The following is a 72,089-nucleotide window of genomic DNA, read 5'->3' as shown; positions in this document are numbered from 1 at the left end:
TATCTTTCGTGCCTTGGTATTCGTTTCATAGAGTTTTACTAAGGTGTCCCATGCCTCTTTGGGGGACTTGGCATCCTTTATGTGCCCAATCATGGTGTCCTGTATACTGATAGAGAGCCAATACATAACTTTTCTGGCTCCTTGGTTCCAATCCTTGAACTCTTTCACATCTGCAGCAGTCGGATTGATCTCTGATATCTCCGGTGCCTCTTCATGCTCACCTTCTGGGTGGTTGCAAGATCAGGGTGCCCAGTTTTGTCCACTCAGGCACCCTGTAAACTGCAAAAAAACAGGCATTTGTTTCCCTTTAGTGGCTAATCTCTCCTAGTAAATGAAGGAATTTTGTTTCAAGTTCTTTTGTTGAAACATCATATTCAAAGTTGGAAATATAGTTGCATAATTTGATTAAGCATTAGATAGTCAAAAGTCCTCATTTTCTTAGGTACAAAGTCAATGTATACACCCTGTCCCAAATTTGAGCTGATTCCATAAAATGCTAATATCTTTTACATATAAACTCATATGAGATTCCCACTTTGTACCTTGGATCTTCACATAATATGGAGCTTAACTTGATTTTTCGAGAAAATTTTAAGATATTTGCCTATTTTCTTTAAATATTTCAAGGTCTTTAAAGTGTTATAATATACGCCACTTTTTGTACCCACAATAGCTACCACTTAAAATCCTCAATCTTGTAGATCAAAAGAGTGGATAGATACTGAGACATTAGTAGAATGTGGCGGTTAGTGAAAATTGCAAATCCAATGGTTGGATTTTTAATAATCTCTTTTTTAAAATTCTTCCAGACTATCAGAAGGCCTGTAAATATAAATAATCTAATTAGTAAAATTACATTTTTGATGTGAATCATCTAAAACCTATAGGGACTAGTGTACTTATAATGGTGCGTCTTCTACGGAAAAATAAATTGGATCACTCTAAGTATGGAAAGATCATTTATTTATCATTTCATCATATTTTTAATTAATTTTGATTAATTCGACTAATTTATATTAATTTAAGTTATATTGAGTTAATTTAAGGTCAAGCATATTTTCTATTATTTGCTTGATCTCATTTTAATTACCTTGCTCCCTAAAATTTGCTCTCCAAGCATTGTCCCAGTCCAGCAGAAACTGGATAAAACTGGACACCCTGATCTTGCAACAACCCTTCTATATAGTCCCAATAACCCTTTCCCATCAGGAAATTTGTCAGCCTGAACCTCCAAGCATGGAAGTTGTTCTTATCAAGCTTCTCAACAACAATCTGGTTTATGCCATCATTTGACATCTTGCCAGACACACAAATTTACGAGAAACAGCACTCAAATGTTACAACCAATGACCTCAATGTGCATACATACACCCAATGGCAACTGTTGACCTCCTTGCAGCACACAAAATGTCTGCACAACCAATGTGTCTTCCTGCAGTTCTTAAAACAGAGTTCTGCAGAGAATCGATGACTTACCCCCGCAGTGCTCGAAAATCGCATGCTTTTCGAAAAACGGAGGTCCTAACATGCCCGAAACGCATTTTCGGCCTGAAAATTTTCGTCCAATAGGACATTATAGTTACCCTATAGCTTTACTCCCGCAAAGAAAGCTCCTCAATCAAAGATCATTTGCCGGTGCCTCCCGTAGAGCTCTCAACAAGGGTGTAGTCCCCAACACAAATAGGAAGAGTAGACGAAGCTCTTACCCTCGTACCACTTCTTGTGCTTCTCTTGCTTGTAGCTCAGCCCTTAGCATGAACCAGGCTCTGATACCATAAAAAGATGCAGGGGAGAAGAGAGCTTGAGATCTTGCAAGCACACACACACTCACAAATCCCTAAAAGAGAATACACAAGGTGAGAGGCTGAAAATCTTCTTCTTCTTCACACAACACTCAACACACCACATATACAAAGATAAGAGTACACAGCAAATGAAAAGGTACTCAACCAAATACATACTAGGGTTCTCTATAGTGTGAACCCAACTAAATGAGCTGGCGCTATAACTATGCCAGTCTCTAGAATGGCTGTCACACAGCCTGTCATCCCACTGGCCGCATATCACCCATGATCTCACCAACCATGCCAGTGGTGTAAGTGTGGGGCCTATCCCCCAGGCGGGTCATCAGTGTCCACCTCACTAGATGAGCTCGATATCTCAACAGACATGGCATGCTACTCATCGCTCAACCGATGGCATCATGAGGATCGTATAGCTGATTCACCGGCATGGCTACATGGGGAGCATCTATGGCCAAAGTTTAAAGATGAGCCCCATCACTTACGTCTTGGCTTGGGCATGGATGTTTTTAACCCATTTTTAATGACCAAATCATTACTCTTTTTTCTCCTTGCAACATATTATTTTATTTTAGGAAAAGGTGTATGGATTTCAGGTTAGGATATCTATTTTCTTTTGTGTATTGAGCTAATTTGATAGGCATTTTTTGTCAAGTGTATTTCTTCGACAAGATGCTATTCCATACAAGATATGAAAATCTAAACATTTTTCCTATTTATTGTTTCAAATTTTAAATACAGGTGAATTTTCACATCCTATTGTTCAAGGCCAACTCGATTCTCTTCGTGCATTCTTGTACATGGGAGGATTTTGAGAAGAAAATATTTCAAGGTTTATATAGGGGAAACAAAAATAGATCAAAGAAGGATAAAAAAGTTAAGAAAATAGACAAGCCAAGTTTGACTAACAACAATGAACCCAAGTAGTGTGTCATCCAATGTTACAAGTGCCGTAAGCATGAACATTTTGCTAGGGATTATCCGATAAAGAAGAACAACATCGAACTACAATTATCTCAAGCAAGAGAGTAACCTTGACAATATACTATATAAAGGAGAAGGTAAGTACAAATTTTTGTTTATAATTCTTGTAATTATTTATTATAAATTAGTATACTTTTATTCTTAAATACTCTTTATAAGATTTTGTTAGTAAACCTAGGTAGACAATAATCATTGGTAGAACCCTAGTCAATTAGGATTCTAGGGAGATTTTAGATATTAGTAGACAAAGACAAAGGCTCAAAGTTGAAGCACACAAGAGAAGTATTTTCATACGTCAAGATTAAGATAAAGACTAAGCAAGTTTATATTCATTGCATCAATATCAAGATTCCAGTGCAAGCTTATTAAGTTAAAAATTACACTATTAAGGGATAAAATAAAATTACTTAAGTGTGTAAGAACTAAAGAATCTTTATGCAAAGTTTAAGTGAAAATCTCTATTTTAACTGAGCACAACACAACAACCTAGCATTATTCGACTTGTTAGTGGCCACGAAAAGAACAAGAAAAGTGAAAATTTATACATTAGTGTGATGATCAAGTGGGACAATTTTGTATGGAAGTTATGTCTCAAGTATAGATTCCAATACAATCTTAGGAACCAGAAATCATCAAGAAAAAGACATCCTCAAGTTCAAGATTCTTTCATTATAAGCTCAATTTCTAAAACCATTTCAAGTCAAGAAGTATATTCAATTTGTGACAAGAATGGTAAAGCAAGATAGTCACTTAAGAATGTTCATGATTTTTAGTACTATTCTAAGATTGGTAATACTTAATTTCTAAGATGATGAAAAGACCTTTCATTTAAGATATTATTATTTTAAGTTAAGACTGGACATTATTAAGTTGACCAAGAACATCGAGGAGTCTTATCAAATCACATATCAGTAAATATGTGCTTAAACTCTTGTAGTTACTTATCTTGTCAATGATTGTAAGTTTTAGTTTTGTCTCAGGTTAAACTACCTTAGATGTCTTGTGTTGAGTATTAGTTTTTGAATTCAAAATTTTTAATTTCTCTTTGAGTAGCATTGCTAATCTTTTGCTATACTTGCATAAATAAAATTCTAGATGCTTTGTTTTTGGATTTGAACTTGAGAAATAATCAACACTTGCCTTCTTGTATATCTTTTTTTCAAAATTTATTAAACTAGTCTTGGCAAATTGTTATTTAGCTCTTGGATCTTCCATGATCTTGACCATACTAAATTGTAGCACTTGAAAAACTGTCAAACTTTATTGTTTATTATACTTGGCAAAAGAATTTGGAAGAGTCTTGGACTTGATAAAATTATTTTGGTTCATCTTGTTAGTAGACTTTGATTATATTCATCTTGTTAGTAGACTTTGATTATATTCATTTCGAGCATGAAGAAATTTTACATAGCAAGTTTAAAATCTATAATTGTCATTAGTTTAAAGGCAAGGAAAATTTGTGTTGGGATGTAAGTTTCAGAGGGAACTGGCCCTTCTGTCTCAAACCTACGTTCTCAATGAGTCTTTTATATAAAGGTGATCCTGTGGTATGGGACACTTACATTGATTTCATGTAGATACACTAAACACATTTATGTCTCTTATCTTGTACCAACAAGTGTTTTTACGTGGAATGTGCCTTCGTGGTATGGGACACTTAGACCTATTTCACATATGATTACTTGATTAGGTTTTGATTAACTGTTTATTGAAATACGAGGTCGTGTCTTCCACATTTATCATGACGTTATCAGCCTCATACAAATATGAAACTGAGGACAGTTGCAACTTAAGCAAGAGGGAATGTTACGAATTATCTATCTATATGGTTCTTGGGCACATTATATTTTTAGTTCTTGATGGCGATGCTTGTGTGGGACAGTTATAACTTAAGCAAGAGGGAATGTTTTGAATTGTCTATTTATGTGTTTATTAGGCACATTATATTTTTAGTTCCCGATGGGGACGCTCATGTGTGAATTATGCCGATGGGGATGCTCATGTGTGAGTTATGCCAATGGGCACATATATTATTTTGATACCGGCTAAATGATTAGCGGTGGATGGATTTTGATGCGTGGGTGGACTCCCATGTGTTTATGCTGACATTTTGGTTGTTTGGTATTGTATTTTTATTACGTTGCGCCTAATAATCTCACTGGGATTAATTGATGCAACTTCAATTAATTGTTTAACTGACATGGATTACATTTGTGAGTTTTAGGTTATGAGTTGTGTGAGGATATCGTTGCAAGGATACCAATTGAGGTGTCACACACACGGATGGTGGATTAAGCAGAGGTGTGAAGGTTGAGATATAAAATATAATATTTTGTGACCATGTGACACATTTAAGTATTTAATTAATATGCTATTTGTATAGCTCGGCATTATTGTAATGTGCATGTTTACACAAGTTGATTTATTATGGCTAGTCCCATGTGTACATAGTTGTTGGGCGAAGGTAAATTGTTTATGTTGATACATTACAACATTAGACAAAGGTTATTTTTATGTTGATACATCATAACATTAGATAAAGGTTATTTTTATTGTAAAGAAAGCCCACACTTGGAAAATATACTATTTATAGTTCCAAGGGATAGTTTTATGAAATATGATTTAAATACCACGTGTGGGGAGTGGAGCCTCACACATTGGGGGAGAGATTATACCCAATGAGTTTGTCTTTGTCTCCTTGGATATTTTTGCCAAAAGCTATGGTTAAGTGAATTATTCCAAATGTTTTGTGAGATTGATGGTTTTACATTATACTTGAAGTAAAGGTCCTATTACAATCCCCCCTGTCCCCCCTCTCACCCACCCTTTTCCTTCTTCAATAGAAAGAAAATCACCATATCTAGTGGGTCCAAGTGTGTAAAGACCTTAATCCATGCAAAGGGTCTAAACTTAAAGGTTTAGCATGTATGTTGGAATTTTAGGGTGTTTACATGTTTGTCACACAAGTTATAAGATAAACTACCAGGTTATTTTACATTTCCTTTATTTTTGATTTCCAAACACTAATGGCGAGATGATAGGTGGTGGAACTCTTAGTTGGGCAATCCAAGTGTGCATAAACATCGTGCAACTGTCAATGATATCTTATTGCAAAACCCCAACATGCATTGCACTCGTGCTCTTTCTCTTTTTTCATATGAAAAATAAGATCATAACATAATCATAAATAATTGTAAAACCCAGTCACTTCAATATTCACTAATAAATATGTTTATTGCACTACAATGAAATATTCATCAAGACACCCTCCACAACATTCTCTTTGGGACCAATACAAATTATTTTCATGCCTAATTTTTGTGCTACCATAGCACAATCTCCACATCCCACATAAAGCTCTACTATCACTTGCCCTTTTTTTACATGACGCTTCAACAGGCTATCCCAAAAGTCATATCCACACTGACATCCACCTGTAAAGAAAACATCTCTCTTAATTCCACAAAAAATGTAACACTCTTATTTTGGAGCACAAAAATGTTTGTTCCATGCCTCACCATGTTGTCCCGTCTGGGCATCTACCCCAGTGCATCACGATGCAAGGATCAGTGATATAATCAGGTGAGAAAGGTTGTGTGTATGGTTTACTCTAACTATGCTCGTGAAGGTAGCAGCGGCGAGGGAGTATGAGATGATTTTTTGTAGCAAAAAGTGATGTTCAATGGTAACCTATATGGTTAGTGTTGCTTAACTCTTGTCCAAACGCCTTTCTAATCTGCGTTGTACACCACACATTCACCAGGGTGTCTAAGGAGAAGCCAGATTGCTCGACATGTGCTATAATGGTTACCACTTGATACATAGTATCAATGACAATAATAGAGCCATTGTCTCTAAGATGGTCTCACAAATCTAAAGCAATAAAGGCTCCTCTCCATCTACATGACACAGACAAAAAATGTAAGAATGACATACACGCAACATATACACAACAACACTTAAGGTCTTAATGAAGGAAAAATCATCTCATCACTCACATGTATAGAGATTCCATGGTGGGACAATATCATCGGGGTTGCCATAAATGGAACCTCCTGTGGGCAACCTCACTTTAATACAATCACACGCTGTGCTTCTATTGACACCTTTAACATTAAAGGTCAAGTCTCTCTCTTTGAACATCTGCAACATATAAAAAAGATGTACTAGCTCATGTGGACACTCCTGGTTCCGAACTGCACGGCCTATCTTTAAAGGATCCCCAACAAATGCCCTCATCTTTGTAGAATCATGTCCTGCTATACCATGTTGAGAAGAGTTACACATTAATTGTCATTATAGGATATAAAAGACACACCTTTACAATCCTTTCACATGTGTTCACAATTGCACAGTGTCGAGGCTTTTATAACCGTAGAGAAACTAGCACTTTGATGTTCACTCAGAATGCTAAGGACTACAAGGATGTACGACGAGACACTCCTACAAAGCGTACATTTTGTAAGTGCATGCACCATACATATGCATTATATTACCAATAAGTAAAATCATGCCTAGAAAATTCATTTGGATTGGGGTCAGAACACCTAGGCTAGGTGGATTATTATGTTGCAATGGTGCATTTGGTGCTTTACCTCTTGCCAAGCTTATCTGGATTCATAACTTATTCATCTACGTTAGTATCCAAACAATGTAACAATAAAACCAATGAACCACAAGTAAAAGATTGCCCTACCTGTGTTGCAACATGACCCACTTCTTCAACTTTTGGGGTTACCTCAATCTTGCACAAGTGCTATCATCAAAATCAATTTTGTCATATTCTGATGCAGAGTCATTTGAGTTGTCCTCTTCCTCTCGTGCCTTTACTTTTTCTTTTCCTTCGTTGCATCCTTCTTTGGCACTTTTGCCCCTTCATCACATCATTCTCCTCTTCATCTTCATCATCCCCTTCATCTTTCATAATACCTTTGCCCTTGTCTTGAACATGTGATTGGTCACGTAGACTTCTAGGCTTCACAATAGAAATCGCGATTCAAAAAGATATAAGAAACAATATTAAAAAAGAACTGAAATATCTAATTGTATAGTTCATACCATGGTTGATTGTTTCCATTTACAGGCTCGAGTATACATCTCCTTCTTGCTCTTGGGAAATTTACCACTTGGAAAGTCAAGGAACAATGGGCATCTCTTGTATATCCCTGCATCCCAAAGGTCTCGAAGTTGTTGCTGTGTATACATAGTGCTTTCATGTTGTGGATTGCACTAATCTTTTAAGATTGCAAGCACATCTACAATATCTCTCCACATGGCACTTACAAACTCATCTACACATTATTGTTTCCGTTCAATTTATGAATATAAGAGCACAATTAAGTAGTAAGCTTTGTAGAATGTTATGCACCTGAACACAACACGCTTGGTAGCCTTGATGGCAACAGGGTTTGAAGCTACCACGCCTTGTTTCTTAAGGGATCCCACCATTTCCTCGAACAACTTCCCAAAATACAGTCTCTTAAGATTAGCGAGGTCCTCTTGAAATGTATTTGGAAAAATTATCTAGTACTTTTTTGATATTTCTACAAAGACGGCCGCACCCTGTGCTCCAATGTCATGCCATATAACTTCTCTTTAAAGCCAATCCCTGAATAAACTTGCATTTGCTACATTGTCATCGAAATTTTTATTCAAACAAAATATATTGCTTTGTATATATCAAGAAGAAAAGGAAAGTAATTATTAGTGGCTTTTAGGGATTTGTGAATCCTTCAGCCTCCTCTGTGAATTGCCATCAATCAAAATATCTAAAATCTGTGCTTTCTCGTCATTTGGCAATGAGCTAGATGCCAAGATGTATAGCCTATCCTTTGTCAAACAATCCGGTTTCTCGTCCCAATTAACTTGCACTAGTCGTCTGCAACACAACACCAAAAATTAAACTACAACATTAAAACCATAAAATGTTAATGCCTAGCAAATAGACGGAGGGAAGAGTGTAGGCTTTCTTACTCCAAAAAACCTTCCCCTTATGCGCAGGGTTTGCAATCACCACCAGCCGCCTTGTAGCATGCCTCCACTTTCTCTCATCTTTATAAAATACAGTTCTCCATTTCTCTTCGAACTCATTTGCAGGCAAGCTATCTACTAGGGGGTCAATATCTCAGGTGGTTGCGAGGTACTCATCCTATTATTCACATGTTACAACATTAGTTGATAATATGTAAATGATAATCATATATTGCAAGTGTTAGAATATTGAAGGTTTACTTGGAATACTATTTGGGAAAGTTTTGAAAACTCGCAGTTGTACCAGTTAGGGTGACCCTTTTTTTCTACATTGAGGCATGCTTCTCCATCCATGCCTTGTTCATCGCTCTAATGTGCCTTATAATTATTTATTTATTTACTAATCCAAGAGACCTAATGAGGCACACTTTATCCACAAGAGACGAAGAAACATAGCTCACTTCATTCATCCTATAACAAAAAAAAGGAGTGATGATGAAAGATAAAACATTCTCCACTTAGACCATCCCATGTCAAAGAGACTTAAGACATATATTCTCGTAATGTGCATGTTCTGTTACCTATTCAAGCAAGCTATGAATGTGAGGACCTCCCCCTTGCTATCCTCATTGAATTCAATAAGGATAGCGTCAACACATGGATGTCTTGATACAACATTCTTGAATGAGACAATCAGTGTGAATCTAATTAGTCTAAAAAAAATTTAAGATGACTCATAGAATTTTAAGATGACTAACATTTACTAATGATTGTTGTCCCACACATAAAACGTATTGTTGCTCATAAATTCCCACTCCATGCCTTTGATCACATTCTCAAACTCCTCATTTCTCATTCATCACCATATGTCATCACATGCACTAACATCATGTTGCGTTACTTCTCACAAGATTATGGGATGAGAAGATATAACAAATGAACCTGCATCGATTGGCAACATAGCCATTTATATAGAATTCCCTTGCTAGCTTCTTGTACCTAAACTGCACTCTTCTTATAGAGGGGTTAGGCACAAGTCTGCACAAGGGAATAGGTAGCAAAGGAGTGGATTTCTACACCTACAATGCACACACACATGTTGTGCTTTGGAGCCATAAAAATACCTTATGCAAGATTTGGTAAAAAATTGGATAACAATTACCTTTACTCTATTTAGGTTTTCCTGTAGGAGTTTTAGTCGCAACAAACGAGTTGCATATGTCACCATGGAGTGGTCTTCATTATTGCCTTCTTTTTTAGTTCCCTCCTCCACCTCTACTACTTCCTTTGTTGCTTTCATGGATTTTGAAGAAGCGCCTTTTTTTGAAGAGCATGGTGGATTTCTTCAAGGAGGAGCATAATCATCATCTTCTTGTATTATTTTCCTCCTCTTCTTGTACTTATCACTTCTTGGCTTGCTTGTCTGGCAGGTGTTCCCTTTAAGCATTGTGCACGCTTTGGATGTAGGGTTTCCTTTTATGTGTTTGGATCAATCTAAACACATCGACATATACAAGACAAATTACTCAATCACTTGTGCTACAAATTACTCTCAACATAACCACCAAAAAAGAGCATAATTGCAAAGGTGTGAGAGATATAAAACCACTAATGCAATCGCTTGCTCTACAAATAGTTTTTAGAATCACCACAAAAATAAGAGCATGATTGCAAAAGCAAGACAGATATAACAACACTTATGCAATTACTTGTTGGCTGGCCATACAATGATGTAGCCTATGGTTTTATTTAACGTGCTGATATCACCATCTTCAAGGGGAAAAGGAAGAGGTGCTTCTCCCACTTTAACATCCTAATCGACACACCAAAATGACTAAGCAGCAAAGGTATTCCATGGACGGTATCCACAGTGGGGTTTATGTGCAAAATGGTCCCAGTAGCTATTTTGGTGCCATTAAACATTCAGAACACTCGTGTCCCTCGTTCAAGTTGGGAAGGCGCCATGTAGAAAAAGAGGAGCTCGGAAGAGGATTGCAAAATAAGACCGCTCAAAAGGAGATTGGAAGAGAAGAGAAAGAGACCAAACAAATGCAGTGAACAAAAAAGAAAGAAACTAAGAAGATATAAACAAAAGAAGAAGAGATATAAATAAAGAGAAAGCTATAAATAGAGAGAAAGCTTAAATAGAGAGAGAGCTATAAATAGAGAGAAATATTTAAAAAAATAAATTTTAGGATTTGGAAAATTTTAGGGTTTAAGAGAAGGAAGGAACAAAAAGAAAGAGAGGTGTTTAAGAGAGAGAGAGAGAGAGAGAGAGAGAGAGAGAGAGAGAGAGAGAGGAGGCGGTCGTGGTCCACACAAAGTGTGTGTGTGTGTGTGTGTGTGTGTGAGAGAGAGAGAGAGAGAGAGAGGCGGTGGCCTTAAGTGAGGGGAGGGTCCCCTCACTAAGGGCGACATCACCGTTAGGGAGGGTAATACCTTCACTTAGGGCAACCACATCTCTCTCTCTCTCTCTCTCTCTCTCTCTCTTTTCTTTCAAAAAAGGAGATGTAATTATTTAAAATTTTATATATTAAATAGAATAGTTATTCAAATTTATGATTTTAATCACAACAATATAAACATTACGTATAAATTACATGTATTCATGAAAATTTAAGGTAGTTAAAAAAGTAATTATTAATGAGAGTTAGTTATGCAAGCATTTATTATTTAATATAATTATTGAAAATGGATTTTGAATTTCATACATTAATGACTTTATAATGATTGAAGAATGTTTTTATGTTCATCAATTTTTTTTAAAAAAAATGAATATATTTTTTTAAAATTTAGTCTAATATGTTTAGATTTAGTGTTTAAAAATCGAATTCATTTTCATTAGTTTATTGTGTGTTTGTGAGTTGATTTTGTGAGACATAGTACTTGGCAAATAAATAACTTTTTCCAATCTTCTTTTGGTCTGTTTTTTTCTTCATTGACATGGAGAACACAACTTTTCACATTTCTGTAGGAGGTTTGGAGAATGATTCTATTATTTAGTTACTTTCTAATTGTTATATAATGGGATGCAGCTTGCAAGAGCTCATGACAATTGCGATTGGCAAAATGAAAGAGGAGGACACAGTAGGCCAACAATTTCTTTTTTGGGAAATGATCAACAATGTTGTGGTGCAAAAAGGCTTTTCCAAACCAGAATTTTTTGGCTTCATGGTGGCCAATAAGGTGGGAGCCAACTAGAGGAGGGCAGTTAGGGCAATCTATAATAATGGACCAGAGAATATAATGGAAGGTCATGATGAGCGTTCCTGTCTTTTTCATTAGGAACAAATCTTGAACATCCATACGGTACAATATGTAGTCCGAAATTTTCAAGAAGAGCACAAGCGACTATGCCGTCAGTGGCATTGTGCATTGAGTGAAGAAGAGGCACTCTTGAAATACAGACACATTAGATCACGGTGGATGAATGGTAAAGTCTCTAATGCAAACTTACCATCCATGGATTGTTGGTTTAGTTAGTGGCATACTAGATATCCCCATTGGGAGAGGAAGCACCTTGTAGGGGTAAGTATAACTTTCTTGGATTTGAAAACCAATAGCTTGCGTTTGGAATTTGAATTGATATTCTAATCTTTTGTTGTGGAATGTGGTTGGAGCTTACAACTTCGATTCTTATCAGTTAATCTTTTATTTTAGGAGATGGACGATGCCAGTTTGTTGCACACGTCGACCACCAATCTAGTAGAAACAAAACATGCAAGTTGGTTAGCAGGAGAAAGTTTCAAGGGAACCATCTCTTTATATGATGCTTATGTTTCAGATCTCACTAATGCCCTCTTGAAATCTACAAAGAAGCATGCATTCATGCAAAGTAAATATCACGAAGTAGGCCCTACAATAACAAAGTTAATGGAGAAGGCTAGAATATCAAAAGCTCCAAGTCCATCAAGCACCAGTAGATTGGTTGGGGAAGCAATGAGTGGCACTCCAATATATGTACAACCAAACTATATTGGTGATAACATTACAGTTAGCCGTCGGCATTGAAAACCCACAGTTATAAATCTTGAGAAAGATAACTCATCAACATTTTCCAAAGTATGTACAAAAAACCAACCATGCAAGAAACAAGGTATGAGATTAAACTTTTCACCCACTATTCCTTCAACTGAAGGTGGCCACAATGTAGAGGGATTAGCAACTATGTATGAAATTTTGGAGAGTGACATACACAACTCAATGTGGGATACACCCTTGAACACCTCTGGACAGCAAGGTCACTTGCCAAGGATGCCTAGGTGGCCAAGATGGCAAGTGTAAGAAGAGCATCAAGAACTGCAAGCAAGGTGTTCCAACTCCATCTCTCTATGGTATGAGAGAGTGGTCAGGGGTTCAGAGGCGTCAGTTCATATGGTTTTGTAACAACAGCATGGATCATACTTGGAGAGTATGTAATACCATCTGCCAAATCAGCTGCTAGACCCCCAATTGTATGGCCAGTTGGACAAGGTACATACCTTAATGTGGATGAGGTTTAAGCATTGGAGCCTGGTGGATTTGTGTTGCAAAAGGGACTATGCCAAGAAGAAAATCATGTAGCCAATCGGTCAACAAAGTACAGAAGCGGCATATCGGATATGGTAGCCAAGAGAATAGATTTGGCAATTTCAAACACAGCTACGGTCTCTCTGAGCATTTCGTCATTATGGCCAGATAGATGGAAGTGTTTGTAATTGAGACCAAGGAATCCCTACTACGCAATGAAAAATATCGGGTGACTATGGGAAAGAATCCATCATGCACATGCCTCGATTTTCAATTAAGGTAGGGGCTGGTAGACCATATTGTGCATGCAAGCATCTTTATTTTGTATATTTACGTATCTTTGGGTTAGATGTGAACCATAATATGTTATACATCAACCCACTCTAAAAAAGGAGGACCTAATGAGAATATTCAGCAGCAATAGGAGAACAATCTGAAAAGGACCTTCTACTGTGATGACATTGTACTTTAGTTTTGAAAAGATCCTTCATTTTGCAATAATAAATTTTCCTTTGTATCATGGTTTGATTGACTCTCTAGCAAGGTCTATTTACTTTTCGTTTTTTAAATGTTTTAGTAGTACATTTGTTATTTCAAGGTCTTCTTAATGTTTATGTCTACGTAGATTTTCTTGATTATATTACTTATTCATGCAATTCCTTTTTTTACACACAACACTTATCCATGCATCTACTTTTCTAAATTTAAGGAATAGCCATGCATCTAATTTCCTAAATTTAGGGAATATCCATGATGCAAAATCCCTTTTTGCTTTTAGCTTTGTGTATCTATACATATGACCCCTAGCTCTTACTCTAATCCTCACTTCCAAATCTTATTGCCTCCCTCTCTCTCTTATTGTTTTTCTCTCCCTCACCATCATTCTCTACCTTAACAACCCTCACCATCGTCCACTAATCTTTGTTGATCTTAATTATGTCTTTTTCTAATAGCCCCAACTATACTCTGAAGGATACCCTTGATAAGGTTTGCAAAGATTTGTGCAACAAAATGGGCAGAGATGTGATAGAACATGTGAGAATCACGGCAGAGGCTTGTAATCTTTGGAGCAAGATGCTAGCGGATAAGCTTATCGATTCTGGAGATTTGTATGTGTGGAATATGAAGATTGAAAGCACTATGAGTACTCGGCGGAGCTATGAGTACATTGTCAAAGAGAAGGAGGAGTGCCTCCGAAAGGAGTTGAAGAATTGAGAAGCCAATAAATTGCATAGGTGTATGAATCCTTAGGTAGTTATGGTATGTTATCTTTTGTAAACAGTTTTTGATTGTTGTAGCCCTTACAAGTACGTAGATGTCTTTAGCTCGAGAGGATGGTGTAATAACCTTTCTAGGAAGAAAGAGGTCTTTCAACTATGATTCTCCTTGTCTTTTCACCTTGTCAAATTTTAGGTTTTTAGTATGTGATCCAAATGTAATTTCTTTTTGGGAGTAAAATGTTCTATTGCCCACAATTGGCAGCTATATTATCATATTCAATTTTGTATTGTTTATTGTTCTTCATGACATACTCACTCTTCCCTAAAAAAGTAAGAAAAGGTGCCTTCATTATTGGAGTGTAGGATTTTGAGAGAAGATGCCTTTATTATTGACATTAAAAAAGAAGAAAGGTATCTTTTTTTGTTCGGTTGTGCAAAAGAAGAGCACATCTCTCCCACTACTATAAATATCAGATAACCTCCATACAACTTTGTTAACCACCATTTAGCTTATCATTCTTAGTAGAGCACACCACCCATTTAGCTTATCATTCTTAGTAGAGCACACCATCCACAAACTTCCTTCGTATTGTTTGCGATGACCTTATCAAACATTAACATTGAAGTTGTTGCTGTATGTATCGCTAGGGAGGCCACCAATGTGAAGTTCAAGCAAAAGACCGTGGATGGTGCACAAGCATGGAAAGCTCTCACATCCTTACCACTTCTTACTAGTAATGATGATATTTCTCCAGTTTAGACCAAAGTGGTAGTGTTAATTGCTATATGGCGAGCCCATGGTTTTATTGATGATGCGTCAAAGCATCTCTTGCTAGAGCAAGTATTGAAGGGAATGAACGTCGTTCGCTTACTTTGTGCCTACACCCTGGAGGATAAGTGACGCTCATAAAACTCTTGATAGTACTAAATAACAATTATGATAGAAGAGTTTTATTTGGAAGTTGTATGTGAATGAAATCGGTTTTATTTATAATTGAAAACATTATTTTCGATCCTGAGGATGTAATGTTGTCATATTATTCTCTCTCTCTCTCTCTCTCTCTCTCTCTCTCTCTCTCTCTCTCTCTTAAATAATTATGCTATGACCTTAATAATAATTATAAAATTATTAACCTTAATAATTTTACATTGTTCACTGTTTTTTATGAAACAGTACACAAGGCTGATGTAATATCTTTCCTAGAATGAAATTATCTTATATGTATAATTGTGTATATTATTCACCTTGTCAATTGTACTCGCATGCAATGATACGAAGTCACATGCAAAGGCATGCAATGACATGCAACACTATGCAAATGACATGTAACATTATGCAAAGGGCAAGTAGTACCATGCAATCACATGCACATGTAATAACATCTCAATGCAATGCCATGCCATGCCATGCAATGCAAAGCAATGTATTGTATTGGCACATACATGCATTGACATGAAAAAGGATAATAAAGAGTATGCAATGTCATGCAAACTAAAAATACAAATGTAGAAACTAAACTCACATGCAATGCTATGCAAAGGCATGTAAAGATAAGGTGAGAGAGAGAGAGAGAGAGAGAGAGAGAGAGAGGGGAGGGGGGATAAAGGGAGGGAGAAGTGCAAAAGAAGAGCACATGTCTCCCACTACTATAAATATCAGATAACCTCCATACAACTTTGTTAACCACCATTTAGCTTATCATTCTTAGTAGAGCACACCACCCATTTAGCTTATCATTCTTAGTAGAGCACACCATCCACAAACTTCCTTCGTATTGTTTGCGATGACCTTATCAAACATTAACACATTGAAGTTGTTGCTGTATGTATCGCTAGGGAGGCCACCAATGTGGAGGTCAAGCAAGAGACCGTGGATGGTGCACAAGCATGGAAAGCTCTCACATCCTTACCACTTCTTACTAGTAATGATGATATTTCTCTAGTTTGGACCAAAGTGGTGGTGCTAATTGCTATATGGCGAGCCCATGGTTTTATTGATGATGCATCAAAGCATCTCTTGCTAGAGCAAGTGTTGAAGGGAATGAACGTCATTCGCTTACTTTGTGCCTACACCCTGGAGGATAAGTGACGTTAATAAAACTCTTGATAGTACTAAATAACAATTATGATAGAAGAGTTTTATTTGGAAGTTGTATGTGAATGAAATTAGTTTTATTTGTAATTGAAAACATTATTTTCGATCCTGAGGATGTAATGTTGTCATATTATTCTCTCTCTCTCTCTCTCTCTCTCTCTCTCTCTCTCTCTCTCTCTCTTAAATAATTATGCTATGACCTTAATAATAATTATAAAATTATTAACCTTAATAATTTTACATTGTTCACTATTTTTTATGAAACAGTACACAAGGCTGATGTAATATCTTTCCTAGAATGAAATTATCTTATATGTATAATTGTGTATATTATTCACCTTGTCAATTCTACTCGCATGCAATGATACGAAGTCACATACAATCACATGCAAAGGCATGCAATGACATGCAACACTATGCAAATGACATGTAACATTATGCAAAGGGCAAGTAGTACCATGCAATCACATGCACATGTAATAACATCTCAATGCAATGCCATGCCATGCCATGCCATGCAATGCAAAGCAATGTATTGTATTGGCACATACATGCATTGACATGAAAAAGGATAATAAAGAGTATGCAATGTCATGAAAACTAAAAATACAAATGTAGAAACTAAACTCACATGCAATGCTATGCAAAGGCATGTAAAGATAAGGTGAGAGAGAGAGAGAGAGAGAGAGAGAGAGAGAGAGAGAGAGAGAGGGGGGGGGGGACAAAGGGAGGGAGAAGTGTTGAAGATGAGCGAGAGAGAAGGAAGAAGAGATTATGCATGGGGAGGGTGGGAGAAGGAGAGAGAGGAAGTATGGGAGAGTGAAAGGGAGGGAGAGAGAGGGAAATGAAGGAGAGAGAGAGAGAGAGAGAGGGAGAGAGGGAAGAGTGTGGGAGAGGGGGAGAGAGAGAGGGAAAGGGAAGAGGGTGGGAGAGGGGGGGAGAGAGAGAGAGGGAGAGAGGGGGGGGGAGACAAAGGGAGGGAGAAGGGTTGAAGATGAGCGAGAGAGAAGGAAGAAGAGATTATGCATGGGGAGGGTGGGAGAAGGAGAGAGAGGAAGTATGGGAGAGTGAAAGGGAGGGAGGGAGAGGGAAATGAAGGAGAGAGAGAGAGAGAGAGAGAGAGAGAGAGAGAGAGAGAGAGAGGAAAGAGTGTGGGAGAGGGAGAGAGAGAGAGAGGGAAAGGGAAGAGGGTGGGAGAGAGAGAGAGAGAGAGAGAGAGGGAAGGAGAGATTATGCATAGGGAGAGTGGGAGAGGGAGAGGGCAAGGAAGGAGAGAGGGAAGAGGGTGGAAGAGGGAGATGAAGGGAGAGAGAGAGAGGGGGGGGGAGGAGAGGAGAAAGGAAGAGAGAGAGAGAGAGAGAGAGAGAGAGAAAGAGAAGGGAGGAGCTAAGTTAGGCTAGAGAGGAGAAAGTGGGCTGGGCTGAGAGGTGGTGGTGGAGGTAGTTGGAGGAGATGAGAGGAGGTAGTGGTGGAGGGGCTGGAGAGAGAATGTCCACATTTTTAAGAGAGGAGTTGCTAGCAAAAGCTCCCTCCAAAGCTCTTTCCACCAAGCTCCCTCAAAAATCACACTCACTTTTATGTGGATGCCCAACCCATTTGGAAGCCTAAATGTTATAAGGTTTCGAGGACGAAACCTATGGGCGGGGATGGTTTGTAATAAAGTGCTAAAGGACTATGGCCTTGGGCACAGCCCAATGTGGGGGCCAAGGTATTACTAAGTGCGAAAAGGGGCCAGGGGTATATAAGACAATTATAAGGCCAAGTTGTAAATAATCACTTTTATCATCTTTACTCAATATCAATCAAGCCTTGCTCATGCAAGCTTCCATGGTGACCTTCACCCATGTGTTAGACTCCATGCTAATAACAAGTCATCTCCTTCCTCCCTTCTTTATTGACTCCATGCTAATAACAAGTCATCTCCTTCCTCCCTTCTTTATGGTGACCTTCACCCATGTGTTAGACTCCATGTAAACAATGTCCCATGTTCGCGACTCCATGCTAATAACAAGTCATCTCCTTCCTCCCTTCTTTATTGCACTTTATTACAAAAATCAAAATACTAGGAAGTGATCAATGTTTGTCCCAAGAGTGGGGAAGATGAAGCTCATTGGTTGGGATTAGCCATCCATTTCATGGTTGATGTTAGGTGGGTGAGACGTTTTGCTAGAAAGCATAGTTGGAAGTGAAAATATGAGAAAGGTGATCAATGTCAGCTTCAAAAGTGAGGGAGAATGAAGCTCATTAGTTTGCATGGATAAGTTTCTAAGTGTAGTTAGAAATGAGAACAAAAGAAAGTGAATGTGTTCCTTTTCTTGTACTATGAGCATTAACAAGCGCAAGCCAATTTTCCACATGAGAGTGCAAGTGTGTAAACATACAATGGAAATGAGGAGGCTAGGTGACCAAGAGCTAATCTTTCAATGTTCCTCCATTAGGCATGGTATGGTGAATTTAATGGTTTAATCCATTAACAAGGAGAGAATATTACTATGCTACCCCATTGTGATGGGATATTAAGAACAATTCTTCTGGTAAACCCCAACCCTCAATTTGAGGGCTAGGGCTTCCCTTTGCATTTGCTTTGCGCACGCACATGTATGTGTGTGTGTATGAGAGAGAGAGAGAGAGAGAGAGAGAGAGAGAGAGAGAGGCTTAGATTGCTTGAGAATGGTAAGTCTTGCCTCCTTTGATGTCAAGGTGATTATGGCCTACCGTATGTGGCTGAGACCAATGTTACGATTTGTCGTATATCCCATGTGACTTGTGGGATTGGCTTTATAATGGCTTGGAATTATGTTGCCCCATTGTCATGGCATATTGTGAACAATTCCTTTGGTAACCCCCCAATCCTCAGTTTGAGGGTTAGGGCTTCCCAGAGAGAGAGAGAGAGAGAGAGAGAGAGAGAGTGTTCAACACTCCCCCCCCTCCCCCCCCCCAAAAAAAAAACCCTAGTGCCAACAATCCCACCCATGGGGGTGTCCCTCATCATAGAGAAGAGAGAGAGGGAACTCTTGTACGACCTTCATGCGAGTTGAGGCCTCTTAAACCTTGCAATCTACTACCCTTCGTAATGAAGAGGACCCTCAAACGTAAAATTTCAAGTAGGAAGGAGAGAGAGAGAGAGAGAGAGAGAGAGAGAGAGAGAGAGAGAGAGGCTTTACATCTTAATGATCTAGAGAGACCAATCGAGAGAGAAGGCTCGAACCCAGGTGGGTCTAAGTCAACCCAAGGGAAATTTCACTAGCCACTTCTGCCCCACAATGGACGGCAGAAAGGTAGTGGAATTGTCCTCTTTTACACACACACCCGGCCTAGAGGAGAGAGGCTTTACGTCGACTTAATGATCTAGAGAGACCAATTAACAGAGAAGACTCAAACCTAGGTGGGTCCATGTTAACCCAAGGGCAATTCCACTAGCCACTTTTGCCCCATAATGGTAGTAGAAAGGTAGTAAAATTGTCCTCTTTTACACACCTGCCGAGAGAGAGAGAGAGAGTCTTTTCACCCCTTTCTGATTTGGCATTTCTACATGAGGAGATGCCACGAAGCACAAAAAATCCTTGAAATCACGTTTTATATGTTAAAAAAAATAAAACTTCAGCGAAAAGCTAAGGTTTGATTTTTTTAATTATATTGTTATTTGGCCAAAACCTGCCACTGGTAGAACATAAGAGCATACTATTGTGTAAACGTCCTTAAGATATCTTTATACCTTCACGGCTGACTAAGCCCATTCCCCTAGGACAAAACCCTCAAAACATTCAGTATGCTCGTGGCCGGCTTCAGAAGCAACAAGGGGACAAAGGAAAGCGGAGTACTAGCCTAGTGTGGGCAGCGTTTGTGAGAAAGCTTGCAGTATAGGTTTCCCCACGGAGAGAGAGAGAGTGTGTTTCTCACTTCTCACCATAGCCATGGCTTAGTGAAGCTTTCGGTTGGAGGGAGCCACCTAGCAAGCACAATAATTTCTTCCCTCCATTTTTTTGTTGTTGCAAATCTCGTCATTTATCTTGTCTACCCAATTCTGAGAGAAGCTCTTGTGTTCAGAATCCCAAGCGACCGAAATCCTCTCTTTTTAACCGCAGTATGTTCTGGGCGTCCTGCGCCCGCGAGCATACCAAATGGTGCCTCATTCAGCAGCCCATACACCGGTTTAGAGGTCTCCGGCCCAACTGCAGCACCTCCATCAAGTACCTTGGCCCCTTCAAGTCCAAGTAACAGTCCATGTTAACTCTCTGGGCTGATCCATCCTCCGTAACTTCTGCAGGTAAACCATTCATTGATTTAATCACGTTAAGCATGCTCTAGCCGGTCTATAACCTTTCCATCTAGAGATGTAGTCGGTAAAGATTCTATCTTTATAGACCATGTTGATGGTTGATCTATCTCTTTGTGCATAATCTTTATTCCTTTCGTTAGGACAAGCAAGGGTAATATCCCCTTGTAGCTGGCTGATCTATCTATTTATCTACTATTTTATTAGGTGAATATAAGGGTGATGTCCCCACATGACTGATTGGTTTATCTACATGATTATAATGCTGGGGGGAGTAGTAGATCTATCTATCTGTCTACAGTCTTAAGAGGAAGCAAAAGAAATGTCGTGATGGGAGTTCGACAGGTGCCCTTGACAGGATGGGTCCTGCAGACTTGTGTTGTAACTAGCTTAGGAAAAGTAGGTTGAGATACTGGCAGATCTATAGTAATAACAAAAATAAAGGATGAGTAGGGGCAGGGTCTCAATAATTACACTCGCAAAGCGAGCACACATACCTAAATACATGCATTCATATACATATATATATGTATATATATATATATATATACATATATATATATATATATATATATATGTATGTATATATATATATATGTATGTATATATATATATATGTATGTATATATATATATATGTATGTATATATATATATATGTATGTATATATATATATATGTATGTATATATATATGTATGTATATATATATGTATGTATATATATATATACATACATATGTATATATACATACATATGTATATATACATACATATGTATATATACATACATATGTATATATATATATATATATATACATATATATATATGTTATATATGCATATGAATGCATGTATTTATGTATGTATGTATGTATGTATGTATATAATATAACATACATACAAACACACATGCATACATACAATACTTACGTTTTCTCTAGTGCTTAACAAGAGAGGCAAATGGAAAAAGGTAGTGGCAATGGTTTGGGACACACAAAGAAATGCTGCTTACCTGCTTGCTTGTGCAGATTGCAACATCTGAATTTGTACCAGTTTGATTACGTGGCAGCAGCAAGGGTTGGGGTCTCTGTAGTGTGAGTAACACGAGACTAATCGGTCAGTCTTGGAAGGTCTTATTTGTTTTGGTTGGTTTATTTCCCTATTTTTTTGTGTGTTGCATTGCTTCCTATGTCTTTTAAGACTTTAGAGCTTGTGTTTTTTTTTTCATATGTAATTTTCATAGTCAAATCTTTTATCAAACGATCGATGTTGTTGCAAGTTGTCTTTTGAAATATGCAAGCATGTACGAATAGTAGCAAAAGGTGGGCATCTAAACAATATGCTGCTAAGTCTCCCACACCTCCATGGAGCATACCTTGCATGTCTTTTTGAACTCAGATCTACCATACCCATACTTGTCTTGAAACCAGTTTCATTTTGTATGAGACCATATGAAAAGATTCAAGAATGTTTCACTGTTTCAAATGCAGTTCTTTCCATGCTTTAAAGAAATTAAAATGTACCATGCTCTTTTCCATTATTTCCTGCTGAGGCTGTAAACTTATTTTTGATGCGAAACTGATTTGTGCTCCTTGCAGCTGCCCAAAGCCTAGGCAATACCTAGACCTTGTTGTCTGTTTCTGCACGTACTTGTAGTCGCTGCCATTGCTTGCAGTTGCTCCTTCTTGTAGCTTGCCCCCCCTTTGCTTAACAAAGGCAAGCCCAAACTTCCCCCTAATTTCTAATGCTCTAAAGACTAATTCCAATTTCCACAAATTTTTATTTTTTGAAGCTTCAAAATGGCACAAAAATACTAAGAGAAAGTGTCGCTTGGCCTCTTGTGGGGCAATCATGGCCCACCTCATCTTTCGTGTTTCCGAACGGCTCGTCACTCGACCCTTGATGCATGAAGTAGCACTGTGGCAATCCTCCTCTACACGTCCCCAATGCCCTGAAAGTCCAAGAAAATAGCTCGGTCAGTCATGGTTTAATCGTTGTTGCAAATTTGTAGTCGGATGGTAGCTAGTGCTTGGTTGCTCTACAACCTTTTTCTGCAAAAAAAGAGGATTTGTGTGATGGGTTTATGCACGAAATGTAGTGCGGGTGTTTGGGACCAATAGGCTTTCCCATATAGTCAAGCACTACCATTGGAGAAATGCTTTATTGACAGGCACACCTTTTTATTAGTGAGGAGATCCCATCTAGCAAACCACGGTTTTTTATCTATCTTTCATTCAGAGTTTAAGAGCTTGCTTTTACATCTTCATAACCTTGTAGCTTGCTTCCTATATAATCTTGTAGGCTTGCTGAGGGTGCGTATCGCAGCTTGATCACGTATTCAGCTAGTGTTTGCATTTGATGGTGTAATAGGCCTTCATAAGGGTTGTGGCACGGGTATCTAGCTCATCTTCAAGAAAACAACACGTAAAACCTTGAGAAAATCTGAAAAATAAAAAAAAGAGAGTAGAGAGAGAAGACACCACACTAGGGGTCGGAACAGCCTTGGTGGGTAGACCGCCCCTCCCCCCTCTCCGAGTTATATTCGCAAAAACCCCTTAGAGGAGTCTTGAGTACAAGTTCTTAGAGCTAGAGAGCTCTCTTGTATTTTACATGTCTCAACAATGAGAGAATAGCTGAATATATAGTATAATAGTTCTTGCCTAAAAGCACTTGAGAAAAGTGCTTTAAAACTCAATTATAGCCCATAAAGCATCTTTTTAATAATAAAAGCTCCTCTTTTTTTGTATTTAAAAAGCTTTTAATATTTTGCTTTCCGAAAGCTGGTTGCGTCATTCCTAGCTTGTAAGGTTGCCCTGTGCTGCGATCCTGCTACGTGGTAGTGCCACGTCAGCATTACCATGTTAGTTTTTTTTTTTTTTGGGGGGGGGGGGTGTTTGCGTCGCATTTTTGCATGTTAGCAACTTGTATTTTGATGCTTGTATATGTTCTTATGAGTAGTCGGTAGCATCATGGGCATTGTTGGAAGCATGAACATCATCAAGGCCACATGTGTGAACATGAGACAACATTTAATGTTGATCTCCATCAAATCGTGGACATATAAATAGGCAAATAGTCTCTTCATCTGGCCGACCAGCTCTACCAAGTCCTATATAAGCATTAGACATTATTTGTAGAAAGCATCTCTTCCCTCTTTGGGATTAGGTCATCATGTAGTCAGTAGAAGTGCATCAGCCACCTTTTGGGCAGGCCAAAGGCCTCATGAAGTTGTAAAGTCATACATCTTTTTGTAGCATAGTAATATACTGAATACTAGCAACCATCTCTCTCTTTCTTCTTTGTCTAATCATCTCATTAAGCATCTACAGGTGTTCCATAATCAAGCTTAGGGTTGGATCACAAAAGAAGGATTCCGCGCATGCAACATTGTTATCAGAGCATTCAGTCTCAGCCACTAAGCAATGTCACAAGAAGGTGTACAGATCCATTAGGAGAATGTAGCCAAGGGTAGCAGATGGAGTGGTCTGTAACATGCAAAGTTGGAGGAAAGCATTCTCTGGAGTATGTACTCAGAATCAATACATCAGTTAGCTCTAAGATCAATTCCAAAGGCCTAGCAATGAGCATGATCAGTTCTGGCAGGTGACCCGTTGTGTTGTTACGGGAAAGGGATGGCAAGCATGGAGACAACAATGGAACAGATGTTGAGTTCTTCATCAAGACTTGAAGTGGAGTTCAGAAGTGGACGGTGTTCAATCAGAGTGTCTAAGTCAGCAGTCTAGGAAGGAGGGAAGGATGATAGAGTATCCACCTTGTCATCAAGTTTAGCAGGAGGGGATGTCACGTGCACACCCATGCCATGGCATAATCTCAGCATATTTAGTATACTCCCTGGTTTAGGACAGCATCTTAGAGTAGTTGAGGGCATTAATGTCATGTGCATGCCCGTGCTATGGCTAATCCTTTGCATGAACAACATTAATCCCTGATTAAGTCAGCAACTTAGCATCAGTTAGATAGCATGTAAGACAACAGTACCATCATCATCAGCATCATCTTTATATCATTAGCAGCCTATAGGAACCAGTTGGCAGCCAGTAAGAGACTTAGTTAGCAGGTGGCTAGTATTAGGTAGTTGGTCAGCAGGTTTTTGTCATCATTAAAAGAAGCGCAGCATTTATCAGAAGTATATCATGATTATTAACGTCCAAAGTTGGCCGACATCAGCATCTGCTGGCGGACCAACACTCTTTATACATATTTAAGGATAAAGTCATAAATTTCAGTTAATCATTAAGTCATTTCAGTATTCAGCATTGTAGTAGTCAGTAGAAGTTATGTAAAGGGCCAGAGGTCAGCTCGGGAGGCCCAAGTATGTACAGATAACCATGTCACCTTTTTGTACCATATAATACAAAGAAAAACCCTGACACCAATCTCTCTCTTTTTCTCTCTCTCCTCTGTCTTAATCATGTTTATACGTCGTCTTGTTCTTAATCAAGCTTAGGGTTGTGGATCAATATAGGAAGGCTTTCGCACTGTCAGCAGCATGAACAGCATCAAGGCCACACGTGTGAACATGAGATATCATTTAATGTTGATTTCCATCAAGTTGTGGACATATAAATAGGCCAATAGTCCCTTCATCTGCATAATCTCCCACATGCATACTAGTTCGGTTTTGTCGAGATTGTTCTTCTTGCAAGAGTACTGCAACCAACTTATTATAAGTAAGGACATTGGGGTTACCCTTCATCATGAGCCGAAGTGTAGATGCAAAACTATGGTATGAATCCAATAGAGCTGTGAGAACAGTAGATACCAAAGAGCTATCTGGATAGGCCTTGTCAATACATGTCAGTTGCTCCCTGAGATCCGTAATCCTTGTGAGGAACTCATCCATTAAATCTCCCTCCTTTATATGCTCTGACATCTTTGGGTTGGCACAATGTGTCCTAACAATGTTCCTGATTTTACTGCAAAAGCACACTTGGCCGGATTTAACTTCAGCCTTGTAAGAGAGGCTTTCAACACCTACTCTAAAGAAGAGAATCTCTCCTTTGTTAAAAAATATCATGCTGGATTGGTAATTAGACGCTAGTGTGGATTTTTCAAGTCTCTTGGTGCTTAAGAGGCCATGGAAAATCCGGTTCTTGCCAAAAAGAACCACTCAGTCTATGATCGAGAGCTTTTCACAGTTAAAAGCATTGGAAGCATTTCCTCTATGGTCGAGACTGAGGTTCACAAAGATCACCAGGCTTTGTGTTGTCTTCAAACGATGCGAAGCGTGAATTGGAGTGACCGATAGCACTGCTGGAGCTAGATTTTCAGCAATTTGGTGGCATGATCCAGTACCTTCTAGGCAAGACCAACCCAGTGGGTGACGCCTTGAGCATGAAAGGAACGGTGTCCCACATCCAATCCACATAGATGGATCTCGTTGGTACAAGACTAGACGAGATGAAGCACAAGTATGCAGATTCCGTGGAATTCGGTACTCCGTGGAAATAGACATTGGATGCCACAAGACCAAGTCACTTCTTGATACGCGATGGTTGGCTTTTTTAGTAGAAAGGCTGCCTCTGTGTCTTGAAACAATTCCAAGCAACTCTTATCCATGATACCCACTATGCCATTATTGGCGGTCATAGAGGCATGAACTTGACTTTGGAGAAGTTAAGAGCGGCAGTTTTATTGGCGCACATTTCAGAATGAGGCGAGACATGTTCAAACATGTTTAGCACTGTTTGATTTTTTAAAAGGTGAACGCTCTCCAATGCGGGAAGAAGATAGAGATGTTACAACCATTGTCTATTCGCGAAGGACCTTTGTAGGATATATCTATGGATTATGTGACGAATCTGCTGCCCAATTTGGGTAAGCATAATACACAATGTTTAATGATTGTTGATCGTATAGTAAGTTTGTTACGATTATTCCTTGCAGGCTAACATTACTGTTGAGGATGTTGCTAGATTGTTCATCAAGCATTGGTACCCCATAGGTGGCATACCTAGGACCATTGTGTTAACTCGTGATGCCAAGTTTACTAATCATTTTTGGAGGGCGTTATTTGATAACTTTGGTACTAAGTTGAATTTCTTGAGTGCATTTCATCCACAAAGAAACGGCTAGACGGAGATTTACAGTCAATTGGCATTTGACGTGCTCAAGTGTTATGTCCACGATTAGCAAGGTAAGTGGGAACAATTTTTGCCTTTAGTTCAAGCTGTTTTGAATGACTCGTTTTCTTCAGCTAATGGCAGGACCCCATATGAGGCAGCCTTTGGAAGGCAGTTTGTAACTTCTGGGGTGCGGCGCGCAGGGGAGTGTCGCAAGACACTAATGCCTACTAATGCAATCAAACTCTTAAACCATGGCCATGGCCTTAATACATATCCATCATCACTTTGCATAAAACATAAAAGCTGAACAAAACATCCACAATGCTGAAAATGGAGCTTGCATATGTGACACTGCACTAGCGTTGGAATAGGCCAAACAACCCCCCCCTCCCCCCCCCCTCCCCCCCCCCCCCCCCCCCAATTCGGGTTCTTGCCAGATTATCCACACACAAACCATAACACAGCCTAACATGAGGCAACCATAAAATTCAGCCGGTACACAGGCTGTAATAATGTCGAGCCAACAATATAATCCATGTCTTCGTGTGGGTACTGATTCTTCCCAAAACCACGGGTCTTCATGCAATAGAGCTGGTACAACAGGTACAACTCTCCATTCAGTTGGTACAGCTCTCCATTAAGCCGATACAACGATAACATGGGCTGGTACAACAAGTACAAAATCTGAAATGGTAGGTACTGCTCTCCATTCAGCTGGTACAACAACCTTCTACGCATCCCCCCCCATAGTAACATGAAACGTTTCGTCCGTTTCGTTGTTTTGTCGTTTCGAAGGTTTCGTTTCGTTTCGTTTCGTCTGTTTTGGACGAAACGCAAAGGTTTCGAAATGACACTTCTTATATACACATATCAAATTTATAACATAGCCAACAGAAAGATGAAGATGCATGTTTTGGAACTAGTGGGTATGAAATTCATGATTTTGGGAGTAGGTGTTTTGTTATTTTCAAAATTTGGGCAAGAAAAGGAGAGAAAGAGAGGAGGAAAGAAACAAGTTGGAAGGGAAGAGGGAGGTGAGAAAAAAAGGGAAGGAGGAGAAAAGGAGAGAAAGTCGAAAGACAAGAAAAGGAGAGAAAGAGGAGGGAAGAGGAGGGGTGGACCGTGGAGGAGGAGAGAAAGAGGAAAAGGGAAGAGGAAGAGGAGGCATGGAGGAGAAGGAGTGAAGGAGCGACAAGGAGAAGTGGACAAGGAGAAGAGGCAGAGCAACACAACAAGTTGCGGCCGAGACGAAGTGTTGGATGCGTCAAGTGGCAAATGGGCAGCAAACAAGGATGGAAATGACGGCAAAAATTGCATTTGCAAAAAAAATCCTCCCGCTTGTTTTTTTGACCTCACTTTACATTTGGCCGAAATACCGTTTCGATGGGCAGGTTTCGTTTTGTTTCGAAACGTTTCGTGCCGTTTCGAGAGGGCAAAACGGGTTTTTATGTTACTATGCCCCCTCCCCCCCTCCTCTGCTTTCTCTTCGTTGCCCGCCTCCCCTTCTTTCTCTTCGCCCAAAAAAAATAAAATAAAAAGTATTGTTATTGTTATTATTATTATTTTGTGTGTGTCTCTCCGGCTTCTCCTTCCTTTCTTTTTTCCTGAGCCTCCCCCCTCCCTTTTTTCCTCCTCGTTTCCTTTCCCCTCTCCTCCTTCCCTCACGTGCAGGTTGTTGCTCCCCGGTTTCTGGGGGTTTTTAGATTTCTTGGCAAGCTTCGGTTCATTCTGGTCTTCACCCTCAGGAGGACTCCATGGCAACCGCTCCGTCATCCTCGACTGAAGCCGCCGTTGTTTGCATTTCCTTCTCCGAAGCGGATCTTCAGGTTCTTGCCACGACTGTTGCCTCACTTGAGGCCTCCACCTTGGTCTACAAAATTGTTGGTAGCTGCCCCGCGCGCGGACAGCTTAAGGATCTTTTTCAGGCCAGTCTCATTGGCGAACCTGCAAAGATCACCGATATTCAGCCTTTGGGGTGCGGATACTACGAGGTGGAGTTCGACTCGCCATCGACGTCAGATCGAGTCATGCAACCGAGCCCCCTTGCATTGCGTACGGTGTAGGCCGTCTTTGCACGGTGGCAGCACGGCTTTGATCCTACATTTGACCCATTGGCTAGCGTTTCGGGCTTCCCAAGCTTTAGGAAGGAGTACGTTCGTCTTCTCCCGTTGATTGGTGGTACCATTGGGAGTGATGGAATCCCCCCCCTCTCCCACTGCGGCCTCGGACCTCGAATGAGCAGTCGAGATTCCATCTCTCCGCAACTGTGTTGCCTTGCCGGATTCTGTGCCTCACATGATATCTATTCCCAGTCTTCGGGGCGACCCCATTATGCAGGGAGTGGAGTATTCCGGCCTTCCAAGCCAATGTTTCATTTGTAGCGGATGGGTCATCTGGCTAGAGCAGTGGGTTCCCCTCCTACTTCCCACTTATATCCGCACCAGGGAGCCGATGGAGGTGCAAGTTCCTAGGCCGTGGAGCACTAGGTACCGACCATGGATGACCCATTAGTCGAAGAGAGGGGAACGATTCGCCCCCGCTCGGATTGTTGGCTGAGCGCATCGGCGTCGTGTGCGACAGGTTGGCAGCATGCAGGAGGATTCGGTTTTGTCAAAGAACCGTTGCGAGTACTTATCACAGCACTTTCCTGTAGACGGCGAGCCCCCTCTAGCCACGGAGAGGTCCCCTTTCCCCCTCGATGTGGCAGTCGATTCCTCTTCGGGCCCTTAGTGCCCAGTGGGGGCGGTTGAGTTGACGCCACCCTATCTGCGTCGAGTTCTTCCCAGCAGCCTTCCTCTCTGATGGATGCCACTCAGCATCGTCCCTCTCTGCCCTCCCTCTCTGCCCTCCCACTCCCCCTCGCCTTCTCCCCCGCCTCCCCCACGTTGGCTTCCGACTCTACCGGTAGTCGCTCCATCTGCCCCTTCCTCTTCCTTTATGACTTCGAACCCCCCCCCCCCCCCCCCCCCCCCCCCCCCCCCGCGCCACTCCAGAGCATTCCCGTTGGCCCTCTGCAGCCCCTGATCTGGAGTGGAGACGGTCGGCGAGTTCCTTTCGTCGCCTGATTCATTGTTTCTCAGAGCCAGTGGAGATGACCATTGCGGCCTCACCTGAGTCTCTAGGCGGGTAGAGTGGCAATACATGGAGGGCAGGATCCATGCCCACTTGGCGCGACTTTGCATCAGGACAGATTGTTACTATTCTCCATCTAAACCCGCGCCCAAGACTCTTCGAGTGGAGGGCAGTTCGGATAGTTTTGCCTCACACAGAGATTGATATGAGGATTGTCTCATGGATCATTTAGGGTTTAGGGGGGCCTTAGTGCTCTCAGAGACGAGGCGTCCTTAGAGGATCGCTTCAGCGAGCTATGGTGGGGGGACCTATCGACATTCTTTTCCTCCAGGAGCATCACCTAACTGATGGGCGCACCCATCGCTGTGGGAAGATTCTACTTGGCAGGAGTCATGCTTTTTGGTCTCCAGTCTTCGGCCTTTCAAGGATGCAGGAGGAGAGTGTCTCTCTGTCAGTGAATAGCTTCTGCTGTCTGTGAGGATTAGGAGTCATAGTTCCAGGACATGCTCAGTGGGTTACCATTCTCATTGGTGAGGATAGTGTTGGCTTCCTCAACATTTATGCCCTGAATGCTGATGCAAGTAGAGCTATCTTTTGGAGCACTGTCTGATAGGCCCTGCCCTAGGCCGATTTTTGGTGTATGGGCGGTGACTTCAATATGATAGAGGAAGAGGACAGACTAGGAGGTGGCATGGCCATAGTCTCAAGAGCGAAGTACTCTGCCTAGGAGGAGATGATACTGATTCTTAGGGGACGAGACCCTTGGCATCTCCCAGAGTTTGGGCATTGCCGTGGGAGTCTTAGCTTCTCTTGATCGAATAGGCGGAGCACTGGCCCCAACCTCTCTCGGTTGGACAAGTTTTATGTCGATGAGTGGGCTTGCAGCTGTGGAGGCATGGTTGGTATTTTGGCTAAGATCATGCCCCAGTCATTCTATCCCTAGAGGACCCATGGAGGCATGACAGGCATGCGAGCTCCAGGATTCCAGACAGCCTCATTCAGGATCTTGAGATCTGCAGGTAAATCGAGCAGATATGGGCGGGACTGGACTTTCCTCATGTTCTATAGTCTGCACTTTGGACGATGTCCTTGGGTAGATCAGTGTTTTCTTACAGGATGCAGCCCGGAGTAGATTGGAGGGATTTTGGGAGCAAGAGAGGAGTTTGGGGAGGGGCCTAGCCTCTTTACAGCGTCTTAAGGAGAGTTCCTAAGACAGCCCGTGGATTGAGAGTCGGATTGCTAGATTGCTACCGCCCGCACGGAGATTCGGTCCATTGAGGAGAGGAGGGTGGAATATAGATACCATGCCAGGGCTTCATTCTGGACTCATGCTGGTGAGTTACTGGAGACTTCTTTGAGATAGTTGGCCCCCATAGGAGAGGAGAGACGGCATTCGCAGGCTGCGTGGCCAGGACAGAGCTATTGTCTCTTATCTCCCACATGTGAGCCATCGCCATGGATTTCTTCTGATCTCTTCTCATTGGTGTCCCATTATCCCCCCAAGTGATGGATGCACGTGAGAGAGTTTGGAGGCACACGAGAGAGGTGGTTCCCCCCTCCCTTTGGTCTTTCTTATTGACCCCTTTCACTTCAGAGGAGCTGATGGAGGCGGTGACGGCATTACCCAGGGGCAAATGCCTGGGGGCGGATGGGCTTGTTGTTTCTTTTTTTTTTCGCCATTGGGACCTCATGAAAGGTGGCCTTCATGTTGCCTTCAATGAGATTATGCTCACAGGTGCCATGTGTTAGACATCATCATCCCCTTGCTGCCGGCTTCTTGTGTGGTATCCTATTTTAGCCTTTAGGGCTGACCATATTAGCTAGAGGGGTTGGTGACCCCTCACATCTTTTCCCATATTTTATCACCATTTTATGGAGTCTTGGACATTTATCCTAGTCGTGGAGATCTAGTCGGCTGCCTCTACACGGGCATATATATAGCCGGGCTTGTCTCCCCTCATATCCATTGCATTGCATTGTTTGCTGCAGTCCCTCACATACGAGGCCATCTTCCCCTCTTGCTCGGGACTTGTATTCTTGTTTGGTGATATTGAGAGTAGGTATACACCTGTGTTTCCTCTCTCACTCTCTCTCCTATGTTTCCACTTTCCATCTTCCGCTGTGGATTCTAAAATGGTATCAGAGCGCCGGCGACATGTAGCGTTGGATGCTCCCTCCTCTCCCTCCTGCGTTTTTCTTCTCAGATTTGCTGCTGGTCGGCAGGTCACTTCCCGGCTCTTCTCCACTGCAGCCTGTGGTCTTCCATCACTGGTTTGACCCCTGAGACCCCTCTACACACCTGTCAGCTGGTCTGTTTCAGGGCAGCAGCACCTTGTGTGCTGCATTTTTTTTCTACAGGTGGTTTTGCAGCAGTTTTTCATCAGCATCTACCCCTGTAGTGCTGTCGGCCTGTTGTGTACAGGAAAGCAGCAGTATATGTGCTGCGTTTTTATCCTACAGGTTGTCTTCTGATTGTGATTGGCTGATTTGAGGCATGGTGGTACCTTACACTTCTGCGTTTCCAGAATCTGCCCCGTTTAACCTCTGTTTTCAGATTTGCAGCCCTCTGGTTGTTGCATTTTTCTGGATTGATCTTGCTGGTAGCTCTATCTTCACCTAGGCGTCTTCAGTTGGACCCGAAGGTGTCACATGCACTCTGCACTCAGTGCATGGTGACAAACTGGCTCATCATCAGCGTACGCCGTGACCCCATTGTACATCCTCAGTTCAAGATAAGTCAGGCACGAGCTATGTAGGTCATTCCTCAGCCTTAGCGGGTCAGTCAGTCAGTCAAGTCCCTTAACCCACTTGGAGAGAATCATTTATGCATGTAGAGTCAGTAGAAGCCTTAGGGTTTGCATCAGAAAGCACTCTGCATTTTGCATAATATGCATTCATATGTGTGTGCATCATTTAGAACATCCCAGAAACCTTAGGGAATTTACTAGGATTTATCTGGTATTTTTTTCATATTTTATGGTATTTATTTAGCATTTAATGTCATTTATAATTATGAATTTTATTAAATAAATGACCAGCCAACTTGACCAGTCCCTAGTTAGTATAAATAGGCTTGCATAGGGCTTAGTTCAGCATTCAGTCTTCAGTGTGCTAAGAGCTCTCCTCCTCAGCCCTAGGAGTACCCTTGCCTTCAGCCCTAGACTAATCCAACAGCCTTGGAGCTTCTGCATTTGCTTTTCCAGCCTTGAGAACCTGCGTTTTTGCTTCCATCAGCCCTACCAGTCCAACACAGCAGTTCAGTAGACCATTCAGCAATTCTACAGTCCCTACAGACCATAGGCGCAGCCATACAGTACATCCACAGGCCCAAAACAACAAGCACCTCTGCGTTTTCTGCATAGATCACAGCCGGCCTGTGTTCAGTTCACTGCAGCCCTGCGTTTACAGTTCTACAGCAGACCAGCCTTGCGTTTTCAGTTCTACAACAGTCCTACAACAATATTCAGCCCTACAGACTTGCGTTTGCAGATTCCCAGCAGTCTCAGCCTTGATTCATCAGTCTACATCAGTATCAGCATTGAGTGCATCATCTAGGCATACACCAGTCATCTGGTAAAGGTATTCTATCATTCAGAAGCATTTACAGCATTCTAACAGAGCTTAGAACAGTCCACCACCTTCTTTTCTTAGCCTCAGGTGTACAGCCCTTCCTCATGTCCTTGGGAAGAGTGCATAGGCTCGAGATCAGTTCATCGAGGTGTTTCTACAGCCGTGTACAATTCAGCCAGGCTTTCGATCCTCCGAGATCTTGCGTTTGGCTTATCTACAATCCACAGTCATTCTCTCTAAAGTAATAAAGCAAATACTATCTCGTTATCGGGATAGGGGGCCATTCAGTGGGTAATTCGGGACCCAATCTGGAGTACAGTTCTCATCTCTCTCTCTCATATCTCTTTAAAGTTTGAAGTATTAAAGTGGATTGCTAAACTCACGAAACTCAGGATACAGAAGACGGTGTGAGCATTTGTGGCGACTTCAGCCTTCTCTCCTCATAGCAGCCTGGCACATCTGGCGTGCTAGATGCAGCGAGGCCATCGAGGGTGCCCACACCCCGTCGGTTGAGACCATCAGGAGCATATGGCTCGATATCAGTCAACGGTCAGTGGGGGAAGCTGCAGGGAGGTTTTGACCGCATGTGGAAGTGGAGGGAAGCCTTCTTGAGACTTTGGAGGCCTGGCCCTTTCCTCACAGATAGAGGTGGTGACCCCATTTGGCATTACAGATCACTTGTATGGTTGTTCCCTCCCCCCTCCCCAGCCCTCCCCTTGTATGAGATAGCCGCCTCCTCACAAAGCGGCCAATTGGAGCAGAAGCATCTCTTCCCCTTTGATAATTTGTCTCCCGTCCTTATATGAGGCAAGGTTGTATCTAGCTTGTCGTGGTTGTACTTAGCCCTTTGTGGCTGTTTTTTCTTTAAGGATCTTTTTCCTGGGGAAAAAAAAAAAGCATAGCAAAGTCATGTCTAAGAAAACTGTAAACATTGAGAGAGTTTATGTAATAGATGAAGGCCTTATGTATGACATGCATTGAAATCATGTTTTACAAAATGGTATATTTTGAAACAGGAAACAGGGAAATTGAAACGACGAGGTTGGGAAACGGAGTTGTCTTTTTTTAAGGGCGGGAAACACCGTTTCCTGGTAACTATAATCTCATAATAAACTGGCATGTGAACATGTAATGCTTCTCGGTCTTCTCTACCTTCCCAATCATGCAGAGTCTATATATCTGTTGCTCTCGCTTATGCCCTCGGTTCTCCCCGTCTCTATCCGGAGGCAGAGAGAGAGAGTCTTAATGTCTACTAAAGACGTGAAGAATCTATGAGATCAAAAAGATGTTACAAATGATCCATGTGTAGACCGGACATGAGAACATAAAAAACAAAAAGACGGGGCCTACCTATTACATATGTCCCTGTGTGTACAATGTAATAATAGACATGGAGAGCTCAAATGTTCAATTGAATCCCCAAAGGTTACCACCAGACCACAACGAATGATCACAGGAAGGCAGCAATCCCGAGCGCTAGCTGCCCCCCTCACATCCACACAAAACTCGGTTTAGGAATATACCTAAGAGCCATGCCCACTATGCTGTATATAGAGCTCCATCCAAGCCCCCTGATTCGCATGTGGGATTACTCCACGAGTTCCTTGGCTCCTCACGCATTCCACCACAATGCATTGGTGGCAACCCAATTCTAACACCTCTCCAACAATGCATGTGAACCCCCCTTGCCACATGGTCAACTCTTTGCAAGATTGTAAACTCAACAGTTGGGCAGGAGGAGTTCATTGATGTTGCCATAGCAAAACCAGAATCCTTGCACTGCTGCATTTTTCTACATGAACATCTCCCCAGAGGTCCCTAGCCTTGTGAACCTTCGCAAGCCCTTTGCAATGGATCCTCATCACTGTCAGTAGCCCCTTCTCACCATTGCTTGGAGGAAGATCTCAAGCAGTGGAAGTTCTGCCAGGATTGAGCGCCTAGCGCTTTGATACCATGATTGAATCCCCAAAGGTTACACCAAACCACAACGAACGATCACAGGAAGGCAGCAATCCCCATCGCTAGCTGCCCTCCTAATATCCACACAAAACCCGGGTGTGGAAGATACCTAAGAGCCATGCCCACTATGCTATATATAGAGCTCCATCCAAGCCCCACCCCCCCCCCCCCCCCCCGATTCGCACGTGGGATTACTCTATGAGTTCCTTGGCTCCTCACGCATTCCACCACAATATGGTGGAGTAGAGCGCCGAGATGTCCACCTCCTGTGGTGGTGCCTCCCTATGGCGTTGGAGGATGTCTCGCATCTGGAGATGACAGGTGGAAGGTCTTAATTTCTTAGGGTGAGGGTGCAGGAGAGATTTTTAAATGTCTTTGAAAGCACCAAAGGATCTTTAAGGCGATAATGTTTTAAGGGGAAATTGTATGACATACCTCAAGATCTTTTTACTACATGAATGTTTTAGCAACCTCTTTGTGCATATTTAGCACTGCTCATTTCTCATGGTATCAGAATCTTGTCAGGTAACTCACTAAGGGAACTTTTTTCTGAAGATTCACATGGAGGAAACTGCCGGATTATCCAATAGCAGGTTAAGTCTCCCTTCGTTTGGTGAGTTATATTGTGATCATGATGATGATGAACTGGAGCACACGGGAGAAGTTTTGTTCCTCGAATGCGATTCTACAGTTCAAGGGAAGAACAAGAAGAAGAAAAAGAAGCACAAAGGAGGGCTTCAAAGCCCCAAGGGGATCTTTGATTTCAATACATCTGAGCTGCTAAAGCTAGAGGAACACAAGGCCAAGATGAAGAAGTGTGTCACAAGATGTGCGTCATTTCCTGTCAGTGCTGCCCTTAAAGTCAACTGTGTCGTAGTTGAGAATGGTGAAGGTTCTGGGGATTCAGAGGATTTGAATGAGCACATGATGCGGACCTCTTCCGATGACAACCCCCCTGTTCTGACACGATGTGTTTCTCTACCTGTAAGGCACTTGCTGCCAATTGACCACGAAATGTTTATGGTTTCTTATTGTGGTTTGAAATTTTGTCATAGAAATGTGGGTAATATTCTAACAATCAATGTGAACCTTTGCTTGTGTTAAGCAGAAGTCTGCGCTTCGAGGTGGCTATGAAGAGCTTGGTTTCGGACCTCGACCGAAGCTGCATGTCAAGTGGGCGCCTAGTGTTTGGGAGCCACCTTGCTCCATCATCTCTCACACTGTGAATAATAACCACTCAAAGAAGAAGGTTTCAAAACACGGGCATAAAGGAAGGTCAAGCCGTGATGACCTGCATAAGAAGCAGGACAAGAGGAAACCTCACAAAGTGAAGTGCAACTCTGGGTCCAGCACCCCAAGGTGAGGATTTGGTTTTTGGGGGGGGGGGGAGGGGGGGAGTGCTCTTACTTACCTTATTAATTGTGAATTATTGAAGAGCCTTTTTAGTAGTGTAAGTCTTAGAAAATTGGGCCTTTAATGCTTGCAGAAGACATGGGGTGTCTAATAAAGATGGTGGGGAATTTGGAAGTTCCATACAAGCTGAGATTCCAAGTGGTGCAAGCGAGGAACTGTTCAGCAGAAGCACTCAAGTGTTGAAACAAATTGGATCTGATGCAATGGACAGTGGTGACATAAATTGCGAGCTAGCAACACAGAAGGGCTGTAAAGTAGCAGATGGGCGGCCGGCTGCGTTGAAGAATGGTATCTTAGGTGGCTTCCAGTATTCCAACGATTCCGCGTGTGCAGGTTCTTTGCTTGAGAGTGGCAGCGTTCCATGCAACCTTCTGTACGGAAGGGCCATGTGATATGGTTATGAGACTGTTCTTCTACTCGTGAATGTTTCTTGGTTGGGATGACTACCTATGTAGATCTTTTGTATAGAGCATCAGGCTAAGCAACTATGCAAACATGTCTGTATGATGATGTGCTGCTTTTATTTAATAACTTTTTATGATATGAGAAGAAATTGGTTGCTGCAAGTACCATTTAATTTGATCTGCTAGGATTTTGTGGACTTGGAGGTAGAAAACAGGCTTCTGTGAGATGAATGCACTTCTCTTAACTGCTTGGAGAGGTGTATGCAGCATTGGATAGCTCCACGGGAGCTCTGAGTAGAGCTTTCAATTTCTAGCGTATAGGGTTCACATGGCTGGATTGTTATAAATGTTGCCCAGTAACACCGGAGCTTAACACATACATTTATCTACCCGTGTATGTAAAAAAAAACTTAAGCTTTTTTCAAACTTGAGAAACTTTAATCTTATGTAGTCTAAATAAATCAATTTGATGGAGTAGTTAAAATGCACGTGAACACTTGGGCCTTCTACATTGACTACATCATCACACGAGTCTTGTCAACATGTCATCATCATTGAGATTTACATAAAAATATATATATATACTCTTTAATCATGTCCTTCATGGGTTATTCCTTGTATAATGATGGTTGTGAACCTTTGCCCTTTATGATTTTAAATGCTCAAGATAACCTATATATGAGCCACATCTTTTGAAACACTATTGCGAGCCAATTGTGTAAAATAAGTGCTCATGAACAAGTCGGGGTACTATTTCGAAAGCCAAGAAATGAATAGTGTTACTTGTCGTGTACAAAGGAACGACGGTCTTTGTGATCTTGGATGGTGGTATTAGTGTTATTTCATGTGTTTGAGAAATGTAGGTAACATTTTCATTTTGGTATGAAAATTTGGGTATTTTAACTAATTTTAGAAAAAAAATGAAATTATAATGTCACTTTTATAAACGACGAGTGCTCACTCGTCTCCGATGAGTAAAAGATGTGCACACTTTTGTTTATGCAGGTTATATAGGTTAGACTTAGGTGTCTCTCTTTCTCTCTCGCATATTGGGGATGTTTGGAGGCAATTTCTTTCTTGCCGAAAGAAAATAACCCAGCTCTTGACCGACGCACGCCCAATACAACCTTGAAGAGTATCTATCTGCCACACTATTACATGGCACCCCTTGTCATCCCATCATTCCACACATGAAGCATTGTCTTGTGCATATCTTGTAATTAGTGTAGATTAAGAGACCTCGTGCATTGCAAAAAGTTTGTCAACTTACTATGCTTTTATAACTACGTGGTTGTTGCGAGTTCTTACGATGCTACTACACAACCTCAAGATGCAAGAAAAGGCGGATTGTGTTTTGGGAGAGGCCCTAACATTGCATCCATTCAAAGAAATCATATGTGCATACATCTATAGGAACGTTAATGCATGCATACATACTAACACACATATGTGTATGCGAGTACAATCATATTTACATACATGTGTTCATACGTGTGTTTGTGTGTGTGTACACTTGCATGATTGAGTGCGTTTTCAAAAGCGCACACACAATGATGTATGCACATGTATCCCTTCATAATAAACATAAATACCTTTTCCACATTGAATTTATTATAATATAAATGCATTATGCTCTTTCTTAATAAATATATATTTATTATCCAAGTACATGTTTATTATATCAATATATATTTATTATAAAAAAATATATTTATTACATAAATATATATTTGTTTATATAATAAATATTATACAAATATAATAAATGTAATAAATATGATCAACTTGGAGTTGCTTAACCTCTTCCGCAATCAAATCCATGGCTCGAACGGAAAGCTTTTGATTGTAGACCTCTCATCCAATTCCTTCATCGGCCGCATCCCACCTCTTCTTTGCTCTGGAGGTAACCTTCAGAGGTTGGTTCTCTTCAATAATTTCTTCACACCTCCCAATTTTCGTGCGTGCTGATTCGCTGCGATGATCAATTAGATCACTAAATGAATGATTAGTGAATCACCAGCTTCTTGTGGGTGTAGAGGATATGGCATGCTTCATGTTGTGAGCATCCGCCGATGAGTAGAGTTAGGCACACCACTATAAAGGTCAGTCCAAGGAGGCATTCTTGCATGCACAAAAAAATAAAAAAACACTTGCATCACCGATATATATATATATATGTATATCTCTCTCTCACACACACACACACATTTAGTCCTACTTAGCATTTATTAAAATCAGTGAACTAATTCAAACAACGTATAAATAGTGCCGCACTTGGCATGCATAGCACACACTTGTTCTCCCTAGTCAACTACTCAAATGATGCCACAAATTTTCTAAAAATTTAGCTAAGTTCGAATGTATGGAGTAGCACACTTGCACATCGAGTGTCGTCTGAAGCACAAATTGTCAATTACTCATGTGCTTCCAAACACAAACTTTCAAGGTACACATGGAAACCCGAAAGCTCAAGCATATGAGAACAAATAAATTAAAGGCACCCTTAATTAAGCTCCCAAAATATTGCAACCTGCTTTGCTTGCACGTTATTTTTTAAACATCATACATACATACCTCCATGCAAGGCCACAACCATTTTGCTAATCTGAGTGGAGTCTCGGGGAAAACACAGCAACCATGTGTTTATCTTAGCTTCAGTGAGGACTTAAGGGGCACTTAGAAGAACGGCAGAGAGGAGACTGTGTGCATAGGCTGGTAAAGTAAACACATGGAATGAATGTAATGCAGAGGGTGTGCGATGCTACATCAAAGACTTCACTCACCAAGATTGCGGATGATTGCGCTGCCTCCATCAAGACCTCAACGCCCTCCTCACAATCTAAGGCGGGTATGATGACCCCGACGGAAACCTCAATGACGGACAGGAGCGACAGCGAGACAACTCCTTGTACTCCAATAGACGATGTTGTGGATGATTGCGCCGCCTCCATCAAGACCTCAATGCCCTCCTCACAATTAAAGGCGGGCTTGATGACCCCGACGGAAACCTCAACGACGGACAACAACAACACCGCCACCTCCTTCTACTCCAATAGACACCGTTGTGGGTCTGGACCTCTCCAACCTCAACCTTTCTCATCTGCCATACGGAGGATCTGAGCGCTCTCTGTGTGCAGAAATGTCATTACGCCGAGATTTTGAATATCTGGATGCTTCTGTGTCACTGTCGGCAAACAGGCCGCCCTCTCAGTGCACGGATGCCTCTCCTAAAGATTTACGATTTGCGCGCCGGGTGTGCAAGTCATGGAATGCGCAGCTACGATCGTCGATGTTTTTGCGAGCGTGGTCCCAGTGGCGCGGGGCGGAAGGCTTGCTGGTGATGGCCAGAAAGTCGAGAGCCTCTCACTACGCCAAAGAGTTCATCGCCTATTGCCCCCTGCTCAACCTTTCCGGCACCATCTTCGACGCCATCCAACAGCTCGCCAACTCAACATCTCCAACAACTTTAGCAGGTGACCTGCCCGTACTCTCATAAATGAGCTCAACGGAACAACATTAAAGAGGCTGGCAATGTCTATTTGAAATGAGAGAAACATCTATTTCTATTTGAATTTGAAAGAGGCTGATAGTGAATTAAAGAGGGTGGCAGTGATTGAGAGAACAGGCAAAGGCTAGTTTGTGGGAAGTGGCTAAAAAATCTGCCACGTGGAGGAGAAACGTTAGTCGGGTTAGATATATATAGAAGATTTGTAGCTCATGAAAATTGCTTTAATTTTGAGTTTTTACAAGACACTTCAAATTTTCTAAGATAAAAAAACGATAAGTGTCTTTTCTTTATGTGTTAGAGAAAATGAAGCAATTTATTGAAAAAGGCAATCACCAAAACAAGCCAAATTTTGACACTCATTGCACAAGGAGTTTCTACATTGGCTCTTCGTCCAACTCTGTTAGTTTGTATCCATGTTGTATATGTGGTTAGCGGCGGATGTTGACGAACCATCTTTGTCCACATTATCAACCACCACATTTTCCTCATTTCAATGTAGTCCAAGCACATCTTCTAATTGGTAATGTGGATACAATGTAAAGGATAATAAGGAATTTGATCAATGTGATCATGATTGATCAAACAGTTGAGTGGGAAACAATAGTTAATCACACCCATGATCACAATGATCAAGATCAATGGGTGTGACTAACTGTTACTTCCCACACCCTCTAAGCTAAGATGAGATTGCAACTATCATGGGGAGGGGAACTTATTACTTACCTACATCAAGCCAAGCTTTGCGTTGCTACTTCGGTTTGGCCGCTCTGGTACCAAGTCTGCTTTGTCTGCATGCTATTGTAGTGTGCCACTCACCATGGTTTCTCAATACACACAAGAAAGCTCGATAATCTCACTCTCACTCACAAGCAAGTGCAAGTAATCAAGAGGCACATCACACATGAAGTATCTCTCTCAAGCACACATGCACTCTCTCTCTCTCTCTCTCTCTCTCTCTCTCACACACACACACACACACACACACGAGTTCTCCAAGAGCTCTATGATTATGTGAAAAAGTCTCCCTACAATAAGTGAAAAGTCACTTAATATACTCTAGCCTTGTGTTCACACTAGGCTAAACATCCACTTTGAAAACTCACAAAGACTTGGCTTTATAATATTTACATGGTAATCATGGACTAGTTATGATGACTTTGTCCTGATTGCCCATAGAGGCTAGACAACATGGAATAGTTATAATGGCTTTATAATCTTTACATGGACTAGTTTTGATGACTTTGTCCTATTTTCCGACAACAGTGGGACATCATGTCCTGATTGCCCACAAAACGGCTGGAGATCAAGGACTAGTTATAACTACTTTGTGTAGATTGTTCACAATCTATTTCATTAAAATAATAATATGGTGGACCATTGCAAAACTTGCGGTACAAAATGGCATCAACATGGACTAGTTACAATGAATCATGCTTGAGATGTGGATTAGCTTGGTTTTGTCCAACTCTGATGCTATGTTAGTTGCAACCCCCTTTCCAAGGCCTCCTCATCAGGTGTTATGTTCCATTGGCATAATCTAACCACGATGAGCACAAACTCCAAACCTCTTTTCCAATAAATTCTTCTATCCAGCCTTTTGGATATATGCCAGTATCCTCAACCTCACTCAACACCCACTTATCTGCGGGATGGCGAAGCTCGGGAAATGAAACTATGTCTTTCATCAATACCCACCACCTTATAATAAATAGGACAATTCAAAAGTAGTCTTATCAGCATACCATACTTGGTGCACAAGCTCGTGGAATAAAGTATTCTTTTTTAAGCATACCTATATATGGTGCCTCTTGCCATACACATGAGGTGTGGTTGAGCCGATGCTGTGATTGAGGATCACATTGCTTTGTGCCAAGACACAAATGTGGTGTCGAAGTGTTTTGCTTTGCTATCACTTAAATAATCTTTCAAGGGCATTATTCCCTTCCATTCTCCTTCCTAGTGAGCCTCCCGATCTCTTGCCCTATGGGGTGGGGCTGCATGGTTTCCAATGGCACTCGTCCTCCACATTGGGAGACCTTTGGACATCTTTTGGGCCTTGTAACGATTCCTAATTTTTAGGGATTAAGGCTAATTTTGTGCTTTCTTAAGGAGACAAGGTCAATCAAGAGGGCTACTTGGAGCCTATAATTTGAGCTTTCTAGCCCATAACTTCCCTACAAAAATAGGGTCTAATGTTGTTATTCTCTCTCCTCCTCTCTTTCTAGCAAACTCGTAACTAAGGGGGACCCAAAATGGATATTTTTTTTCCATTTTGCAAGTTTTATACTTTGAAACTGATCCCAGACCCATATATGTGTAAAACATTCAATTTTTAACCTTGATTTCCCCCTAAAATCCACTCTATCTCATCATTGAATGCCTCCATCTTTTTCTCCTTCATTTAATGCCTCCACTTCCCCACCAAATCAACCAAATCAGAGATCTCTTGTCACTTTCCACATCATTAATCTCGCAACTAAGGGGGGCCAAAAATAGTGATTTTTTCTCTCATTTTGAACTTTTTTGCTTTAAAAGTTATCCCAAACCCATATATATATCAAAAGATCAAATTTCAATCTCTTTTCCCCCCCAAAATTGAGCCAACTTTCTCTCTCTACTCATCTCTCTAGTGTGAACTTGGCCTGCATAGCCTTACTCTCTCTCTCTCTCTCTCTACAATCCTCTCATCTACTCTCAACTCTCCCTTTCTCTCTCTACTGTGAGCTAATGGCCTGCAAACACACACACACACACACACACACACACTCTCTCTCTCTCTCTCTCTCTCTCTCTCTCTCTCTCTCCTTCTCTCCTATGATTGCATCCTCCCTCTCTCTAATCTCAACTCCTTGGAAGGTTATGGCATGCACTCTCTCTCTCTCTCTCTCTCTCTCTCTCTCTCTCTCTCTCTCTACTATGATCTTAGGGCCTCCCTCTTCTTTTCCACTATTAACTCATTCTAAGCATGGCATTGTATGAAATCACTAACACTAATGTACCATCGAATTGACGCAAGGTGGATTGGCATGTGCGGGTGTTGGAAGAGTATGCAACTTCGGGCACATAATAGGAGAGGAATGTACGTAGACAAGGGGGTCACACTAATGTGGATCTATGGGTTGATGGGCATCTATACCCAGATGACCCAAGAGCGCATTACCCACCCACTTTCAAAGACTTATCATCATTTATTCAGTATGTGGGAGATGGTTAGAATAGTAAGCAATATGAGAGATGGTGAGTATGGATATGTACTCATGGATCAACTGCTACATTAATTTCGCCAAAAGAATAGTAAGCAATAAGCTTAACAAATATATAGTGGCTATTGATGGCTTGATTCGGTGAAGTTACAAGTTTTTACCGCGAGGTTTTTTTTTTGATTTTATGGGTCATGTAGGTCATGATTTGCAAGCAATAGCTTCTTGTGCGCTCATTTCTCACTTCCAGAGGGGTGATAAGAGCATTGTTATTTTATTCTTGATGTGCTCCTAAGTTTCCATATTTGATCTTGAATTTGTTGCTGAAATGATGTCAAGGCAGTAGGGAAGACCACTGATTGTTTGCTTGAATAGATAAGCTCATGTGTTGGTGCTGAATGCACGAGAGTGGTTGAGTGATTTGCTTGATGTTGCTTGGGCCTCCATTCTTGTCAAACTTTAGGTGAAGTTGTTGGGGTTGAAGTCAGTGGTGAGGTTTTCTTCACATTATTTGATTTTGGCAACCATATGATGGATTTACTATCATAGTATCCTTGTTGTTGAAGTACATGCACATGCACCCATCTTTGACAAACACTGTAATTTGGTGGCCAATGTGCTTGGTGTTGAGGATTTCTTCTTTGTGCAAGCTTAGTGGACTTTGTGATGCACTTGGGGACCCAAGCTTTGGTATTTATTTGATAGTACCCTTGTGCTTGCAGTAGTGTCTTTGGTACCCACACTTGTTGCATTGGTGGTGGAGTTCTTTGAGCAACTCGCATAGGCTTTTGTGGACGGTGTTGTGGAGTACTCTTCTTCTTCCTTGGCTTTCGAGTGCTACGTTGAGGAAGAGGTTTTGACTGTCGAGACACCCAAATTTGATTGGCACTTTCATAGTAGCCTTGATTTACAAGTAGTTGCTTCTCCACCCACATTTTGATACTATTAAGATATTGTGATTGTGGGAGCCTTGGTGGAGTTTTCTTAAGGGTTGATGTGGAAGGTTTGGGGCCCTCCTTGACTTTGGTTAGCGCTACTGAGGCTGCAGGTTTGAGACTCATGGGTATTGTTGATGATGAGGTTAGAATATCTTGTGGAGTGGCTATTGATGACGAGGCCTTTAAGCATGTGGTTGTCTCCTTTGATGAGGTTTGTCGATGAAGATGCATCGGATCCGGGGCCTTTCCTTTGAGTTCCCTATTAGAGATAGATGGTTGGGGCTTTGGGAACTTCTTCAGGAATAGCTGTGTGCTTCTGCTGCTGATTGTGAGGTTTTGGCATTGAACTTTGTAGGTGAGGATGGGGTTGAAGGAGTAGAGGCTTTATCGGAGTTGGTCGTTGACGTAGATCGTAGGTCATTGTGTAGAGGGGCTTTTGTGGAAGAGGGTTGTATCCTTTTGCGTTCAGCATCATAGATATCCATTAAAGTTGGATTCTCTTCCTGGCAGTATGGTATTGTCAACTTTTTGTCATTGATCATCATGATGACTCTATCGCTAGCAAAGCACAGTGGTGCTTGGGCACCAACAGTCCATTTATGCCCCAAGATTAAATCTTCTTCCAACACATACTCAACCACAAAAAACTTGCAAGTAAGGGGGTTAGTTTCAATATACATTGTATGTTCAACGTACCCCAAACATGGCATGTTCAAGTCTTGTGTAAAGGTAATCCTTTCAAGATGTGTCGTGAGTGTTGATTGACCTAACAAATCCCATAGCTCGACGATCATGAGATTGTGTTCTCGTGTTGGATAAAGCTGTGCTTGAGCTGTGGTGATTTTATTCACAATTTCCAATCCAACCAGAATCCTAGAGGGATCTTTTCAGTAAGATATGTTGGAAGTTCCAGCTCCTGCAAGGTTTCTTCCTCCCGTTAATAGCAATTGTACATTGCCTGCTATACAGGAGTGTTCAAGGTGACTGTTTGCATGGATTCATTTAGTGAATACAACGATTCACTTATCCAAGGTCCACGAAAGACGACATCATACTCAAGGGAATCTAGGGTAATATGGAATGTAACTTCCATATCGCCATTAATTGTTTGAGTAGTGTATCTAAAGTAACTTGGAACTTCAATGTTTTGTCCATTGGCTCCTCTTGCAAGACTATTGCTTGCAGGGATGAGTTTAGGTTGTCCCAACAATGACACCCAAGTGTCTAGTGTCACAATGTTATGACTAGCTCGAGGGCTAATCAATGCACGTTTGCGTTGAACATCATTGCATGTAGGGAAATCCAACCATACCATGATATAATCTTCCAAAGGAAGTCAAATTTTTATTATATTTACCCATGCGACAAGATTGAATTTTCTTTTAGGTTTTTGTATCCTATGTCGTACATATGGGTGTTGAGGTTTGTGTGGTGGTCTTTGATGTGGATGCTTCTGCATCCTGTATAGCTTTTGGCTCTTTCGTGTTTATGTCCCCTTTTGGGTTTATGTCCTGTGTATAGACTCCTTTTTCCTATCTTTCTTTGGTTTTAGAAGGTTTTGTTTTCTCTTTTGGGTTTTGTTTTGAAGCATGTTGTTCTACCCCATGTTGAGGTGTGGTCTTTTGCTTTCCTTTTGACTGTTTCTCGTGCCTTGGCTTATAAGCGTGTAAGCACATTCAAGGGTACCGTGGACAATTGCCCGTTTTGTACACTTAAGATGTTAAGAGTTGTATTTTGTGAGATAAGTTGCATTGAAGCAACTTGTCTTGGGCAATCTTGGAACATGTGATTAATGCCACATCGTTCACACATTGGTCACAAGGTGTCAGTGACTATGGGTATGGAAGTATTCCAAACTGTGCAGTTTGCCACCTTGTGAGGTCCACGATAATAGAAATACTGAAGTGTTCGATTAACTGCTTCCTGGAGCAGTTTCTATCATTAATCCGTAATTAATTCACACAATTGAGCACATCATTGGATAGAGCAAGAAAAAACTAATCTTTGTGCATCAAAAATTGTGTAAATTAATCTAAATTAGGAGATTAATTAGACTCTTAATTGTAGTCTCCTCTTTAAGACAAAATTAAGCAAAGAGACAAATTTCTCCAATTGATAAAAAAATTGATGTGATTAGGTCTTTTGATGCATCTAGATGCTCTCAAAATACTCAAAAACCTCAATTTCGACTACTCATATGATCAATTTAGACCCCAATTAACACATTTTCTAAAATTTTAGCCTCTTGAACGAGATTAATCACCCTTAAACTCACACAAATCACCATCAAATCCACATCTTTTTCATGGGAAACCACTGATCAAAATCATGGGCAATGGGTTATGCGTATATTAGAGACAAAACAATGGAAAAAGCCAAGGGTTGGCTCCTCGGTAGCGGTGCCAAAAATGTTATGGCTCACCCTAAACCTCCTTGAAACACATCCAAAAAGAGATTACCTGGTGAACCGCAACTGTCATGAGGATCTTTCTAATGGCTGAGCTCGTAACCCTTGAGGTCTCCAAGCTCTATAACTCCTTGAGAGGCAATTCAATCGCGTCTCCGGCCGCGAGCGTTGTCACACCACCGCGTTGCACTACGGGTACTCGTCCCTCCTCTCACCTCACTTCACTCACACACACTCACTAGCATACATTAGGGAGAGAGATTAGCAAGGGCAATAATTGCACAATGGGAGAGTATGTTGTATTATGAGAGAAATTCACTTATATACATGGCCATAAGTGTTCACACTCAAACTATGACCGACCGGGCACTTTAGGCTCATAAGAGGCCTAATGCTATTACAATGACTACTCTCATAACATATCCATAAAGTACATCACTTAGGACTTCATCCTAACTTGCTACCACATACTCTTAAAGCGGAAATCGCTATAAATACTCCGTCACACCATTATGGGCACTTGTCCAGGTTGTAGCTTTGGACACTATTACTTCATATCATGAATGTATGACCCTTTGGTGTATCTACCGTGACTCCTTGATGTAAGATAATGGCGATATCTCTTGTTAATCCTAGAATTGGATTAACAGTGATGCTCGACTACTGTAAGAGATTAGCAACAATTGACACTGGTAGAGTCTTCTACTTGTCATCCACAGTTGCATACGCTCCAAGTTAACCTTGTTAGTGTACACCAAGGTCTACTTCAGGCTCAAACAAAAATCAAGGAGCTTGAGGATGTAAATCGAGAGAGAGGAGCGTGTGTGGAAAAGCTTACGTGGACCATATCCCACATGAAAAGCACTCCTATTGGAGCTAGGGAGCGTGTGTGGAAAAGCTTACGCGGACCATATCCCACATGAAAAGCACTCCTATTGGAGCTAGGGAGCGTAAGAGGCCACTCAACCACATCGAAACACTTGTTGTTGGGAGGGGCGCTCGTAAAGCGGAGAATTTAAGCAGTGCGGTATGGATCCTCTTTCTTATTCTCTAGCACTTCCAATTCAAAATGCCACTGTAAATCATGTGTGCACTTGTGTAATGTCAATGTTATTTTGCTGGTTTTTAGAGTATTCCTTCAAGATGCCACAGGTTCTGATCAAACCGGGGATTGTAATGAGCTCTTGTGCTCTTTCACAACCAAGGAGGGAGCATGTGCTTAAAATGATTAGGGATCCCCGTTCAGGAAGATACATATGGCTATTTTCAATGAAATCATACAAGAGGTTTCCCAAAGTATCAGCAGTGTTGATGTTGTAAATGCAAGCGATGAAATAGGCATTAGCACGAAGGGATACAAAGCTCTTCATCAATTGCTAGGAGAGACACCCTTTATAAGAAAGGTATCACGCACAACCTTTTCCCACCACCAAAGAGGGTTCGTCTAGCAAAGGGAGTGAGCAATGAAGATGTAAAATGCAAGATTGGGGATTAGTACCACATCAACGATGATACACTTACCATTACAACATGAGGAAAGAAGAAGACTACGGATGGTAATGTTTCATTTGAATTCAATGAGTTCAACAACATTTTTGTTGAAATGCGAAAGCTACAAAAGGCAATGATATTGTTCTCTGGGTTTCCTTCTAGATGTAAGTAACACAAGTAACCTTGTACGCATTAGGTTTGTGCTTATTTACAGGGAACGACTTAACATTTTGTTTGATTTTTGTGTTTTATAGGTTCCAAGGTCTCCTTCATTGTGTTGCTGAAGTTGGACGAGTGCCAGATTGTGAAGGGAAGAAGGCTAGAGAGAATGAGTATCACACTCATGAACCACGCCATGGTGGTAGCCTTTAAGTCTCCATCTACTACCACTGTTGTAAAGAAGGGCCCGATGATGAGGGAGAGAGCACAATTGATTTTCAAGAGCAAGGGAATGACAGTATTTCACACACTAAACCATCGTTCAGTGTTCAATCAGAGAAACATATATGGTGGTTAAGAGCATTTGAAGTTCCGAAGGAGACACACGAGGTGCTATCATGGGTCTTTGAGAGGTGCCTTAGGTTAATGATGTGATAAAGTCACAAATAGGGGGTGAGAAGCTGGATGTTGATGGTTTAGGGAGCTTTTGATGTTGATTGGAATCTTGGAGGGGATCTGAAGACAATAAAGTGTATGCTCGGTTGCACTTAAGGTGCAAATACAACTCACCCATGCCCTTGGTGCATGCATAGATTGAAACAAAAAACCAAGAAGAAATGCAGGGGGACAACCAATGGTGAAGAGGAATGCGAGGAATTAGGAAATTGCAAGGGAGAGTGAAAACGGTGGTGTCCTTTCATCACCTATGTTGGCTCCTCCAAATAGGGACTTAAGGGATAATAGCTGGAATGCCATAATTCCTTTCCCTCTTAGGAATGTTCACTTTTGTACTTTGCATGCTTTCATGCGTATCTTTGACCGCCTCTTAAAGTGTCACATAGAGTATGCGTTCACTATGCCCAGTAAAACTCTATAGAATGAGGCAATTGCTAGAGTGGAGAAGATTTTAAATGACATTGGTTGCCACTCGGGAAACAAACATGGAGATACGAGTTAACCAAAAGACCTTTGGAGTTTCACATATGGTTGCTCAAAAGGTTTCAATTAGTGGAGGCAAGGCGAGAAGATTTCTCCAGAAGCCTTTCAACAAATAGGACAAGGTTCAGAGAAATGTAGATAGGCAACATGTTGAGAAAGGTGAAAATGTTCCTGCGTGCGAAGAGATGGGAGCTATGGAAAGACCTTTGTGCTTGTATTACTTTGGATTGCTTGGATGCAAACATTGTTGTTTTGCGTGAACAAGTGTGAGTAAATTTCAATAAGGTAGTGCGGTTGATGAGTCAAAGTAGCATAACAGACAAAAATCGCAAACAATTTCAAGCAGAGTTGAAAAGCTTCATTGAAGCCGTGGTCCGCACATGGGGTGAATTGAATATTGTGCATTACATGGTAATATAATGTTTTTAAAGGTTTTGCAAAACAGATTTCTTCTTCTAATGCACTTTTCTTGAATGGTGGTTTTGTTTGGTATCTACAGCACATCTTGTACGCTCATGGTGCATATTTCATGAACGCCTACGGCTCACTTAACATGTGGAGCACCCAAGGAATGGAGAAAAGTCATTACCATGCAAGGGGAGTTTATTTCAAGAACACAAGACATGGAGGTCGTAGGACTCGATCAAACTATCTCAAAGAAATGTTTGATTGGTTCTTCCGGTATACCTTTGGAAGAAACCTTTGAAGGGAGAGGGCTCGAATGTCTAACATTAGGGGGCATTTGAGCATAAAAAAGGCCCTATAAGGATCCCTAATTTTAAGGAATTAAGACTAATTTTTTTGAGGCTTAAGGAGACAAAGCTCATAATGACACCTACTTTTGGGCCTAAAAGTAGGGGATCTCTCTAATTTTTGAACTAGGATTCTCTCTAGGATTCTCTTTCTAGCTATTAAAACCCCCTACTAAGATCACTGATATCCATGCTTTCATTCTTATTTACTCCATTTTAATAGTCATATTTGAAATTTCCCCCACATTCCATTTCTTTCAATCATTACTATTATTAATCACGTTTCCTACCAACCTCTGCAATAAGATTCTCTCTCTCTCTCTCTCTCTCTCTCTCTCTCTCTCTATCTCTCTCTCTCTCTCTCTCTCTCTCTCTCTCTCTCCCTTTTTTCCAAGCTCTCTTCTCCTATTGCGAGACGAATACAATAGGACAGCCCTGAGTCTCTCTCTCTCTCTCTCTCTCTCTCTCTCTCTCTCTCTCTCTCTCTCTCTCTCTCTCTCTCTCTCTTTATCTCTCTCCCTCTTCACAATAGAATAGCCCTATTGTGAAAACAATAGGACATCCTCGAGTCACTTTAGATTAGTCTCTTCCATTTTGGTTATGATAGAAATTCTCGATTCAACAAGAGTGTGGAAGGTGGACTTGCATATTCGCATATTGAATGAATATGCACCAATCAAGAAAGAGCATTTGAATGCACATGAGAAGCATGCAAGAAGACAACAGGGTTGGACTAATGTGGATCTTTGGATTGATGGATATTTAAATCCTAATGATCCTTCTTCACATTGTCCTCCACCCTCTGATCTCCCTTCATTTATTCAGTTTGTTGGAGAGGGTGAGAATGGGCTGCTTGGAGGGACAAGTGTAATTATTAGTACTGAAAGCCTAGTCCCCCTCCCTACAGCCTAGTCTCCCTCCCTATATTCAAAGGAGACCAAATGTGCACAATCCTCTATTCCTATTGCTCCGTTTGCTAATTACTTTCATTAGCAAAAGGCCCAAAATATGTTCAAATGTCCCCTAATGATTTGGCCCAAATTGCCAAAATAAAAAGTAAGGGTTAGAAAATAACAGGGTGGAGGGTAGGGATAGGACAACATGTCATGTGGCATGGAGGGTTACACGTAGGAGAGTTGGTAAAGTATGGGTCCTCCCTATAGACTTGAATGAGGCCTAGGGTTGATGTGTAGCTGATCTATGGGGATGACAGTTTTGATAAACAATTGTGAAGCATTCCAATGTTTTATGACATGCAATGAAATAAGCTTGCTTACTAAACCTATCAATAATTTTCCATATCATATCATTTCAAGAAGATGTGGTAGGTAAACCAGTTATATAGTCCATAGAAATTTCTTCCCATGGTGTTGCAAGAATAAGTAAAGGCATGAGTAGCCCATACTGTTTTCCTTGGTGTCTTTTTACTCGTTGACATGTCACACATTCTAATATAAAAGAAGAAACATCATGTTTTAGTTGTGGCCAGTAAAAATATTCTTCTATGGTGCAAAGAGTGGTGAGAATGCCACGATGACCAACATATGGGAGACGATGCATCTCTTTAAGAATAAAAGATCTATAAGGAAGTGTAATTCATAAACACTTTTGAGAGACAAGGAAACCATCATTATATGCATAATCATGAAGAGGCAACCAATTATTAGTTTTTAGCTTGTGCCAAGCATCGAAAAAATTAGGATGTGTAACATATGAGTCATGCATATCATGTAAAGAATGAATGTGAAGCACTGAAATGTTAGAAATAGAAGATTGTTGGCTAAGTGCATCATGTTGGATATCACTACTCCACCCTTAGGTAACTACGCAGGCACCGGCTAACTCTACTTTGTGAGCCCCCCTATATGAGGAGAAGGCATTTATGAGTAGCACGGGTCGCTTGGTAGGTCCCGGTTTAAACACCGGATGGTGGTGCGGTAAGTTATTATACACCTACTGCATTTGGGCTGTAAATTTTGGGTCCGTTGCGACGCGCAGTTTCACACCAGCGGAAGGTGCGGAGGGGGGCGTGAGCCCCTCTCTGCAGGGGGTCCAGGGGGGAGATAACTCCCCCCGGCCCAAAGGGCCGTTTACGCTAAACTCCATGCGGACTTTGCAGGTCAACCGAAATATAGATTTGGTGGTCATTTATGATTGCATGATGAAAAATCATGCACGCAAAGCTCTATTTAGTGAGACGGTCTTTTTCACTAAAATCACTCTTCACCCACGCTTTTTGCATACAGCCTTCGCTCTCACTTCTTTAAGTCAGCTATCAAAGCTTCTTCACCGAAGCACACGGCTGGGAAGCGGTAGCTATCTATTGTAATTGCATACAGTAATCAGAAATTATTGATTCTCCATATCTCTGTGTTTTCTCTTGTCTACAAAGATCTTGGCTTCTGTTGTTTCGTAATTTCTTACATGGTATCAGAGCATAGGATCTAGACAAGAAGTTTTTGTCTAAGGAGATTAGGAGAGATGGCTCAACTCGTAGCAAACGCACCTTCACGTGTGCGGCTCCCAGCATGGGGTACTGAAGGAAAGTTAGATGGATCTAACTATACTCTATGGAGGTTCAAGATGAAGGCGATTCTCAATGTTTATGAGCTTTGGGATACTGCTACTGGAGCAGATCAGAAGCCTGTTCCTATGCTAGATCTTAATGACCCCATTCAAATCATTCAACCTGATCCGGCTGAAGTCCACAGGCCTGGAGTCAAAGGGATGCAGACACCCTATGCTCAATTGTCACAAGCATCAAAGATAATGTTTTGACATTAATTCAGCATGTGGATACTGCTGCAGAAGCGTGGACAATTCTCAAGAACCAGTATGAGACAACCAATGAAACAAGAAAGCAGAATCTTGAAAATTAACTGGCGAATGAGAAATCGTCCGAGACAGAGTCTGTGGAGCAGTTCATCACAAGGGTGAAGAACTTGAGAGATCAGATGGTAGCAATTGGTGTTGCTATCAAGAGTAAAGATCTTGCTAGACGGTGTATTCGCATTCTTCCTCCAAAGTATGACAGTTTGGCAACTTCTCTTAATACTTAGGTGAGAGTTCCTCCACTCAGTTTTGAGGATTTTTGTGCCATGCTACAAGAGGAAGAGCTGCGAAAGAAGAGGTTGCAAGGAGAGGATTCTGCCTTCTCTACAGGTTCAAAGAAAGGAAAAGGTAAAGACTCTAGTAACCCCTCTTCTTCTGCAAAGGATAAAAAGAAGAAGAAGATAAAGTGCTTCTACTACAAGAAGCCTGGTCACATTCAAACAGAATGTCGAAAGAAGGTTGCAATTGAGAAGAATGGAACGTTGAAGTCCTCTACTTCAACAAAGGAGTCAAGCAACAATGCTCAAGCTGAGGTGGAGTTATGGGTTGCTATTCAAGAAATCTGTGCAACTCATACAGCTAGAACTGATGATCATTGGATCATCGACAGTGGTGCGACCCGACACATGACAAGTCATAAAGATGGGTATTCCTCTCTACAACCAGTGGGAGATGACATCACGGTAGCAGTTGGGAATGATGCCAAATGCCCAGCAAAAGGTTCAGGTACTATTTCTTTTTTGTCAAATGATGGTGTTACTAAAAAGCTGTCAGATGTGCTTTATGTGCCAGATATCAAAAGGAATCTGTTATATCAGTTGCGGCCATGACGGATCGTGATCTGAAGGTTCACTTTGACAAGACTGGTGCAGAAATTCTGAATTTTGATGGTACAGTTATCGGCAAGGCAACTAGAAGCAACAACCTATATTAGCTTATAGCTTTCACAGCAGCAGTTTTGGTAATGTGAATACAAGTAAGCTATGGCATGAAAGATTTGGTCACCTTAGTCTTGTTCTCTTGAAAGAGATGTGTAAATTTGGGATGGTGGCAGATCTACCGTTTTTAAGTGATTTGCCAGATGCATGTGAAGCTTGTATGATGGGCAAGCAGCATCGGCAACCCTTTCCGCAAGAATCAAGCAGAGCACAAGCTCCTCTTCAACTCGTCCACACAGATCTCTGCAAAAAGATGAACACGACAGCACTGGGTGGTTCCTCTTACTTCATGACGCTGATCGATGACTACAGTAGGAGGATATGGGTATATTTCCTGAAGAGTAAAGACCAAGCTTTTGTGAAGTTTAAAGAACGGCATGCCTTGGTGGAGAATGAAGTTGGCAAGAAGCTGAAGAAACTCAGATCAGACAGAGGAGGAGAATTCACATCAGGTGAATTTGCAGAGTATTGCAAGAGCCATGGGATTAAGCGACAGCTTACTACATCCCATACACCTCAACAAAATGGAGTTGCTGAACGCAAAAACAGGGTGATTGTTGAGATGGCAAGAAGTATGATCAAGGCTAAAGGTCTTCCAGATACTTTTTGGGCTGAAGCAGTAAACACTGCTGTGTACATCTTGAATCGAAGCTACACCAAAGCAGTGAAAGGGATGACCCCTCTACAAGCCTTTTCTGGTAAGAAGCCTTTAGTTGCACATTTTAAAATTTTTGGATGTGATTGTTTTGTGCATGTGCCAGATGCTTCAAGAACCAAGTGGGACTCCAAAAGCCAGAAATGTATCTTTGTGGGATACAGTGAAGAGTCGAAGGGTTACCGACTCTATGATCCTGTTCATAAGAAGATCATTGTGAGTCCAGATGTGGTATTTGTGGAGCAACCGCATCAAATGGAGGAGGGTCCTTCTTTAGATAACCAGGAAACCCCTGCCCATCAACCACGACCCCACCAGTAGTAGCAGGTCAACCGGTCCCTGCAGCGATGAGGATACCACAAGAAGTTCAACATGGTGATGAAAAGGATGAGGATGAGCTTGAAGAACCCAACAGGAAGAAGCCATTGCCTAAATGGGTGACACAACTTTTGGACGGGAATGAGCCTCCAGCCATTGATGAGGGGCCTTCTGAAATTCGCCGTTCCAAGAGAATAGAGGAGCAAAGGAGGGCTTAGGTGTATGTGGAACAACCAGAAGGCTTTGAGAAGATAAAGTTTGTAGACTTAGGAAAGCATTGTATGGTGAAGCAAGCCCCACGTGCATGGAATCAGTGGATTGACAGGTACTTGATAAGTATCAGTTTTAAAAGAAGTCTTTCTGATGCAAGTTTGTACATTTTTGAAGAGAATGGCAGGTACATGTTGATTGCTGTTTATGTGGATGATCTTACTCTTACTAGAGATCATGAAGAGAAGATTGCTCAAACAAAGTCAGCATTATGTATGGAGTTTGAGATGACAGATCTCGGACTTATGCACTTTTGTTTGGGAATTGAAGTTTGGCAGGAGTCAGATAGAATCTTCATCCCACAGAAGAAGTATGCCATTGAATTACTAAAAGCATTTGGTATGTCTGACAGTAAGTCAGTAAGTACTCCTTTTGAAGTTAACTTGAAGGTTTCAAAGGAAGATGCATCCGCATTGGTAGACAATGAATTGTATAGGAGACTTGTGTGGGAGGTCTTATCTACTTGTGTAACACTTGACCTGACATTTGTGAAGCTACAGGTGTTCTAAGCAGGTTTTCCAATAAGCCTTGGGAAAGCCATTGGAAAGAAGGTAAGTGTGTTCTAAAGTACATCAGTGGTACTTTGGATTATGGAATCACTTACAGGAGAGGCGGAGAAGCCACCTTGACAGGATATTGTGATTCAGATTGGGCAGGAGACATAGATAGCAGGAGATCAGTGATGACAGGCTATTGTTTTTCACTTGGATATGGAGTTATCTCATGGATTAGTAAGAAGCAACCTACTGTTGCTCTTTCTTCTACTGAGGGTGAATACAAAGCAGCATGTTTTGCCTCATGTGAGGCATTATGGTTGAGGAGGCTTTTGGTAGACATGGGAGCAGTCCAGGAGAAACCTACAGAGTTACTAGAATTGCATGGCGATTGCACGAAATCCTGTGTTTCATGCTCGTACAAAACATATTGAAGTTCGGTATGTATCACTTTGTGTGAGAGCTTATCATGAATGAAGTGGTGGATTTGGTTTATTGTCCAACAGAGGACAATTGTGCAGACATCTTCACTAAGGCTCTTGGGAGAAAGACCTTGGAGCAACATCTTCAACAACTCGGCATTGGGCCGAAACGGTAGTTCACCTTCGGGTGGACATTGAGGGGGGGTGTTGGATATCACTGCTCCACCCTCAGGTAACTACGCAGGCACCGGCTAACTCTACTTTGTGAGCCCCCCTATATGAGGAGAAGGCATTTATGAGTAGCACGAGTCGCCTGGTAGGTCCCGGTTTAAACACCGGATGGTGGTGGCTAGATAGCATGAGACGATTCTGGAGAAGGTTGGCACACTGCCAACCAGGCTACATGCATATGCGGTGAGTTATTATACACCTACTGCATTTGGGCTGTAAATTTTGGGTCCGTTTGCGGCGCGCAGTTTCACACCAGTGGAAGGTGCGAAGGGGGGCGTGAGCCCCTCTCTGCAGGGGGTCCGGGGGGGAGATGACTCCCCCCTAGCCCGAAGGGCCGTTTACGCTAAAATCCATGCAGACTTTGCGGGTCAATCGGAATATAGATTCGGTGGTCATTTATGATTGCATGATGAAAAATCATGCACGCAAAGCTCTATTTAGCGAGACGGTCTTTTCCACTAAAATCACTCTTCACCCACGCTTTTTGCATACAGCCTTTGCTCTCACTTCTTCGAGTCAGCTATCAAAGCTTCTTCACCGAAGCACACGGCTGGGAAGCGGTAGCTATCTATTGTAATTGCATACAGTAATCAGAAATTATTGATTCTCCATATCTTTGTGTTTTCTCTTGTCTACAAAGATCTTGGCTTCTGTTGTTTCGTAATTTCTTACACATCAACCACTACATTCTCTTTACCAGCAGGTATATATTGGATAAGAGGATGAAAGCTTTGCATTAGGAGACCTTGGGACATCTTTTGGGCTTTGGAAGGATTCCTAATTTTTAAGGATTAAGGCTAATTTTGTGCTTTCTTAAGGAGACAAGGTCAATCAAGAGGTCTACTTGGAGCCTATAATTTGAGCTTTCTAGAACATAACTCGCCTACAAAAATAGGGTCTAATGTTGTCATTCTCTCTCCTCTTCTCTTTCCAAACTCTTAACTAATGGGAGGGGCCCAAAATGGATAATTTGTTTTCCTTGCAAGTTTTATACTTTGAAACTGACCCCAGACCCATTTATATGTAAAACACTCAATTTTTAACCTTAATTTCCCCCTAAAACCCACTCTATCTCATCTCATTGAATGCCTCCACCTTTTTCTCCTTCATTTAATGCCTCCACTTCCCCATCAAATTAACTACATCACAGATCTCTTGTCACTTTCCACATCATCAATCTTGCAACTAAGGGGGTCCAAAATTAGTGATTTTTTTGTTTCTCATTTTTGAACTTTTTTGCTTTAAAAGTTATCCCAAACCCATATATATGTCAAAAAATCAACTTTTAATCTCTTTCCCCCCCAAAATTGAACCAACTCTCTCTCTCTCTCTCTCTCTCTCTCTCTCTCTCTCTCTCTCTCTCTCTCTCTCTCTCTCTCTCTACTCATCTCTCTATTGTGAGCTTGACCTGTATAACCTCCCTCTATCCCTCTCTCTAAAATCCTCTCATCTACTCTCAACTCTCCCTTTCTCTCTATACTATGAGCTAATGGCCTGCAAACACACTCTTCTCTCTCTCTCTCTCTCTCTCTCTCTCTCTCTCTCTCTCTCTCTCTCTCCTATGACTACATCCTCCCTCTCTAATCTCAACTCCTTGGAAGGTTATGGCATGCACTCACTCCCTCTAATCTCAACTCCTCTCTCTCTCTCTCTCTCTCTCTCTCTCTCTCTCTCTCTCTCTCTCTCTCTCTCTCTACTATGATCTTAGGGACTCCCTCTTCTTTTCCACTATTAACTCCTTCTAAAAATGGCATTGCGTGAAATCACTAACACTTATGTGCCACTGAATCAATGCAAGGTGGATTTGCATGTGCGCATGTTGGAAGAGTATGCAACTTTAGGCAAGGTTCATCTCACAGAACATGAGAGGAATGTACGTAGACAAGGGGTTCACACTAATGTGGATCTATGGGGGTTGATGGGCATCTATACCCACCTGACCCAAGAGTGCATTACCCACCCACTTTCAAAGACTTACCATCATTTATTTAGTATGTGGGAGATGGTGAGAATGGGATGCTCAACTACTGCAAGAGATTAGCAACAACTGACGCTGGTAGAGTCTTTTACTTGTCATCGCAGTTGCATATGCTCCAAGTTAACCTTGTTAGTGTACACCAAGGCCTACTTCAGGCTCAAGCGAAAATCAAGCGAGCTTGACGGTGTAAATCAAGCGAGAGAAGTGTGTGTGGAAAAGCTTACGTAGACCATCTCCCACATGAAAAGCACTCCTATTAGAGCTAGGGAGCATAAGAGGCCACTCAACCACATTGAAACACTTGCCGTTGGTGGGGGGGTGCTCGGTGGAGAATTCAAGCAGTGTGGTATGGCTCCTCTTTCTTATTCTCTATAGCACTTCCAATTCAAAATGCCAATGTAAATCATGTGTGCACTTGTGTAATGTCAATGTAATTTTGTTGGTTTTCAGAGTATTCCTTTAAGATGCCACAGGTTTTGATCAAACCGCTGGGGATTGTAATGAGTTGTTGCTCTCTTTCACAATGAGGGAGCATGTTCTTAAAATGATTAGGGATTCCCGTTGCAAGAAGATACATATGGCTATTTCTAATGAAATCATACAAGAGGTTTCCGAAAGTATCAGTAGTAGTGTTGATGTTGTTAATGCATGTGATGAGGTAGGAATTAGCACGAACGGCCTACAAATCTCTTCATTAATTGCTAGGAGACACCCTTCCCCTAAGGAAGGTATCATGCACAACCTTTTCCTACCACCAAAGAGGGTTCATCTAGTAAAGGGAGTGAGCAATGAAGATGTAAAATGCAGGATTGGGGATTACTACCACATTAACAATACACTTACCATTGCATCATATGGGGAAAGAAGAAGACTGCAGATGGTAATGTTTCATTCGAATTCAATGAGTTCAACAACATTTTTTTTGAAATACAAAAGCTACAAAAGGCAATGATATTGTTCTATGGGTTGCCTTCTGGATGTAACACAAGTAACCTTGTACACATTAGGTCTGTGCTCATTTACAGGGAACGACTTAACATTTTGTTTGATTTCCGTGTTTTATAGGTTCCACGGTCTCTTTTGTGTGCTGAAGTTGGATGAGTGCTAGATTGTGAAGGGAAGAAGGCTAGGGAGAATGAGTGTCACACTCATGAACCACATTATGGCAACAGCCTTTAAGTCTCCATCTGCTACCACTATTGCAGAAGGGCCCGATGATGAGGAAGAGAGCACAATTGATTTTCAAGAGCAAGGGAATGATAATATTTCACACACTGAACAATCATTCAATGTTCAATCAAAGAAAGATATATGGTGGTTTAGGAGAATTTGAGGTTCCCAACAACAAGGAGACACACGAGGTGTTATCATGGGTCTCTGAGAGGTTTCCTTGGGTTAGTGATGTGATAAAGTCACAAGTAGGGGGTGAGAAGGTGGATGTTGATGGTTTAGGGAGCTTTGACATTGATTGGCATCTTGGCGGGGATCTGAAGACAATAAAGTGTATGTTGTGTTGCACTCAAGGTGCAAATATAGCTCACCCATGCTCTTGGTGCATGCATGGATTGAAACAAAAAACCAAGAAGAAATGCAAGGGGACGGCCAATGGTAAAGAGGAATGTGAGGAAACAGGGAATTGTGAGGGAGAGTGGGATGGTGGTGTCCTTTCATCACCTATGTTGGCTCCTCCAAATAGGGAATTAAGGGATAATAGATCTAGAACCCCATAATTCCTTTCCCTCTTAGGAATGTTCACTTTTGTACTTTGCATGCTTTCATGCATATCTTTGACCACCTCTTAAAGTGTCACATAGACTATGCATTCACTATGCCCGGAAAAACTCGACAGGATGAGGCGATTGCTAGAGTGGAGAATATTTTAAATGACATTGGTTGCCATGGGGGCAATGTGAAGATACGAGTTAACCAAAAGACCTCTGGAGTTTCACATATAGTTGCTCAAAAGGTTTCAATGAGTGGAGGCAAGGCCATAAGGTTTCTCTAGAAGCCTTTCAAGAAAACAGGACAAGGTTCAGAGAAATGCAGATAGGAAACATGTTGAGGAAGGTGAAAATGTTCTTGTGAAGAGATGGGAACTGTGGAAAGACCTTTGTGCTTGTACTACTTTGGACTGGCAAGAAGGTTTCTCCAGAAGCCTTTCAATAAAACGGGACAAAGTTCAGAGAAATGCAGATAGGCAACATGTCGAGGAAGGTAAAAATGTTCCTGCGAAGAGATGGGAGCTGTGTAGAAAGACCTTTGTGCTTGCAAACATTGCTGTTTTGTGTGAACAAGTGTGGAAAATTTCAATAAGGTATTATGGTTGATGAGTCAAAGCAGCACAACAGACAAAAATTGCAAACAATTTCAAGTAGAGTTGCAAAGCTTCATATTGAAGCCGTGGTCCGCACATGGGGTGAATTGAATATTGTGCATTACATGGTAATATAATGATTTTAAAGGTCTTGCAAAATATATTTCTTTTTCTAATGCAGTTTTCCTGAATGGTGGTTTTGTTTGGTATCTGTAGCACATCTTGTACGCTCATGGTGCATATTTCATGAATGCCTACATCTCACTTGATATGTGGAGTACCCAAGGAATGGAGAAAAGTCATTACCATGCAAGGGTAGTGTATTTCAAGAACACAAGGCATGGAGGTGGTTGGACTCAATCAAAATATCTCAAAGAAATGTTTGATTGGTTCTTCCGTTATACCTTTGGAAAAAACCTTTCAAGGGAGAGGGCTCGAATGTCCAAATTGGCCTAAATTGCCAAAATGAAAAGTAAGGGTCTAAAAACAACAAGGTGGAGGGCAAGGACATGACCTGCATGTCATGTGGCATGGAGGGTTACACATAGGAGAGTTGGTAAAGTATGGGTCCCTATAGACTTGAATGAGGCCTAGAGTTGGTGTGTATGTGATTTATGGGGATATTATCTATTGAATGTAATCAGGTGTTATAATTGAGAATGTAAATGGTTCTTTTTTTCCTAATATGCAACCATGTCATCTTTTGTGTTTAAAAACCTATTTTTTTGGTACGACATTTCTCTAAAAACTAGGGTTTTGTGTAATGATTACATTGGTCACTATAAACGAGCACCCTCTCTCTTTTTGTCCATTTTGTACAAGCACTTTGAGAGCACACAAGCACTCAACTCCTCATGGGGGCACAATCACTACTTTCAAACTCGCACGGTACTTATTCTCTATCGAGGTCCCCATCCAACCTCATGAGGATGCCCTCTCAGCCCATCAGCTACTAGAAGTCAGGGATTTGCATAACCTTTCCACCCAGATCAACAATTTTATTTTTGCATGTAGCATTTGTGGGGCTCAGTTTTCCATGCTGACGAGTGGGAGGCCACGTAATGACCCCTCCATACCACAAGCGGACCGCACGAGGGAGTTGCGGTTTGCTAGGAACATTGCAGAGCACCGACAATCTATGGTGCAAATTTCGTTGCGGTTTTTGGAGTCCCCCTTGATTTCAAGGATCGTGAAGTCATGCCTCATTACCAATTTCATTAGATTGATATAATTCCCTTGCTAGGTTTGGTAGCGAGGAAGCTTTGTAATATCTTCAAATATAGTTTTTTTGATGACTTGAATTGTATCCCAAAGATTTACGTTGCTTTGTAATACTTGAAGAAGTCTCAAGATGTTGATTTTTGAAATATTACATGCTTTGTATTACACATATTCGTGTGTTTTGATGCTTTGTGACAAGTGTCTAGAAGGGTGTGAAAATTCACTTTGCAATTTGGTCAGAAAGGCTAATTTCGCACCCTTTCGGATCAATTAAATATTTCCTCAATTTTATCAATAGTCTCCAGTGAACGCTTATTCAAATGATGCCCCATGCATTTAGCATGCGTACTATTTGTTTACATGCATGAGTGACCTCTTAAAATTAGGGTTTTTAAGGGTTATTGCAATGATGGCATTTTCTTGTATAAATAAAGGTTACCCTCTATTTTTGCCCATTCTTTACCAGCGAGAGAATTCTCATCCTTACCCTCAGCTCTCCTCACCATGGCGCGGACAAAGCAAACAGTGAAGAAGATATGAGAAGAACGACATGCGCAATTGAGGGATAACGTAAAAAAGAATTTGGAGCGTTACAACCACAATCTCAAGAAAAATTTGACAGAGCAAGCCAACTCATCTCGTCCAAGCAGACAAGTAAAGTTGGTGGAGTATGGCACGGAAGATAGTAGTGCAATAGAAACTGACACTGATTGTGGAGAGCCTACATGGTGTAAGATCCCCGTCCCCATCGCACAACGGATTCTGGGTGCTAGCAGCGGAAGTAGCACATCTTGCACGGGGCAAGGTCCTACACTCGGGGCCTCGCCCACGGATATCCAGACAGGTGACTAATTCCTCGGTTCTTCCAAAACCGAACTTAAAAAAACTTCCCTTGCCCGGAAAGCACAGGCGATTCCTCATTTCTAATGCACCTTCTGAAAAATATTTTTGAACTTCTATTTCAGGGAAACTTATTTTAATAAGATGAGATATTTTTCTATCCAAAAATATTTAAAAACTGAATTACCACTCTCTAGAAGATTTTCTCTCTCTAGGCCAAAATTGGTAGAAACAAGATCTTTTATATTTGTGAAGAGGGATTTGACTACAGGGGAAGATACTAGACATCCTAAAGACTGGGGAGGAATCTTACATTCTACCCCACTTGAAAAATTCGAGATGTCCTCATCTCGCAGGTGGAGTATGATCTCTTTCATCATCTTCTTCTTCTTCAATCACTTCCAGCGTTACTGCCTTGGAAGTGGATGGCCGATTTGGGAACAACTCTCTTTGACTTCCCCTATTCCGAGGTGGAGGTCTTGCATTACTTTGGATTGAAACTGCAGGTTGGATAGAGGGTCTACCTCTAGGATTTCCCTGATTTTGGCGGATAGAACCCTGATTACTCTGGACAGAAGGGACTAGAGTTTGGAATCTTGATCCCTGATATTCCTGTCCTGAAAACCTCGATCCAAAAGGAGTTGGGCAATCCATGCTGCGATGTCCAAACCCTTGACAGTTATAGCATTTCACTGTCTTGTTCAAGGGTGGAACTTTTGAAGTTGAAATCCAGGGGATTGAGTTTCAAAAAAAAGGACATTTCTTCCATTCTGGAACTTCTCATATCATGGGTTTGACCCTGATATCTCTTAGGCGGAAGAAGGTTGGAATCATCTTCTGGGAATAAAAACCTTTTGAAAGGTGATGGTGCTGGCTTTGGCGGGACTTTGACATCAAAGGCTTTGGTGAAATCCTTCGCTATCTGAACTGCTTCCGCCATGGAAATAGGTTTGGCATTCTTGACTAAAGTATCCAATGGCTCGTTCATTCCCCGAGTGAACCTGGCCATCAGCTGCTCTTCATCCAATTGAGAGGAATATTTAAGGAGAAGGGCAAAAGCCTGATGGTACTCTTCAATTGTCCGGCTTTCCTGCTTTAGTTCCAAGAACTCATTCATCTTAGTCTCAAGAAAGCCTGAGGGACAAAACCACGTTCTGAGGTGAGCCTTGAGATCAGTCCAGGTTTGGGTATTTTAGTCGAGACGGTTTGTCTCGCAGTGGTTTCTCCATGCCACTCTGGCTGTCTCCACTATCTTCAGCCTTGCAAGAGCCATTTTGCTCTTCTCATTGTACCCGGTGACATCGAAGTATTCTTCCATTGATTCGATCCACTTCTCCACAGGCTCGCCCAAGTTTTCCCCCCAGGCTGCGAACTATGAAGAGTTTTACGAACTTCCAGGTCGAGCTCTTCTTCATCGAGTTGGGGGTTAACATTTCTACCACGATGACCTCGATCCATGTTCCTATCAATACAGAAATTCTTGTTAAGTCTCTTTATTTATGATTCAATCCGATTTTTGATTCAACTGATTCCGGGGTTCTCTAGATAGGTCGGCTTCCCACAGAATCAAGGGATAAAGATACTCATATAGAACGCATTATCAGTTAATAATTCATTCAGAATATCTTATTCATATCTTTAACACAATAATGGTCCATCAGACTAATTTTTTTTTCCATCTGAACATTCCTCCATGGGAATTTCAAAATTTTTCAGATTTTTAATTTATCATCCCTTAACTTGATCCACTGGACAAAAGCTAACAGTAGCGATCTGCCAGCACAATCCACTAATCTCATAGTGTTTGGCTGAAGTCATTAACGTCATTCCAGTTAAGAACATCATCACAGGGACTCGTCCCATTCATCCTCATTGCGGTTTTGCTCAGCTTATTACATTTCAACCAAATTTCAGGGATCATCATTTTTCAATCAGAATCCAATTCAACTCATCAGTTCTCAACCAGAATTTAAAAATCATATCAATCACATTCGAATTCATCAACTGGATAGCATTAATGCTTATAATTTCAAGTCTTAGATTTACTCGTATATACTGCCAGTAAAGAGCTGCAGTTATACCCTCGGTATATACAGGTAGTCATGGTTCTTGGAACTATAAGGTAAATACCATCATGTCTAGGCCTCAAGCAAGTCAGGGAGTCCCTACAATTGCGGTACTTCCATTTGAAGACCCAATTACTAATTTACGAATTTCAGTTTGAATATCAAATTGTATGAATTTTATCACACAATTATAACCTTTTAGTACTTCTTGATAAATTTTTGACATATTTGGCTTCTCGGTTGATCCTCAATAGCCAATTCGCTCTGATACCAACTGTAAGATCCCCGTCCCCACTGTGCAACGGATTCTGGGTGCTAGCAGCGGAAGTAGCACATCTTGCACGGGGCAGGGTCCTACACTCGGGGCCTCGCCCCCACGGATATCTGGACAGGTGACTAATTCCTCGGTTCTTCCAAAACCGAGCTTAGAAAAACTTCCCTTGCCCGGAAAGCACAGACGATTCCTCCAGGATAAAATTTTATTCTAACGTAGTCAGGGTCATTACTGACCAACTGATCCAACCGAACCTAAAGTCACTTGGTCAGATCAAGGAAGAAACTTGCACTTGGATCATAGAGATCAACGCTTTTTTTCCCATCGAGAGGCACAGCCGTTGATTCTTTTTCCATAGAACAATTACTATCTGAGATTTACTTCATCTAACGTACTACATTAGAAATTGAGTGTCATTTTACAGATCCATTAGTCCAGCCTAACCCCATCTAGTCCCATGGGTTAGCCAACCGCCCAACCTAACCCCATCCAGTCCCATGGGTTAGCCAACCGCCCAACCACTGTAGTGATAGGATCCAATTAGGAATTTGGTTAGGTTTTGTCCCGGGTACCAGGGAAAAGAGTTCCCAGGCCCCCTAGCCAGATTTTCAAGCAAATTTAACTCTAGTCATACCACTTACACACCCAATATGAAATTGCCTTTTTCCTAGATTCAAATGTATTTAATTCAATCATTTAATGAAATCATAGTGTTACTGATCATAAACTTCCAAGTATTCGGTTGAATCTTAATTTCCAGTCATTCCTTCATCGGAGTATCTATGGCATCATTGGCAACCAGAACGCTCACCACCTGTTCACTCAGGGGCCTTTTCGATAGTTCCTAGCTCATAGTACCCGGTAGATAATCACTTATAAAAATCAAGATGGAATCCTCGTTGAAGATCAGCAAGATCAACCAACAGATCCATATAAGAGAGCTATGGACTCATCAGTTGAGGACCAGCAAGGTCAATCAACCAGATCCATACTCGGTTTCAGAAAACAACTCTTACTCCTTGTTCCAATATCTTTCACGACGCACGTGTGGGTATCTTTGGTGACCCAGAGCCCGAGCACCGTATGGTCAGCACCCTCTAGGATCCTTCGCAGGTCACCTAGCGCTTCACTCATAGGCCGCTTCCTTGGTCCCTCATCCACCGTACCGGAAGCTCACCATTTAAATTGAACCGAGGTTGGTCAAGACCTCGGCCGACCTTGCTACGCGAGACGTCCTCCAATGACTCTCCGTCTCACCAGCAGTTGCAACTTTATCAGTTAGGTCTCCTCGACCTTAATCACAAGACGATCAAAATGCTTCCCTAGCATTCTTGACATAAAACAGTCATTTACAAACAGGTCACAAATACAGTTTCTATATTGAACTCTCGTCTTTCCACATTGTTCCACATCAATCCATATTACTTAACCCAATTCCAATCATACGCGTATCCATTCTTAACCAGATACATCATTTTCCATCTCATCACATCAGATTCATTCACTTCACATAACATCCATTCCTAACTTTCTTAAATTACATTACGTCTCATCATATCCATTTCTCATTACATCTCATTCATTCATTCACATTCTGATTCACATGACATCTCATCTCATCCATTCACTCATATCGACGTCATATCCATTCACATAAATATTCGCATTCATTATTCCACATACACATCCACATTCATACATCCACATCCACATCTACATCCATACATCCATTTTCACATCCACATCCACATCCACAGTCATACATCCACATCCACACATCCACATCCACATTTACATCCATACATCCACATCCACATTTACATCCATACATCCATTCACATCCATATCTACATCTATACATCCATTTTCACATCCTCATTCATACATCCACATCCACATCTACGTCCATACATCCATTTTCACATCCACATTCATACATCCACATCCACAGTCATACATCCACATCTATACATCCACATTCACATCCACATCCACATTCATACATCCTTATCCACATCCACATCCATATATCCACATTCACATCTACATCCATACATTCATTTCCACATCCACTTTCATACATCCACATCCATACATTCACATCCATACATTCATTCTTCGTTCATTTTCATCTATCTTATTCATTTCACATCCTCATCTCTATTTATAGAATACAAGAGAAATTATAGAATACAAGAGAATTCTTATTTTTGATATAAGATTTCTTTACGCATCTATTTATGCATAAATTCCATTTTAAGGAGAATAACACTTTCGAAAGAAAAATCAATCTTTTATGCATCTTCCTATGCATAAATTTATTTTAAATGAGAATGACACTTTTGAATTAAAATTCAATCTTTTATGCTTCTTCTTATGCATAAAATCAAAATTGATGAAAATAATTCTTTTGAACTAAAAATAGATTTCTTTATGCATCTTTCTATGCATAAAATCAAAATTGATGAGAATAACACTTTTGGATTAAAAATAAATTCTTTATGCATCTTCCCATGCATAAATTCAATTTAGTAGGAATTACACTTTTAGAATAAAAGAATTTCTCTTATACATCTAATTTATGCATAAAATCCATTTATGATGAAAATCTCACTTTTAATATAAAAAAATCTTTTATGCATACTAATCATTTATTATTAAAATCACTCTTTTAATATAAAAGAATTTCTTTTATGCATCTAATTTATGTATAAAATGATTTATGATAAAAATCACACTTTTAATATAAAAAAAATTATCTTTTATGCATACAAATCATTTATGATGAAAATCACTCTTTTAATATAAAAGAATTTCTTTTATGCATCTAATTTATGCATCTAATCATTTATGATGAAAATCACTCTTTTAATATAAAAGAATTTCTTTTATGAATCTAATTTATGCATCTAATCATTTATGATTAAAATTACACTTTTAATATAAAAAAATATCTTTTATGCATACAAATCATTTATGATGAAAATCACTCTTTTAATATAAAAGAGTTTCTTTTATGCATCTAATTTATGTATAAAATCATTTATGATAAAAATCACACTTTTAAAAAATATCTTTTATGCATATGTTTATGCATACAAATCATTTATGATGAAAATCACTCTTTTAATATAAAAGAATTTCTTTTATGCATCTAATTTATGCATAAAATTATTTATGATGAAAACCACACTTTTAATATAAAAAAATATCTTTTATGCATACAAATCATTTATGATGAAAATCGCACTTTTATAATAAAAAAATATACTTTTATGCATAGAAATCAATAATGATAAAAGTAACACTTATAAAAAAAATATATTCTTTTATGCATACTTTTATGCATAGAAATCAATAATGATAAAAGTAACACAATATTCTTTTATGCATACTTTTATGCATAAAAATCAATATGATGAAAGTAACTCTTTTGTAATAAAAAAAAATATACTTTTATGCATTATTTTATGCATAAAAATCCATAATGAAGAAAGTAACACTTTCATAAACAAAAAAATTATCAATAAGTATCTTTCATAGAATTTAATTCTATTTAAAATTATTTTTTTACAAAAATTAATCAATATGCATATTTCTATGCATGAATGAAAATGATACTTTTAGAATACTCTAACGATGGGGATTACTCTTTTTGATCAATAAAAGATAAAATTTATTTCACAAATTTTTAAATTTTTTTGCCATAACCTCCTTTGTATGGCTGACCATTTTTCAATTTTTAACTCACTAAAATTAATTTAGAAGTTCACCAAGAGTATTTAAATCATTCTAATGCAATATTTTTCTACTTATTTAAGAGAAACATTATGAAAAACTTGATTTTATCCAATAATCAATCATCTAGGATAAAGAATGGTTGGATTTACTAAAGAAGAGAGGGAAATGCCTTTTTTTTAATGAGGCATAACATCATTTCATTTTAGAGAAGACAAAAATCATGAAAAACCATAAAAGAAATAGAAAAGAGAAGAATCTCCAACTTACATGGATAATTTGAGAGCTTTCCTTTGGCTTGATGGTTTGAGGGTTCTACTCTTGTTTGAAACAAGAGTGGCCACCAATCTTTTGCAAGAGGGAAGGTCAAAAACTAATGAATTATGAGTAAAATTCACAGTTTTTGGCACTTGGGAGAGAGGCGGGGTAACAGTGCAAAAACACTATTGAGTTTCAACAAAGGGGAAGGCTTCTATTTATAGGAAAAAGTGAGCTTCTAACCAAGCCAACTGATTCTAGAATTTTCCAGATCATTTTGGTCAATTTTTGACCATTTTTGGGTCAGTTTTGCTCACTTTTTGGATCTAGTTGAAACAGGAGAGAGAAGAGATAAAAATATCTCATTATTTGGGAGTTTAAAACTCATTCAAGCATGTAAAATAGGTTCCTCCTTCATGAGGGGAATTCCCCCATACTGAGGTGTCAAAAATGCATCATTTCACCTAAATATCTCTCTTTTTTAACTATTAACCTTGTCCTTAGTCAACTCTTCATCTTATGTGAGTATTTACTCATTTTTGGGTGATTTTTCTTTTATTCTTCTATTTATCTCCTCCCTACATTTGGATGAATCTTATTGGTCCATAGGAACCTTAATTTAAAATTTTAAAAAAATCTTGACCCTCAGGATAATGCCTCTTGAATAGGTTATACTTAATTTCTAATGCACCTTCTGAAAAATATTTTTGAACTTCTATTTCAGGGGAACTTATTTTAATAAGATGAGATATTTTTCTATCCAAAAATATTTAAAAACTGAATTACCACTCTCTAGAAGATTTTCTCTCTCTAGGCCAAAACTGGTAGAAACAAGATCTTTTATGTTTTTGAAGAGGGATTTGACTACAGGGGAAGATACTAGACATCCTAAAGGCTGGGGAGGAATCTTACAGATGGACACACATGGAGATTCCCAACCACCCAGCCGTAGGAGGAAAGACCTTGCCACACATCAACATGCAACATCAAGAGCAGTAAGGGGAGCAAGAGGAGCAGCAAGAGCAGATGGATAGATATGGAGCCAAGCTATACATACATAAAACATATTGAAATAAATAAGCAGGAAAGAAGTTATTCTCATTCTCTTGGAGGGCGTAAAGCTATCAAAATTGTGATTTCTTCTTCCAGCATGTGTTGAGTGTGCTAATTCAAGGTATCACTTTTACTACTATTTTCAAAGGAGGTTTGGAATCCCTCATTTAAATATCATGGAATTAAGATTCTCTATAGGCAACCTAATACATCATGAAGTTGGTCTCCTTAAATGGTCTTTTCCCAAAGTGAAGAATGCAAGGGAAGAAAGATGATGTAAATACAAGACATGATTGATTTTAAACCTTCAAAATTAGAATGCATGTAATTTTTGATTTCCTTTGTAAAATTAAGGTAAATTAGAGATAAAAAGGGATGGCCTTGCTCTTGTAGATTGCAGTATATCTTCATGTGGTTCTCAATATCTTTTTTCATGCTCATTGATTACCAAACCAAAGGTGGCCTTGGCCACTTTTTCCAAAATAAAGAAAATATATATTGTTTAATGTATTTTTTTTAATGTTCACCATTTTTTGTGATTAATTAGGGGCTAAATAAGCTATTCTCATTCTAGTGGAGGGTGTAAAGTTATCAAAATCATGATGGCCAGAGAGGTGCAAAAATGCTGTGTACGGGGGCCTCGTATAGGCCATTTTCGCACCCCTCTAGCCCTTCTAATATTTTTTGTGGTTTTTTTCCTAAAATTTGAAGACACACCATATTATATGATTAATTAGGGGGTAAAGAAGTTATTCTCATTCTAGTGGAGGGCATAAAGCTATCAAAATTGTGATGGTCGGAGGAGTGCAAAAATGCTGTGTATGGGGGCTCGAGAAGGCCATTTTCACACCCCTCTGGCCCTTCTAAATTTTTTTGTAGCTTTTTCCCTAAAATTTGAACGTTTATTTCCAGCCATGTCGTCAAGAGAAAACACGTTTATTTCACTTGAAAACTAACTAAAATTAAATGGCAAATATTTGCACATTACAAATCAAACACATGTACTTAAAAAGAATCTTTCTGCATTGTATTGATATAAAAATTTACATATGGGATTTGGGAATACTTTTTACAAGTGAGGTTCGTCGCTTCTTAGCTACGAGGAGCTCGCCGGTTAGAATGGCAGTGGAAATTTGTCGAGGTGAGTCATGGCTAAGCGACTTGGCAATTCCTAATTGGGCAAGCACCTTGCCTCTATAGTCACTCCCAAAAGTGGTCATGAGACTAACGACTTTTTAACTAGGATTACAAAACTGATCGACTGACCAATAGTAGCCACACAGAGTTGCTTTGAGAAGGTCTTCAATGCAAAAAGGGGGAAGCTGGCATCGGGTGTGAATAATCACAAAGTCATTGGGTGGGAGGTATTTGATGTAGTGGACAAGAGCCGGATATGGACCTATAGTAGATCGCATTCCCCTTCCCCACATAGCA

General features: G+C 40.6%; 1 protein-coding gene across 1 annotated transcript; it reads left to right on the top strand.

Moving 5' to 3' along the window:
* Positions 1-36,056: 36,056 nt before the first annotated feature.
* On the top strand, positions 36,057-37,520 carry LOC147633705 (uncharacterized). Its single transcript, XM_086804712.1, has 3 exons — positions 36,057-36,526; positions 36,651-36,901; positions 37,029-37,520. The coding sequence occupies exons 1-3, from the start codon at positions 36,104-36,106 to the stop codon at positions 37,345-37,347; spliced, it is 993 nt and encodes a 330-aa protein (XP_086660838.1). The 5' UTR covers positions 36,057-36,103; the 3' UTR covers positions 37,348-37,520.
* Positions 37,521-72,089: the final 34,569 nt, after the last annotated feature.

This window comes from Cibotium barometz, chromosome 11, assembly GCF_041138505.1.
Source record: "Cibotium barometz isolate CiBa-2024 chromosome 11, ASM4113850v1, whole genome shotgun sequence".
NCBI classification, from domain to species: Eukaryota; Viridiplantae; Streptophyta; class Polypodiopsida; order Cyatheales; family Cibotiaceae; genus Cibotium; species Cibotium barometz.
This window is presented reverse-complemented; position numbering and strand designations above follow the sequence as displayed.

Bases quoted from the DNA above. Each gene is read 5' to 3' on its own strand.
- LOC147633705 (XM_086804712.1), top strand. From the start codon at position 36,104: ATGGAGGAAACTGCCGGATTATCCAATAGCAGGTTAAGTCTCCCTTCG. The intron at 36,527-36,650 runs GTAAGGCACTTG...TGTGTTAAGCAG, and splicing joins CACGATGTGTTTCTCTACCT to AAGTCTGCGCTTCGAGGTGG. The intron at 36,902-37,028 runs GTGAGGATTTGG...TAATGCTTGCAG, and splicing joins TCTGGGTCCAGCACCCCAAG to AAGACATGGGGTGTCTAATA.